This window comes from Psammomys obesus, unplaced genomic scaffold (assembly GCF_907164565.1).
Source record: "Psammomys obesus unplaced genomic scaffold, mPsaObe1.curated_primary_1811, whole genome shotgun sequence".
Lineage (NCBI taxonomy): Eukaryota > Metazoa > Chordata > Mammalia > Rodentia > Muridae > Psammomys > Psammomys obesus.
In genome coordinates this window covers 527,147-586,377 of record NW_026590561.1, presented here as the reverse complement: position 1 = coordinate 586,377, position 59,231 = coordinate 527,147, and the positions used below count along the sequence as shown (strand labels likewise).

The following is a 59,231-nucleotide window of genomic DNA, read 5'->3' as shown; positions in this document are numbered from 1 at the left end:
AAGTCAAAGACTTGTATGAAAAAAATTTCAAGTCTCTGAAGAAAGAATTAGAGGAAGATATGAGAAGATGGAAAGATCTCCCATGCTCATGGCTTGGCAGGATTAACATAGTAAAAATGGCCATCTTACCAAAAGCAATCTACAGATTTAATGCAATTCCCATCAAATTGCCAACACAATTCTTTACAGACCTGGAAAGAAAAATTCTCAACTTCGTATGGAATAACAAGAAACCGAGAATTGCTAAAACAATCCTCTACAATAAAAGACCTTCTGGAGGTATCTCCATCCCTGATCTCAAGCTGTACTATAGAGCAACAGTTATAAAAACTGCATGGTACTGGCATAGAAACAGAATGGTGGATCAATGGAATCGAACAGAAGACCCAGAAATAAACCCACACACTTACGGACACCTGATTTTTGACAAAGATGCCAAAACCATACAATGGAAAAAAGATAGCATCTTTAACAAATGGTGCTGGTCCAACTGGATGTCTACATGTAGAAAAATGCAAATAGATCCATACTTATCACCCTGCACAAAACTGAAGTCCAAGTGGATCAAAGACCTCAACATAAAACCAGACACATTAAATCGGCTAGAAAAAAAAGTGGGGAATACCCTAGAACTCATTGGTACAGGAGAAAACTTCCTGAACAGAACACCAACAGCACAGGCTCTAAGAGCAACAATCAATAAATGGGACCTCATGAAATTGAAAAGCTTCTGTAAAGCAAAGGACACCGTCATCAAAACAAAGCGACTGCCTACAGATTGGGAAAGAATCATCACCAACCCTCTATCTGACAGAGGACTCATATCCAATATATATAAAGAACTAAACAAGCTGAAAAGCAACAAACCAAGTAATCCACTTAAAAAATGGGGAACAGAGCTAAAGAGAGAATTCTCTGCAGAGGAATATCGAATGGCAGAGAAGCACTTAAAGAAATGCTCAACCTCATTAGCCATTAGGGAAATGCAAATCAAAACAACCCTGAGATTTCACCTTACACCCATCAGAATGGCCAAAATGAAAATCTCAAGGGACAACACATGCTGGAGAGGTTGTGGAGAAAGGGGAACGCTTCTCCACTGCTGGTGGGAATGTAAACTGGTACAACCACTCTGGAAATCAATCTGGCGCTTTCTCAGACAACTAGGAATAGCGCTTCCTCAAGATCCAGCCATACCACTCCTAGGCATATACCCAAAAGAGGCGCAAGTACACAACAAGGACATTTGTTCAACCATGTTTGTAGCAGCTTTATTTGTAATAGCCAGAAGCTGGAAACAACCCAGATGCCCCTCAACTGAAGAATGGATGCAGAAACTGTGGTACATCTATACAATGGAGTATTACTCAGCAATGAAAAATAAGGAAATCATGAAATTTGCAGGTAAATGGTGGGACCTGGAAAGGATCATCCTGAGTGAGTTGACCCAGAAGCAAAAAGACACTCACGGTATATACTCACTCATATAAACATACAATATAGAATAAACCCACTAAAAGCTGTACATCTAAACAAACTAAGCAAAAGAGAGGACCCTAACTAAAATGTTCAATCCCCATCCTGAAAGGCAAAGAGGATGTACATCAGAAGAAAACGAAAATAGGAAACAACCTCGGAACCCGCTACAGAGGGCCTCTGAAAGCCAGAAGAAAACAGGAAACCACCTTGAAACCTGCCACAGAGGGCCTCTGAAAGCTTCTGCAGTATAGACTGTCAAAGCAGATGCTGAGCCTGATGGCCAACTGATGGGCAGAGTGAATGGAATTTTATGTAAGAAGTGGGAAATAGTAAGAGCTGGAGGGAACGGGAACTCCACAAGCAGAGCAACAGAACAAGATAATTTGAACACAGGGAACTTCCCAGAGACTCATACTCCAACCAAGGACTATTTGTGGAGATGACCTGGAACCCCTGCACAGGTGTAGCCCATGGCAGTTCAGTGTCCAAGTGGGTTCCATAGTAATGGGAAGAGGGACTGCCTCTGACATAATCTGATTGGCCTGCTCGTTGATCACTTCCCCCTGAGGGGGGAGCAGCCTTACCAGGCCACAGTAGAGGACAATGCAGCCACTTTTGATGAGAACTGATAGACTAAGATCAGAAAGAAGGAGAGGAGGACCTTCCCTATCAGTGGACTTGGGGAGTGGCATGCATGCAGAAAGGGGAGGGAGGGTGGGATCGGCAGGGTAGGAGGGAGGGGCTCATGGAGGGATACAAAATGAATAAAGTGTAATTAATAAAAAAAATAAAAGATTAAAAAAAAAATGTATTATAATAATATATTTTCTGGAAAACTTTTTCTTTCCCATCGGGATATTATTCTTCTTTATTTTGTCTATTTAGGCAATATATTTGAATCAGATCATCTTATTGTTCATTTTCACATGAAATTAATTTTTTCTAAATTTTAAGAAGGCGTTGTATTCCAAATGGCATGTTAATCTTTCAGTTTGACTATTTAGGTGTAGAGTTAAAAAATTATGACTTTACTGGGCTTCCTTTTTTTCTCGTTTGTTTATCTTCTTTCTGTTTTAGTCAATTGGGAATCTTCTTGTTTTATGTGTTTACAATTTATTCACTTTGTATCCCAGCTGTAGCCCCCTCCCTCATTCCCTCCCAATCCTACCCTCCCTCAACTCCTCCCATGCCCCTCCCCAAGTCCACTGATAGGGGAGGTCCTCCTCTCCTACCATCTGATCCTAGCCTATCAGGTCTCATCTCTGTGGACTGGCAAGGCTGCAACCCCCAGAGAGAGGTGAAGAGAGAGCCTGCTGCTGAGTTCATGTCCTTTTTTCTCCTTACTAGGGAACTCTCTTGCACACTGAGCTGTAATGGGCTACATCTGTGCAAGAACTCTAGGTTATCTCCATGAACGGTCCTTGGTTGGTTTATCAGTCTCAGAAAAGACCCCTGTGTTCTAGCCCTTTTCTAACTTGCAGCATATCTTGCCCCTGTAAGTTCTTCATGCTCATGTAACTGAAATTATGCATAACAAAACCCTATATATACTATACTTTATGCATAGATACCTATGTTAAAATTTATAAATTAGTCATAGTAAGAGACTAATAATAAATACTACTAGCAATATAGTGCATTTAAGGTACTATAAAAACAGCTCATCAGGAAAGACCACTTTTTCTTCAAGAATGGGGACCTGAGTTCAGATCTCTAGCACTCATGTAAAAGCTGTGCATAGCTGTAAGCAAATAACCTGAGTGTTGGTTTTGGGGAAATCACCGTTGAAGTAAGGATAGCTGATGATCATTGACCACTGGTCTAATGCTCCTCCAAAAGCCAAGCTCCAAGTTCACTGATGGACTCTTTCTCAAGGTACTAATAAGGTGAAGACACTTGAATTTCCACTTGGCGTGTGTGTGTGTGTGTGTGCTTGTGAACATAAATATGTACAAATATGCATGTATCACAATACTACAGATAAGTGGAATTAGAATTAAAATTTCATATTGCATTGTTCCCCTTTCTCTCCTGTTTCTGTGATGTGAGACTATGTCATGCCTACGTCTCTGACAGACAAAGTGACGGTCATAACTGATTCCTCATGTAGCACCATTACAGTAATTTTTGCAGTGTAAGGTGCAATAGTAAAATGGCATGAGCTTCTCTTTCCTTCACAGTTGAGACCCACAATTCAATTTCAGTGGAAACTTGTGATCTGGAGGTTTATTTGTTTTTGAGTTGGCCAGAGTTCCTGATTACGATGGTAAATCTTGGTTGTTAACTTCTTTGGATCTGGAAACAACTATAAGATATGCTTCTGGTTGGGCAGTGAAGGTATTTACTGGAAGGATTAACTGAGGAAAAAGATCTTCCCTTAGAGTGGGCAAAACTTTTGGTGGTGGTGGTGGTGGTGGTGGTGGTGGTGGTGTGTGTGTGCGCGCGCCGCGCATGCGCGCGGGCGCAGATATAAGGATGTTTAAGAAAAAAGCTATTATTATTTTTTTTAAGATTCATTCATTTTTTATGCATACTAGTGTTTTGCCTGCATATATGTCTGTGTACTATGTGCCTTCTTGAGGCCCTGTTGAGGCCAGAAAAAAATGTCTAATTCCATGGAACTAGAGTTACTAATAGTTATGAGCTGCCATATGGATGTAAGGAACAAATCTGGGTCCTCTGCAAGAGCAGCAAATGTCCTAAGTTGCTGAGCTTTTTGTTTAGCTGCAAAAACTGTTGCTCTCTAAAGCCTACCTTCTCTTTCTTCTGGGAGATGTATATGCTCTATTCTTGCTGCTGATGCTGCTGTTCTTTGCTGTCACAGGACCCCACCTTCTTTGACTTTCCAACATGGATCAAAGACACATGATTCTCCAAGAATCTTTCAATCTTCTAGGGCCATATTGGGACTGCTGTGGCATCCAGACTCATGGACTGAGCAGCTAAGAAGTTTTCAGCACCTACAGCATACTTGAATTTCCCAGCCAAATGGTGTAAGACAGTCTAGTAAGTCTCCTTGTAATATATGTCCAATCTATCAGTTATGTTCCTTAAGAGAACAGAACTGAACAACACACCAATGCTTTCCTCTTCTTCCTCCTACACAGACTCAAATCTGGTAAGCCCTTGTTGTTAGGAGTCTCTACACCTATGATGTTACTTGATTTGGAAGTAAACAGGTTGTGTTGAATTTCAGTTTTACTAAATCATTGTTCTGTTAATTTACATTCAGAGATTTGTGGACTTCAACAATTACACAGTACTATGGCTTTATCCTCCTTGAATTGGACTGGGAGACCACCAGCAATCATAAGAGACAGGACAGGACAAAATCAGTTCAAGCCTTATCATTGCAACCCATTTGTATCACTTGGTGCAATGAAACCCTGATCATTGTTAGTTGTATTACCCAGACAAACACAGCTGAGCTGGGCATTTACAAATGTGTTTGAGAGAAGGATGCACTGTTGAGGAAGGCAGTGCTTCAAGATATCAATACATAGTATAGGTGAAGAAAGCAACAACCCCTGTTTTAGTTACTTTTCTGCTGTGATAAAACACTATGACAAAAACAAATTATTGAATAAAAAATTTATTGGGGGCTTATATTTCAGAGAACTCATTTTATTGGGGGCTACACTTTTAGTGAGTTAGAATTCATTACCATCATTGCAGGAGGTATGGCAGCGGGCCACCAGGCATGGCACTGGAGCAGTAGCTGAGAGCTTATGTCTTGATCCACAAGCACAGGCAGAGAGAGTTAACTGGGTGTCACCAGTGAGACACCTCTTCCAACAAGGCTATACCTTCTAATCATCCCCAGACTGTACTGCCAACTGGGGACCAAGTGTTCACACATATCAGGCTCTGTAGCCATTCTCATTCAAACCATTACAACCAGCTTCTTTTGGTTAATCACAAATACTACTTACCTGATTACCATTTATGCTGAGCAGTGTTCTGGGAGCCTGATATTAGCAGGATAATTAAGTCACAGTACCTATCTTTTTTGTGCTCTATCCGAACAATGAACAGAACCCAGAGAGGGAAGGATTCATCAGTCATAAACAACATAAAGACAAAACTGGAATCTCCTATCCATGAAAAGAGCTACAACCTACGAAGTTAATGGAACCTCAAAGTATGCCCTCATTAATGTACCTCCTCCAACAAGGCCATATGTCTTAATCCTTCCCAAATAGTACCACCTACTGAGGACCAAGTTCTTAAACATATGATCTTATAGAGCCATTCTTATTCAAAACATTATGGCCAGCTTCTGTTGGCTAATCGCAGATACTACTTACTTGAAGTTAATGAAGTTCATGTGAGCACTCTCCTGCATTCTTAAGGTTTCTCTTCCCTTCTCAGTAGAGTGAGGACAAAACAGTTTGTGCCTGAGGATACATCCCTTTTTATTCCTAGTAAATCCATAGTGATGCAGAATATAGGAAACAAATACTACAGTTTATATAGTTGTTGTGACAAATGTTTTCCACTCTAATTATCAGTACAGACCTTGTTGTTATAGAACATTTGATATGTTTTTCTATGTGCCAGCACTCTTGTGAGTCTTTGTAATTTGGTTAGGGGTTGGGTGATCAACATAAGGATTACATCTAACATTGATAGCTTCAGGCAGAGTTTCTGGTGTATTTTTATGTAGAGAGAGGCATGGAACTCAAGATTTGGTTTGATGTCTTGGTGTGATCACTCAGAATTAATCCTATTAGCTATGTGTAACTGTAATAGGCAGAACAAATACATTCTACTTCCCCGAGCCCTGAAAATTTGTTAGTAAAAGCACGTTCATTTGGAAAAGTTTTCAAATTTCCAGGTATTCTTTTATTGATTTAAGAGTTAGTGACTAACTTCTGGCACGTTTCCATCTTTGTTCATGTTTGTCAATGTGCATAAAAACAGGAAGATATAGCCCAGGGGCAGAGGAAAGACAAGGGAAAAAATGAGAACTGAGTTGATTGATGATATCAAGGGGGGATGCCCTGCTTGGCAGACTCATTTTTATGGCTGGTGTACGTGCTATGTAGCATGTCTTATCCAAAGACAGCTTTGTTGAGGGAGTAAGATTTTGTCCTCGTTATTTAATTAGGCACATCATACACCATCTGTTTCTGTTCAGCGGGTTGCATTAAAAATTCAGCCAGTGGATGGGGAGGACCCCGGGGGCCTCTGGCTCTCCCCACTGAAATATTGACTATTGATAGATTCCAGGAGAGGGGGAGTCATTGCTTTAGTTGTCTACCACGCAATGGGCTCCAGTGAATAACTCCATACCCATGGGCACACAGATGGCTCTGCTTAAATTCAGTGTGTCCCAAAACAAAAAGCCATGAATCCAGGAAAGAGATATTTAGGAAAGAGAGAGGGAAGCATTATAGGGGTAAGAGGGATATAAGAAAGGTTAAGGGATAAGAATAATCAGAATGTATTATATAAATGGGTGAAATCGTCACAGAACCAAACAATAGGAATAAAACCAGGGCAAGTGTAGGTTTTCTGAAACAGTAATGCTTTAGGTCTGGTAAACTTGGTGCTTATAATAGACAACTATAATGCTATAAAATGAATCAATAAGGTGAGAAACATTCAGTGGCATACACACAGCTTTCTTTTCTTCCTTGTATGTTTACTTGTCATGCTATTAAATTAGAGAAAAAAGGTAGATTTGGGTACCAGTTATATATAGTCACAGAGGAAGGCTTCATGTGACTTGACAGATGCAAAACATTGTCAGGAAGAACAGATATTTTCCAGCAGCTTTAAATCTTCATATGCACTGTGTATGTGTTTGTGTTTGTGTTTGTGTGTGCAAATTGTATAAGAATCAAATATCAAACACTAGAAACTTCAGTCCACTGAAATAATGTGAAGGTGTTCTTAGGAATCTGAAGGTTGTGGTTCTTTGAGGGAATGAGAAAAATTTAATATAGCAGAAAAATAAAAAAATACCATGAGATTAAAATATGTATGTTTTAACATTACCTCTTCTGAAAGTACAGCATCAAGTTTTTTCTTCCTTCCTTCCTTGAAACCAATTTAAATCAGTTTTTTTTTCAAAGTCTTCTGTTCAGGTACTGTATAGTGTTTAAATTTATTATTATTATTATTACTTTTAGTGTGTGTGTGTGATGTTGATGGGTGTATCCATGTTCAGATGTGTGAGGGCAAATACATGTACACATGGATATATGAGATCACATGGAGATTCAAAATGGGAAGTGAGTATTTTTGTCTATTGCTTTCCACTGTAATTGCTGAGGTAGAGCATCTTGCTGAACGTGGAGTTGTCCAGTTCTGGATAGCCTCTGACTCCTTCTTGGTGCTCAGATTGCAGGCTGCTTTCACACCTACTCTGTTTTTTCGGTGGGTTCTGAAGATCTGAATTTGGAAAGTTATTCTTCTGTTGCAAGTGTTTCATCTCCTGAGCCATTGCCCTAGATCTACTGTGTGCTTGGCTATTTACTGATACATTTTTTTCATAGCCAGCATAAACTATGTAGTTCTAGAAATATTTCAAGAATGACAAGATCAGGAGTCATGTTTTAGAGTAGAGGGTTTATGAGACTTCCAAAGCAAAGAAGATGGACCTGCATAATTCAGATGATGTGTCACCTTGTCGTTGAGAATAACATAACCTCTATTCTTGAAGTTGCTGTTTTGTCAGAGGCCTGATAACTTGGATCCATCACTAAGTACAACTATTCAATTTTCCATGAATGGTGTAGAGTACTGTCACATGTAGAGCTGATGGAATTCTCTCTGTAGTAACACAGTGTGTGTGTGTGTGTGTGTGTGTGTGTGTGTGTCCCAGAAAACAAGAGTGACAGGGAGAAATATTTTATGAGGTAGAGAGCCATCGTTTCACTAGTTTTATATTGAAACCCACTGTTAAATCCTAAATATTTAAAAATAATGTAGGACTAACATTCATTCCTTTCCCACACTTGGGAACATGGCATAAAAGTTATTTTAAGAAAGAAGGGAAGCCAAGGCATATATTAACTTGAGAGCCATTTACTCTGGGACTATCCCCCAAAATTGAGCTTAAGCTACATGACATAGTGGAAGACCATCCTTCTTTGGAGTCAGGGCATGTATCGATCTGGAAGCTTTTTGTAAATGCAGTTTTATTTTCCAATTTCCCCTACCTAGGATGTCTCGTTTTTGTATCTGCTATGGAACTTTCCATAAAGCTCCCTGTACAAATCTCTGAGTTAATTTTCAAAGTAGAAGCTGACTTTCAGGAGATAATGATGGAGTGGGCTTCATCTTGGCTCCTCCTGCTGCTGTTAGTCATGCTGCTTTCTGTCCTCTTTTTATCTTTGCAGAAGCTTTGAAGCAACTGTCTTTGATTTCTACGCACTGTTCTGAGTCACTGTTTGATTCCTTGGAAGAGGCAAAAGGCTCATATGATTGTTACTCTGTGATTGTTTTTCATTTTGCTTGGCAACTATCTGTGCAGTTGTGGTGATACTGGGCTCTCCCCCATGTGGGCCAACCTCACTTTGAAGATACTGGAAACTCCAGGTGTGAGGGGCCTTTTATCTGACTCCTCTCTATCTCCTTCTCCTTGTTTCTCTATCTCAACGTTCCTGTATCTTGTTCTCTGTCTTTCTCTATGTCAGTTTTTTCTTTCTCTTCTCTCCCTTCATTCTTGCTTTTCCCCTACCTCCCTTTCCTCAACCTCCCCTCCAACCCCATGTCTCTGTGTGTATGGCATATATGTCTTTTCATATGAATGTGTACATATGTATACACATGACTGTGTTTGTGTGTGTGTGTGGTGTGGGGTTACAGAGGTTGACATCAGACATTTATTTCAATCACTCTCTATCTTAATTTTGAGATAGGGTCTACCACTGAACCCAGAGTTCATCATTGATATGGCTACATTGGCTGTCCAGTGAACTCTAGGAATCTAGAGCTTGGATTATAGACACACTGCTGTACCCAGCTCTTATGGCTTTTATGTGAGTCTTAAGGAACTGAGCTCATATTCTCCAGCTTGCACAGCAGGCACTTTGCTGACTGACTGCCACATTTCAGCCACTTCTATTTCATTAAAAAATCCAGGCCAAACCTTTGGGCAGAGTGCAGGGAATTTCATGAAAGAAGTAGGAAATAATAAGACCTGGAGAAGAATAGGACCTCCACAAGGAGAGCAACAGAACCAAAAAATCTGGGCACTGGGTCTTTTCTGAGACTGATACTCCAACCAAAGTCCATTGATGGAGATAAACTAGAACCCCTGCACACAAGTAGCTCATGGCAGGTCAGTGTCCAAGTGGATTCCATAGTAATGAGAACAGCGACTGTCTCTGACATGAACTGATTGACCTTCTCTTTGATCACCTCTCCCTGAGGGGAGAGCAGCCTTACCAGGCCGCAGAGGAAGACAATGCAGCCACTCCTGATGAGACCTGATAGACTAGGATCAGAAGGAAGGAGAAGAATACCTTCCGTATCAGTGTACTTGGGGAGGGGCATATGTGGAGAAGGGGAAGGGAGGGTAAGATTGAAAAGGGAGGAGGGAGGGGGGCCATGGGAGGATACAAAGTGAACAAAGTATAATTAATTAAAATTAAAATAAAAAATGGAAAGAAAAAAATCCAGGCCAGGAATATGGCACAGTGGGTAAAGTCACTTGCTTCCAGGCCTAGTGATATGAGCTTGGGTTCCAGAACCCACATAGTAGGAGAGAACTGTCTCCTGTAAGTTATTCTCTGATACCATGTCCTACATGGTTTGGGTCCTGGAACTATGACTAGGAACAATGAGGTAATGGAGAAAAGACAGATACACAGACACATGTGGAGAAAGTTGGGGCCAGATGTGTGAGTAGGGGTATCACTCTCATAGAATAACACTACTACCATTGGCAACCTGGAACCTCAGCGTGTTTGTTAGGTACAACAGAGGGATGGGGTTTGTTGGTTTCAGTAGGAGATCTCCATAGGTCAAAAGTCTCAGGCTGTTAAACATCCAGGAGAAGAAGGAAGCTAAAGTTGCCCATTTTTGTAATACTGGTCACTTGCTTGTAGTTGGAAACCTGAGGAAAAAGATTCAATGCAATTCCTATCAAAATACCAACATAATTGTTTACATATATTGAAAGAACAATTCTCAACTACATGTGGAAAAACAAAAAGCCCAGAATAGCTAAAAACAGTCCAGTACAATAAAAGATCTTCTGGAGACATCTCCATCTCTTATCTCATGTTGTACTATAGAGCAACAGTAATAAAAACAGCGTGGTAATAGCCTAGAAACCGACTGGTGGATCAATAGAAACAAATAGAAGACCCAGAATTAAACCCACACACCAAAGAACACCTGATCTTTGACAACGATGCCAAAACCATTCAATGGAAAAAAGACAGCATCTTCAACAAATGGTGCTGGTCTAACTGGATGTCTACATGTAGAAAAATGCAAATAGATCCATATTTGTCACCCTGCACAAAACTAAAGTCCAAGTGGATCAAATACCTCAATATAAAACCAGACACACTAAACCGCTTAGAAGAAAAAGTAGGGAATACCCTAGAACTCATTGGTACAGGAGAGAACTTCCTGAACGGAACACCAACAGCACAGGCTCTAAATAGCAACAATCAATAAATGGGACCTCATGAAACTGAAAAGCTTCTGTAAAACTTTCCTGATTTTCTATGTTTTCAAGGCCTCGGAATCCTTGACATGGCTGTCTCATGCCAATAGTACATGCTCACTCAGGAATTTCCTCAGGGCTTTCTCTGCTCTTTATACTTTGACTTCAACATGTACAGTGTATGCTTGTGCCCACATGCATCTACACACACATTAACACAAAATGTAATCCATTTGACCCTTAAAAAGGAAGACAAGATCCTAACATTGAGAGGGCGATGTGGACATGGGCTCACACTCCTACCCAAGAACCTATCTGTAATAAGTATCTGCTGGCAAAGAACAAATCAGTTTTCTCCAGTGAAATCTCACTGGGTACATTAGCCGCACCTCAGGTCAGATCTCAAAATAAACTCAATGGTATTTTTGTAGATGTTTTGTGTCATTTTGCTTTATTTGGTGTTGGAGCCAGCCGTAGGTATTTTGGGATACAATGGAGAGAACATTCAGGTTAAAAGAAAGAGACAGAAAACAGGAGAGTCTCGGGAGGGCTCTCAGTCACTATTGAAACCAGCAAGTTTATTAAACAGCTCCTTTTTAAAGACAAAGCACAAGTCACCTCGGTACAAGGACGGGGTTCATGAAATAGTCAAACTTGACCACATCCCTCTATGGCAGACACGGTCCAAGGTCTCACAGACAAGCTAAAGAAACTTGGAAAAAACCTGCTTATTTCTGTTTCAAGGTAAAGGTCAGGGTGAAAACATTCCACTTGCTGAACATTCAAGAACAAAGCAGCTTGCCAAGCATTCAGCTGTCCACTCACACAACTTGAGAATGAACTTTGGCTTTCCACAGTTTGGGCATTTCTTTTTTGGTCTTATTGGTCTTTTGCTTGTTTACTTTGATTTTTGTGGGTGTTTGTGTGTGTGTGTGCGTGTGTGTGTGTGTGTGTGTGTGTGTGTGTGTGTGTGTATGTGTTTTGTTGTTGTTTAGTTTTGCATGTTTTAAAGATAGGAAAAGAAACAAAAAAAACTTAAAAGTTGTGTGGGTGGGGTCTGGGAGAGGAAACACATGATCAAACACATTGAATAAAACTTTGTTTTTTAATAAAAACAGTTAAAAAAACTTTACTGGCTGTAAAACAAACCAACATAAACCCCAGGGGCTAAAGAGATGCTCAGCAGATACAGTGTTTGCTAGAGAGGTGCTCAGCAGATAAAGCGCTTGCCACACAAACATGGGGACTGAAGTCCAGAGCTCTAGAGCTCACACCAAAAAGCTGAGCAGGCATAGTGATCCCAGTGATTCTAGCACTCAGGAGGCAGAGTCAGGGAATACCTGCTTCAAGCTAGCTTCTTAGCTCTCCAGTGAGTTCTGGGTTTCATTAAGAAATAATACATCTACAAGTAAAGTGGAAGTTGATTGAGGAAGACCTCCTACATCAACTTTTGGGCGTTCACATGTATTTGAACACATGTATATGTGTATCTGCACACATATATACATCCACACACAGGTAAATATGTATAGGCATACACCACACATATCATACCAAATGCAATAAAGGCCTCAGGAGAAGACCACAGTTTTTAGTTTACTGTGGAAAAGTACTGTTTGTGTCTGGCACAGCTCTGTAAGGTGACAATAGATTTGGGAAATGTGTTGAAATGACTGAGATGTGTGAGAAAGTCAATCAAACATTTATCTGGAAGTTATTTAATGAAGAAATGAGTCAGACAAAATGACACTTGTAGCTGAGACTTCATTCACACATTTCTTCAGTGTTAAGTCTTTCTTCTAATTTTTCTTTCTTTTCTTTTTCTGTTTTTGAAACTGAATCTTGCTGTGTAGCTGTGGCTGGCTGGGTACTTCCTGTATCCCAGTCTGACCTCAAACTTACAGCTGTTCTTCTGTTTCAGTTTTTTGACTGCTGGGATTACAGGAGTGCATCACCATATTGACTTCAATAATTATTTTTTATTATCATTTATTAAAATTTATTCAATTTGTATCTGTACAGTGTCAATACTAATTCTTAATTAAAAAAACATTTATTTACTGTGTGTGTGTGCGTGTGCCCACATTCCAGTACATTCCAGTGGTGTGTATGTCAGAGGACAACTTGTGAGAGTTGGTGTTTTCCTTCAGTTATAAACTCATATCATGAAACTTGACAGCAATCATCTTTACAAACTGAAACATATTGCCAGCCCTCTATATATTTTTATAACATTATTTTTATGTTTTATTAATTACACTTTATTCATTTATTCATTTTGTATCCCCCCATAAGCCCCTCCCTCCTCCCCTCCCGATCCCACCCTCCCTCCCCTTTCTGCATGCATGCCTCTCCCCAAGTACACTGATAGGGGAGATTCTCCTCTCCTTTCTGATCTTAGTCTATCAGTTCTCATCAAAAGTGGCTGCATTGTCCTCTTCTGTGGCCTGGTAAGGCTGCTCCCCCATCAGGGGGAGGTGATCAAAGAGCAGGCCAATCAGATTATGTCAGAGGCAGTCCCTCTTCCCATTACTAGGTAACCCACTTGGACACTGAACTGCCATGGGCTACATCTGTGAAGGGGTTCTAGGTTCTCTCCATGGATAGTCCTTGGTTGGAGTATGAGTCTCTGGGAAGTTCCTTGTGTTCAAATTTTCTTGTTCTGTTGCTCTCCTTGTGGAGTTCCTGTCCTCTCCAGCTCTTACTATTTCCCACTTCTTACATAAAATTTCATTCACTCTGCCTGACAGTTGGCCATCAGGCTCAGCATCTGCTTTGATAGTCTGCAGGGCAGAGGCTTTCAGAGGCCCTCTGTGGTAGGTTCCTAGTTTGATTCCTGTTTACTTCTTCTGGCTTTCAGAGGCCCTCTGTAGCAGGTTCCTAGATTCTTTGTCATGTTGATTTTTGTTATTGTTTGTTTGTGTGTGTGTGTGTGTGTGTGTGTGTGCTTTGTTTTTTAAGATAGGGTTTCTCTGAGTATTCCTGGCTGTCGAGGAACTTACTCTGTAGACGAGGCCGGCCTCATACTAACAGAGATCTACCTGTCTCTGCCTCCCAAGTGCTGGGATGAAGAGCACCACCACTGCCCGTCTTCAGTATTACCTCTTTTTAAAAATTTATTTGTATTAATTAGTTTATTCACTTTGTATTCCCCCTTTAGCTCCCTCTTCCTCCCCTCCCAACCTTACCCTCCTTCCCTCTTACTCACCAGTGCCCTTCCCCCAATCCACTGATAAGGGAGGTCCCCTTCTCCTTCCTTCTGGTCTTAGTCTATCAGGTGTCCTCAGGAGTGGCTGTATTGTCTTCTTCTGTGGCCTGGTAAGGCTGCTCCCCCATCAAGGGGAGGTGATCAAAGAGCAGGCCAATCAGTTCATGTCAGAGACAGTCCCTCTTCCCATTACTATGGAACCCACTTGGACACTGAACTGCCATGGACTACATCTGTGCAGGGGTTCTAGGTTATCTCCATGAGTGGTCCTTGGTTGGAGTATCAGTTTCAGAAAAGAACCCTGTGCCCAAACTGTTTGGATCTATTTCTCTCCTTGTGGAGCTCCTATCCTTTCCAGGTATTACTATCTCCCACATCTTTCATAAGATTCCCTGCATTCTGCCCAAAGTTTGGCTATGAGTCTAAGCACCTGCTTCAATACCCTGCAAGGTAGAGCCTTTCAGAGGTCCTCTCCTACCTCCAATGTCCATCCTCTTTGCCTTTCTGAATGGGATTGAACATTTTAACCAGAGTCCTCCTTTTTGATTAATTTCCTTAGGTGTACAGATTTTAGTAGGTTTATCCTATATTATATGTCTAATATCCACTTATGTGTGAGTATATACACTGTGTGTCTTTCTGTGTCTGGAATACCTCACTTAGGATAATCTTTTCCAGTTTCCACCACTTACCTGCAAATTTCATGATTTCCTTGTTTTTTTTTTTTTTTTATTGCTGAGTAATATTCCATTGTGTAGATGTACCACAATTTCTGTATCCATTCCTCAAATGAGGGGCATCTGGGTTGCTTCTAGCTTCTGGCTATTACAAATGAAGCTGCTACAAACATGGTTGAGCACATAATTGAGCATTTTTTTGATATATGTCTAGGAGTGGTATAGCTGGATCTTGAGGAAGCGCTCTTCCTAATTGTCTGAGAAAGCGCCAGATTGATTTCCAAAGTGTTTTTACAAGTTTACATTCCCACCAGCAATGGAGGAGGATTCCCCTTTCTCCACAACCTCTCCAGCATGTGTTGTCATTTGAGTTTTTGATCCTAGCCATTCTGATGGGTGTAAGGTGAAATCTCAGGGTCATTTTGATTTGCATTTCCCTGAGGACTAAGGACTTTGAACATTTTTAAGTGTTTCTCTGCCATTCGATACTCCTCTATTGTGATTTCTGTGTTTAACTCTGTACTCATTTTTAATTGGATTACTTGATTTGTTGCTGTTTAACTTCTTGAGTTCTTTATATATTCTGGATATTAACTCTCTGTCAGATATAGGGTTGGTGAAGATCCTTTCCCAATCTATAGGCAGCCATTTTGTTTTGACAAGCAGTGTCCTTTGCTTTATAGAAACTTTTCAGTTTCATGAGGTCCCATTTATTGATTGTTGCTCTTAGAGCCTGTGCTGTTGGTGTTCTGTTCAGGAAGTTGTCACCTGTACCAATGAGTTCAAAACTCTTCTCCACTCTTTCTTCTTAGCAGTTTAGTGTGTCTAGGTTTATATTGAGGTCTTTGATCCACTTGCACTTTAGTTTTGTGCAGGTGATGGATCTATTTGCAATTTTTGATATGTAGACATCCAGTTAGACCAGCACCGTTTGTTGAAGATACTATCTTTTTTCCACTGTATGGTTTTGGCATTTTTGTCAAAAATCAGTCTTCTATTCCATTCCATTGATCCATCGTTCTGTTTATATGCCAGTAACATGCAGTTTTTATTACTGTTGCTCTATAGTACAGCTTGAGATCAGTGAGGAGATAACTTCAGAATCTTTTATTGTAGAGGATTGTTTTTAGCAATTCCGGGTTTCTTGTTATTCCATATGAAGTTGAGAATTTTTCTTTCAAGATCTGTAAAGAATTGTGTTGGTAATTTGATGGGAATTGCATTAAATCTGTAGATTGCTTTTGGTAAGATGGCTATTTTTACTATGTTAATCCTGCCAAGCAATAAGCATGGGAGATTTTTCCATCTTCTGATATCTTCTAATTCTTTGTTCAGAGACTTGAAATTTTTTTTCATACAATTTTTTTTTCTTTGACTTTCTTTTTTAGGGTCACACCAAGGCACTTTATGTCCTTTGTGGCTATTGTGAAGGGTGTTGTTTCCCTAATTTATTTCTCAGTCCTTTTGTCTTTTGTATACAGGAGGGCTACTGATTTTTTTGAGTTAATTTTGTATCCAGCCACTTCGCCGAAGTGTTTATCAGCTGCTGTAGGGTCACTCAGATATACTTTCATATCATCTGCAAATAGTGATCAGTGGCTGGTGAGGACAGCATTTGTGTGTGCAGTAGAATGCCCGAGCTAAGGCCCTGTGGGAACCCAGAGACTTTTCTGGAGTTGGGTGTCCTGAGGGTGTTTTTGTGTCTGCAGGTCCATCTGGGATGGCAAGTAGAGCAAGCATGCAGAGGCGCGTGGCTCTGCCTTGGTGGTGACTGGGCAACTGGGTGCCTGGATTCCTGGGTGCTTGCAGAAATCTGGGGACTTTTCAGGAGAACTTATTTTTTGAGGGGGCGTGTCGGCTGAGTGCTCTGAGGTCAGAACTGCTCTGACCTCACTGTGGACTTCCACCCGACAGAGAAGCTCAGTCTCTGATGTCCTGGGACCCTCAGTTCTGTCTGGGATGGTGAGTAGGGTATGCAGGCAGGACTCTGTGCTCGTTGCTAAGCACCCCACTTTGGACTGGTGCCTGGGCGTCTGCTGGAATGGGGTCGTTTCCCAGGGATTGTCTGGGTGACCTAAGGTCGGTCCTGATCGCTTCCTGCACCGTGGGGTTTTCTTTCAACTGGAAATCTCAGTCTCTGGTGTTGTGGGGCCCACAGTTCAGTCTGGGACAGTGATCAGAACTCACAGGTGACATGTGGCTCTGGGCTGACAACTGAGTGCCTGGCGTGACCCAGGAACTGTTCTGAGGTTTAGCTGGGTGAACTGAAGTTGATTGAATTACACACCTTAGGGTTTCCTCTCACCTGGGAAACATGATGGCTGGTGTTTTAGGGCCCAGAATTCTGTCTGCTGATCACTCTGCAGATCCTGCTGTGTTACTGGTCAGAAAGATTGTCCTGCTGGCATTGCCATCTTAGATCCCACCTCCAGTATTATCTCTTAACTGGTGGTCTTCATGGGCTATTCTGTTCAATATAGTATGTAACCTCAAGCTTTGCCAAAAATTCCATGCCTCTAGAAGCTTTTAGGGATATATTTTTGGGAGCTGATGTCTTTAAAATTTTGTCTTAGTTTACAAAAAAGTAGGTAGAAAAAAATATTAACTTAATTCTCCTGGATTATGAATGCTTGAGAACTCAAAAGGCAATTGACTCTGGTGATCAATTGTTTTAGGAACTGGGCATGTTATAGGAAAGTGCATAGTTCAGACAGTGGATGCTGACTCTAGCTCTGCCTTTATATTTTGCACATATGGCCGCTTAATTCTGTGTCTTTCAGGGGAAACTGGGCTCTTCAGCTTACCTAGAGCTATTGTTGTGAACATAACAATGTTCACTTATCCCATAGTGTTTACAGGGTTTGTTCCCTGGCTGTACAGTGCCAGGGCTCAAGTGTCTTTTAAACAGTAGTGTAATGTGTGTAAAAACCCATGTTCATGCTCTCGTTTGCCATGAGTTGTATCTAGATTACATGTACTACCTAAAGTAGCATGATGTGTATGGTAATAGTTGTACAATACTGCTCAGGGAATTATAATAAGAAAACATCTGTATGTATTCCATAGGATGTGATCAAATGGGCTTAGTTCCTCCCATGCAGAGAGATCCCACAGTGTTTGAGAGCTGACTGCATTTCGAAGTGACTTTGGTAAGCTGTGTCTGTAAGGAGGTGTGCTATGGCATTTGGTTTCATAATAAGAAGAGTTTCTGGAAACTGAAGCCAAGCCACAGGTGCAAGTCAGATGTTCCGTGCTGGAATCGTGTTTAAAGTCCATTCCCCCTGATTTCTTCATTTTCTTTTTTTTTTCTGACTAAGATGTGTGTAGGCCAGCTTTCTAAGACATAATGCAGTATCTGACACAACTACCTTATAAAGGGAAAATGTGTGGTAGGGATTACACAGTCACAAACTATATCCATCATACCCTTGATTTTGGCCTACGGTGAGGAAGGAGTATAGTATTAGAGTGTGGCAAAGCAGAACCACACACCTTATGAGTCAAAAGGGTGAGTCAGAAGAACCAAGGTTCCCACCATAGGCCGGGGCACACATATAATGACCCAAAGACCTTTAGTAAGATTATTGCCTCTCACAAGTTCGACTATCCCTCAACATACTACTATTTAATACATAGGTTTTGGAGGTGGATATGAAACACCTGAATTGAAGCAAGATTTATTCATCCTCCTTAAAACACTCCAGAAGGATGGAAACTAGATGTGAGCTCACAGAAGAGCAGTACTCTGACCATCCTAGTCTTATTACTTCTCCTAGTTCATGGCTCTGGGAATACCCATCCCAACTAGAATGTGTTTCTTGCAACTTCAGAAAAGTCCAGCACATCACATACCAAAGCATGCAGCAGTGTTTTCTTATCCATTTCATTCCCTCGCTTATATTATTGCTTTTTATTGCCCTATAGGCACGTGTGGCTATCAGAGAAGCTGAGAAATATAGCTTATTTATGTTGCAAGATGTAAGCGGGAATGGCAGGCCACAGCAATGGCACTTACCTGATTAAAATGGTTCAGAAGTTAGCAGGCACTTACTGTTGTGTGTGGATATGGTTTAAATATGTCTCACAAAGTTTCTCCTGTCAGTAATCTGATTCTCAGTGTTGCAAGGTTGGGAGGTGGTGGTACTTTTAAGAAATGGAGCACAGTGGGGGAAAGTTATGTCATTGGGAGTGTGCCTTCCAAAGGTATTGTGGAATTCCCAGCTTCTCTGACTTTTTACTTTGACACATGGTGCTTTTATTTTTTTCTGTTAAGTTTCTTTCAAATGCCATGGGGCTTTCTAGAGCCAGTCCTGTTGTTACATGCTCTAAAACTATGGACTAAATAAACCCCTTTTCCTTATAAACTTGCTTTATGTATTTCATTATAATAAGAAACAACAAGTACACAATACACTATGGAGTCAGAGTATCTCAACAGTGTTAGTTTTAACATGAAGGTGAAAAAAATTAGTATGGATGCCCACAGGTATGATTTAGGCTGTCTCAAAGGCAGAATGGAAACTGTTAATGTCATACAGGGAAAAAGAAAGTTGAATGAAAGCTTTCTTCTTTGTACCCAGGAAACTTTCAGTACCTTTGCATGGCACTCATCAGCTTCTCTCTATCAGCCACATACATGCTCCCTCATTAACAAGGCAAGGCAATTGTGCAGATCCTCAAAACAAGGGGTGAGGATTTTAAAGACCTACAGAGTAAACTAACCTGAGCTCACAGGGGCTCACAGAGACTGAACCACCAAGAATGAGGAAGCATGGGCTGCATCTAGACCCCATACACATATGTAGCAGATGTGCAGTTTAGTCAACATATGGATCAACATATGGAGTAGCGGCTATCTCTGATTTTGGATGAATTGATACTCCTTGGAGATCTCCTCTTCTCTGAGAAGGAGAGAGTGGATGAATTGATACTCCTTGGGGATCTCCTCTTCTCTGAGAAGGAGAGTGGAGATTGGGTATGTTTGTATGAGGGTGGGACTGAGAGGAGAGGAGGGTTGGGGCTGGGATCACGCTGTAAAGTGATTAAATTATTTAAAAAAAATCGCCTCAGGCTCAAATGGTTTTGCTCCTGGGGGTGGATGTGATACTGACAGCAGGGAGCACATCCTCTAACAGCCTTCAGATGCTGGTGTGTTTCCCACTAAGACAGAACAGCCTTTAGCTTGTGAAAACTTTTCTTCATTTTGCTTTTAATTGAACAAACTATATTTAATGCATGTTTAATATGAAGCTTTTAATAGGAAGCACAAGCTGTGAATGAATTACCCTTAACCTTTCAAACTCTCTAAAATAGTAACTATTTGCAGAGCCACCCACATGTGGTTCAGCGCACTAAGAATATTCTCCAACAAGCTCTATTCCCAGAGTGATTTCTTCCTGTATGGTTTTGCCATGTCTAGGCCATTTCCAATCTTTCTGTTCTCTGGTCCTTTTGATTTTGGGTCAAAGAATCAACACCCTGAAGCAGCCTTAGGTATAGGACAGAAGTTGCTTACACTGTCAACCAGGCCATAAGGCTCACTGGAACAGATCCATTTTCAAATTTCTCATTTCTCACTTTAACTACAACCATATTTTTAAATGCTCTTTGATCATCTCCCCCTGAGGGGGTGCAGCCTTACCAGGCCACAGAAGAAGATAATGCAGCCAGTCCTGATGAAAACCAATAGACTAGGATCAGAGGGAAGGAGAGGAGGAACTTCCTTATCAGTGGACTTGGGGAGGGGCATGGGAGGAGATGAGGGAGAGAGGGTGGGATTGGGAGGGAATGAGGGAGTGAGCTATAGGTGGGATAAAAAGTGAATAATCTGTCATTAATAAAACAATAAATAAATTAAAAATATGCACAGCTTCTATTTTCTCTCTGCTTCTTATGTTTTCTCAAGGTTGCTTGACACTAGGTGACTTGACTGTTTATCTTTGAGGTGTGTGTGCACGTGTGTGTTCATGTGTATGCATATATGAGCACATGCGTCCTTTGATGATGTTCCTCAGGAGCTGTCTACCTTGTTGTGTTATGTTTTCAAGACATGGCTTCTCAGTGGCCTGGGGTTACCACATGGGATAGAGTAATTGGGCATTGAGCCCCAGAGATCTGCATGTCTGTGCTTCCTCTGTCCTGGAATTAAACACACCTAGCTTTTTATGTGGGCTCTGAGGATTGAATTTAGGTCCTCATGCATTTATCTACAGCATGGATCTACTGATCCATTTACCTAGTTTTGGTTACTTGGCTTTTACACCTGAAAAAAGTCAATACATGTAGGGTGTGTTGGATAGTTGATATCAACTTGACATAAACTAAAGTCATTTGAGAGGAGAGAACCTAAATTGATAAAATGCCTCAATTATATCAGGCTGTAGGCAAGTCTGGGGCATTTTTCTTAATTAGTGATTGATGAGGAAGGTGCCAGCACATTGTAAGTGGTGCCATTCCTGGGCTGGTGTTCCTGAGATCTAAAAACATGCAGGCTGAGCAAGCCAAGGGAAGCAAGCCAGTAAGCAACATTCTTCCATGGTCTCTGCATCAGCTCCTGCCACCAGATCCTAGCCTTGTTTGTGTTCCTGACATGACTTCTTTTGATGATGAAGAGTTATGTGTAAATGTAAGGCAAATAAACCCTTTTCTCCCTAAATTGCTTTTGGTCACGGTGTTGAATCACAGAAATAACAACACTAACTATGACACAGAGCAAGAAGACCTTTAGAGCAATCATTTCTTGGCAAGAAACTTCTGCTTTCCTCTTGTTTCCAGTTTCTCATTAATGGTACCAAAAGTTTCTTTACTGGAAACAGTGCCGCGAAGCAAGCATGAAGACTTGAGTTTGGATACCCAGGATGATTTACATAAAGGCTGGTCATGGCAGCACCTTCTTTCAGCACCAACATTCAGTGGGTGGAAGAGAGGAACACAGGTGGATCTCAAGAGCTTTCTATCTAGCAAGTTGTCTGTCTATCTAGACAGTTTATCCAAAATGGTGAACTCTGGGTTCACTGTGAAACTATGTGTCAAAAATTAAGGTAGAGAAGCATAGAGGAAGATACCCAGTATCAACTTCACACACAGAAACACATGAATACATGAGCACATATATCCTCACATACACATTTGAATACAACAATACTCACACACATGTGCATACATATGATGATTGATAGATGATAGAAATCATCTACTATATGTAGATGATAGATATAGATAGGTAATAGATAGATGAAAGAATAGAAGATAGATATAAAGATAATGGATAGATAATACATGGATATTTAAAAGATAGATCAACATATTAATAGATATGACAAATAACAGATGAGAGAGAAACAGAAAATGAAGTCAAAGAAACAAAGAGAAATTTACAAGCAATATAATTTCCAAGCCATCTTGATCCTGCAGATACTGATGAAACAACCTGTAATACCCTCAGTTTTCCTTCCCACCTGTTTAAAGCCTATCTTTCAGTCAGGCCCTGGATTGATAAACAGAATGGAAGTACACTGTGCTAACTGTGGAATAACATTACGTTTCAGCATTTCTTTTCATTTACATAATATCACAAAATAAATCCCCATAGCTTGCTCCTTTACAACTGTAATTTAAAGATCTTTATAATCTGACTCACCTCAAATACCTTATATCTAGGTGACCTCTTCCCCCTAAGACACTGCTCCTGCCAAAGTTTGAATCTGGAATGTTCTTTGAGATGGTTAGTCTTATTGTCAAGTTCACAGGTTCTAGAATCACTTAGGAGACAAGCCTCTGGTCATGCCTGTGAGGAAGTTTCGAGATTGGGATAGTCAAGCTTAGAAAACCTATCTTCAATGTGAGCAGCACCATCCTATGTGCTGGGGTCCTGAGCTGCATAATGAGGACAGTTAAGACACTGCTCCTTTCAATGAAGATGTTGTGATGCTTGTTTGAAATAATTTCTTTGAGCATGGAGTTTAGATGTGTCAAAGAACTTGCATGGACTAAGGAGGCATAGTAAACGAGTTAATATAGTATGGGTTCAAGCTATCCAGAAGGGGGTTTGTGCCTCAGAAGCAAAGGTGAGAGCCATAGCAGCAGCCACAGTATCATCAACTTAGTACATTCTCCAACTTCTAATTTCCACAAGATGAGGAAGAGCTAGGGGACCCCACATCATGCAGAGAAAGAAGAGCACAGGCAACCTTTATAATAAGACATAAATTTGCAAAGTGTTTGCTTCCAAGGGAGACATTATCTCCATAAAATTGGGTTCTGTGTATATGAATGTTCTTGCATGAGCACGCACACATGATATACATATAAGTGTTGAGATAAGAGGTCAATTTGAGGTGTTGTTCTTCAGAATGACATCCACCTTGTTTGGAAAGGGTGTATTTTTGGCATGTGGTTTACCAATTTTGCTAGTCTGACTGACTAGTGTACCCCAGGAATCCTGCTGTCTCTGCCTCCTCAGAGACAACATTACAACTATGTGCCATCATGCTCTGCTTTCTTTTCTTTTTAAAAATTATTAATTTTATTTTTGATATAATTACAACATTTCACTCTTTCTTTTCCCTCCCTTCAAACACTGTTGTATAATCTTCCTTGCTCTCTTTCAAATTTCTGGCTTCTGTTTTCATTAATTGCTATTACATGTATGTATATGCATATACATATATATTCCTAAATATAAACTGTGCAGGCTTTTTAATGTCACTTGTATGTATGTTTTTCAAGACTGACCATTTGATATTGAATAATCAATTGGTGTGGTTTTCCTTAGAGAAAACTATTTCTACCGTTCTCAGCATTTCTTAGTTGCCTGAAGTTCTTTGTACAGGGTTGAACCTCATTGGCTTTTCCCGGTACTTTAGCATGTCAGTTGGTGTCATTCTTCCTCAGTTCACATTTGGGCAGTCATGTGGGTGAAGTTTTGTGTGTAGCTACTGACATCAGTAGGAGACACAGTCTCATAGAAAACTTTATGATTCTCTGACTCTTAGAATCTTGCTTCCCTTTCTTCCACAATATCCTGTAATCCTTTGGTGCAGGAGAGCTTTGTAGCTGTATATAATGGGACTGGGATCTACAACTCTGTGTTTTGATTGGTTATGGTTTTCTGAAGTGGTCTCTATTTATTCCAAAGAGAAGTGTCCCGGATGAGGGATAAATGAGGGATAAAGAAAGACTACACTTCTCTGTGGGTATAAGTGGTATAAAGAGAAATGTGTGTCCTTAATATGTATGTGTATATATATATATATATATATATATATATATATATATATATATATATATATATATATATATATGTGTGTGTGTGTGTGTGTGTGTGTGTATCAATTAACATGGGGCAGCCCATACTTTTGACTACTGAACGAAAGAAAAAAAAAACAGATCCATGATATACAGTAACATTTGTCAAGTTTGCATTCCACATCATGAGGGAAATGTAACTAGTGCTAGTGAACTCATGGTTATTAGAGGAGAATCTACAACTTCTAACTTACTAAACAGCATAACCCCCCAAAACTATACATGATAAAATTAGCTATATGTAGGCAAAATACTTATACACATTAAAAATAAAAAAATAAATAAATCTTAAAAAACAAATGTATGAAAAACTATGCCTTGTATTTAATTGGCTGTCACAAACTGACATTTACAAGCCTTTTCTTCAGCTTTCTGATGACTAGTACTCATTATATTTAATTCCACCTACTATGTTGTCATTTAAGAATACTTATTCATAGATCCATGAATTGATATCTCAGTGAGTTGGCTGTGAGAGTGTGTCTCCTTGTAGTATCAGAATCTATATTCATAAACTCTTACCAACTGCATGGCTGCCCAAATGTGAACTGGACAAGGCTGACTTCCAGTGATCATGCCAAACTGAATTGGGAAAAGTTCACAAGGCCTCAACCCTACACAATTACAGGTGACGAAGGAATTCTGCAGGCGCCACAATCTTGGGTGAATTATTTTGAAGACTGTCTTTGATCATTACCATAGTTTCTTGTCTCTTTATCTGGCAGCTTCATTTCTGTAAAAATTTTGGATGAGTCACAGTTTGTGCAGCAATATCAAGAAAGGAAAGAAATATCAATTTGGAGCTCTGGGTGGTTTAGACCTTGCCCTTGGTAACATCCATGGGATCTTCCTAATGGAAGTTCAGAATGATAATAGAGTGGAGCAGACAGCAAAGACCATGGGTTTAGGCTTTAATCCAAGGTGAGCAACTCTAGAGTTCTAATCTTCAGGCCATTTACAAAATATGCTGAACCTCAGTTGCCATGGAGACTCATCAGTGCAGTGTGGGCTGCTATATCTTCTTCTGTGAGTAGTAATTGTTGAATGTCATCTAGGCAAAGTACCAATTTCTAGTGGTTGAATGCCATTGGCTCTTAAAATTGGGTTCCATCATTCTAAAAAATTTGGCAAACAGTAGTGGTTAGATGAGTGACAATTTCTCCACCTAAGCCCAAATAGTTACCAACAGCTAAGATTTAAAAGTAGGTTAAGAAGTTTACACATGCACTATTTCTACACATTTTTATGTGTGCATATGTTTATGTAAAATATGTAAATATATATTAGCTATCTTATTATCTAGTTAATTATCTGTCATCTACTATGTAAGTTATGTGTGCATCCTTTTATTCTTCTATCTATCTATCTATCTATCTATCTATCTATCTATCTATCATCTATTTTATCATCTGTCAGCTATGTCTCATCTATCATCTATCTATATATCATCTATCACCTAAGTTATATATTTTATAATTATGATATATTCTATGACTTTATCAATCTATCACTCTAAGTATGTATCATCATATACATATCATATACATGTATGTATATGTACATATGTATGTTTGTAGGTATATATGTATCATCTGTCTTTCCATATATTCATCTAACACATATAATCCATTGTTTTCCATCTATTCATCTACCCATCCATCTGGATAAGGTATTTCCCCTTATCCTCTATTTCTGAGTATGAGACTTTGGTGGCTGTGTCTGAGGCCACAATAACTGATGTTGGATATTTTCTCCTTAACACAATCAGGATCAACCCAGTCTCATTTTTCAGTACTAAGCTTCTAGTCTTGAGACCTCCAGAAGTGGTGAACTCTATCTTTTCTAATTTGACAATGATGATTTTACAAATAAATAAATAAATAACCAGAGAATACTTTGTGTTCAATAAGCTTTTTGGTGTAGCTCTCAGTGAACACAGGTTGAATTGTGATAAGAGGGAAAATTACCTAATTTTTTTTCACTCTCTTTCTCTGAAGCTTTTCATTTTGTTGAATCATCATGCCGAAAGAATCAAATTGGTCTCCTGAAATTATTTCACATAATTGCTTGAAAATAGCTTTCGCAAATGTTGCTGGCTATGAAATGTACGATTTCTCTTTTGAAACCCCCCTTGGTCTGAGTCTTTGCATGATGAGTCAGATAACGCTTTGGCACTGCCAGCTAAGGGCGTGCTCTAAGGATGGCTGTGGCTTAGCATGCCTGTTTAATCAGACAGATAATTTCCTAATGACTCCATGCAAGTATGACTGTGCATTGAAGGATGTGTTGTTCTGCAGACAAATGGCAAGCATATATTTTTACAGCTGGAAAAAAAAGAAGGTAATAACCAGACTGAAAGGAAGAAAATGGCCTATTCAGGGAAGTAATTTTTAAAAGCTTACCATAATATGAATAAATACCCTTCTATTTTTTTGTCCTTGTAGCTTTTGTGTCTTAGCAGTGAAAATGTTTGCTACTTATCTCGGAGTAGCAGATCATAAAATGATCCCATATAAACATATAACAGTCTGAGTTTCCCAGAGTTCAGTGACAGAGAAAAGATGCCTAAAGGTCTAGGGGCCACATGCTACTCCCAGCATGCTTCTTACATGGCCACAACATCAACCTCTAGAGCACTTGCCTTCCTCACTAGTAAGATATGTCTAGGAGCATTTGCTTTTATATTTTCTGGAAGTAATGGGACAACAATGCCTTCCAAGAAGCACAAGGCATCATTGGTGATGATGATGATAATGATGATGATGGTGACAATGGCAATGATGATTTTAGTAAGAAAAAATGGTCAACATAAGCATTCTGATGTGATTCTTACAAGGAATGTGTGGCAGAATTCAGCAAGGTGCAGCTACCATGGCTGTTGTTTGTGTTTATAAAGAAAGTTTTATTGAGACACAGCATGTCAGTGGTTTATATTTTCTCTATATCTATTTTCATGTTATAGTAGTAATATGGAAAGTGGTTTTTAGCAGTACAGAGTGGTACATATGTGTACAGAAGTGGATCCTAATTGTGTGTATGTATGTGCATTCCTGTTCTGCTATGGTGTACTGTCTTAGTTTTTTTTTCATGTCACTGCTTTTTTTTGCTTATATATATATTTTTAATATTAGTTACACTTTATTAATTTATATTCTCAGCCATAACCCCCTCCCTCATTCCCACCCAATCCCACCCTCCCTGTCTCATCTCCTCCCTGCCCCTTTCCAAGTCCACTGATGGGGAGGCCCTCACATATCATCTGACCCTAGCTTATCAGGTTTCTTCAGGACTGGCTGCATTGTCCTCCTCTGTGGCCTAACAGGACTGCTCCTCCCTCAGGGGGTGGGGAAGCCAAAGAGCCAGCCATTGAGTTCATGTCAGAAATAGTCCCTCTTGATTAGTTTCTTTTGGTGTACAGATTGTAATAAGTTGGTTCTATATTATATGTCTATATGAGTGAGTATATACAGTGTTTGTCTTTCTGCTTCTGGGATAGCTCACTCAGGATGATCCTTTCCAGTTCCCACCATTTACCTGAAAATTTCATGATTTTCTTGTTTATTTTTTGTTGCTGAGTAATATTGCATTGTGTATTCCCCTTACTAGGGAACCCACTTGGATACTGAGCTACCGTGGATACTTGGATACTGGGCTACATCTGAGCAGGGGTTCTAGGTTAAATCCATACAGGGTCCTTGGCTGGAGTATCAGTCTCCTAAAAGACCCCTGTACCCAGATATATTTGGTCCTTGTGGAGTTCCTGTCCTCTCCAGATCATTCTAATTCCCTTTTCATTCATATGATTCCCTGCACTCTGCCAAAGGTTTGGTTTTGAGTCTCAGCATCTGTTTTGATACCCTGCTAGGTAGAGGCTTTCAGAGGCCCTCTGTGGTAGGCTCCTGTCCTGTTACTTGTTTTCTCCTCTTCCAATGTCCATCCCATTTGTCTTTCTAAGTGAGGATTGATCATCTTACCTTGGGTCCTCTTTCAAGGAGATGCTCAATGTCCTTAACTATCAGGGAGATGCAAATCAAAAAGACCTTGAGATTTCACCTTTCACCCATCAGAATGGCTAAGATAAAGAACTCAAGTGACAACACATGCTGGAGAGGATGTGGAGAAAGGGGAACCCTCCTCCATTGCTGGTGGGAATGTAAACTTGTACAACCACTTGAGAAGTCAATCTGGTGCTTCCTCAAGATCCAGCCACTCCTAGGCATATAACCAAAAGAAGCTCAAGTACACAACAAGGATATTTGCTCATGTTTGTAGCAGCTTTATTCATAATATCCAGAACCTGGAAACAACCCAGATGTCCATCAACGGAGGAATGGTTATAGAAATTGTGGTACTTTTATACAATTGAATACTATTCAGCAGTTACAAACAAGGAAATCATGAAATTTGCAGGCAAATGGTGGGATCTAGAAAAGATCATCCTGAGTGAGGTATCCCAGAAAGACACACACAGTATATACTCATAAGTGGGTACTAGACCTATTAGATAGAATAACCATACTAAAATCTGTACACCTAAAGAAGCTAAAAAAGAAAGAGGACCTCGGGTAAGATGATCATATTACTATGCTAAAACAACCTGACAAAAAAAAATGTAAAGGAGAATGGGTCTGTTTGGGCTCACAGTTCCAGAGTATATTCAGTCAAGGTGGGGAAGCTTGAGGAGGCAGCTGGTCACATTACATACACAATCAGGAAGCAAAGAGATGAATGACTGTGGCTCAGTTTGTTTTCTCCTATTTATTCTGTCAGTCCTAGATTCCAACCCATGGGATGATACCACCACCTATTATTAAATTTTTTTGTATCATCATGGTGTTTAATCCAGCATGTCACCTAAAAAGGCTTGTAGCAAGAGTACAAACACTTCTCCAGCATGTCTCCTAAAGAACATTTCACTCACTTCTTTGTTTGGCCACCTGCCTCTTGTCTCTCTCTTCAGTAATTGTGAGGTGTTATCCTTTTCTTCAGAGAAGAGAAAGACGTGGTTTGTTGCCCTTGCCAATAACAAAAATGTTAGAAAACAGAGCAGCAAAGCTGTTGCCATTGGCATCTTTCACATGAACCATATCAAAAGAGCCAGGATGGCTTTCTCTGATGGTGACCACACCAATTCTTCCCAAGTTATCATCTCCATTCATCATGCACAGGTTCCCAATGTCAAAACTGATGAACTCAGTTATTTTGACTATATCCAAATTGATCTGAATGGTGTCATTCACATTAATGAGGGGATCAGGGTAGCAAATAGTACAAGCATCATGGGTCACCAGATGTGTGATTACTTTTGTGCCCACAAAGATCTTTCTCACTTTACGTAACTTGTACATAGTGTCCTCAGGTATAATGATGAACAGCATAGTGCTCCTGGGTGTCATAGATCAGACAGAAGTTCTCTCCAGTCTTGTCAGTGCTGATGACATTCATAAACCCAGCAGGGTAGGTTATATCGTTCCTGACTTTGCCATCAATCTTAATGGAGCGCTGCATGCAAATCTTTTTTTACTTTATCTCCAGTCAGAGCATACTTAAGTCTGTTCCTTAGGAAAATGATCAGAGGCGGACATTCTCTCAGCTTGTGAGGGCCAGTGGATGGACAAGGAGCAAACCTGCCAGTGTTTTGGAGCCACTACATGTTCCACATGTTTCTTGGGACCACGAGCTGCACTGGGAACAGAAAGAGACCCAATTTTAGGGTAGTCCTTCCCACTTTATTTAAACCAATCAAGATAATATCTCCCAAGCATGCCCAGATGCTAACCTAATCTAGGTAATCACTCACAGTTGTCCTAAGAGGCTTGTTTGCTTGTTGATTTTAGAGCTTCTCAAGTTTACATCCAATAGTAACCATTCCAGGTCCTGTCAAGATGACATCTAGTATTAACCCTCACATGTAGTAAGTAGAGCTGACTGTATATTCTTTCTGCTATCTCACCTACAAACCTTTGCTTTCTGGTGGTAAGTTAACCAATGGTTCCTCTCCTTGTCTCCAGAAAGTACAAATTGGTTGCTAACAGTGAATTTCCTTGACAAGAATATGTTCAGGAAGAATCATCTATGTCTTCTGGAGCCTCACAGAAACTCTATAATGCTGCCAGGGGTGGATGACAGCACTAGGCAGAGCAGTAAGTAGAATTAGAGTCTTTTGTGAGGCCAAGTGATAATGCATTTAGTTTGGTGACTTTTAACAAGTTGGTCAGCTACCTCTGTAGCCCTAACTTAATGAATTGGAAAGCAGAATGCCTATCACAACATTGGTGTTTCTAAATCTCTCATCTGGAAGAATGTCAGACCTTGAAGGGGCAGACTCTTCTATTAGTGTACCTTCTAAGTGTTCTTTCTGTTTTACCATTGAAAACTTCATGATGAAAAATGCTCATTCCCAGAATCATTCCAGTGCACTATGTTTAAAAGCTCAGCACCCCAAAAGTTGTGTTCCATTCACCCTCTTTATGATACAAGAGGAGCATGCTTGTTTCAGTATGTTCTTGTCCACTGTATTTGAACACATATTTCATGTTTTCAGCTAGATAACTCCAAAAATGTACCTGTCAAGTTTCCTTCTTGAATGAGACCTTAAATTAAAATGAGCATACTCAGAGTTGCACTTCTTTTTAAAAATTGGAGCTATGGGGGGGGGGGATACAAAGTGAATAACGTGTAATTACTAAAAAATTAAAAAGAAAAAAAGAAAAAAAATTATGTGTGTATCTGTTTGTCTACATGTGCATTACATATGTGCAAGTGTCTGAAGAAGCCAGAGGAAGACTTCAGAAACCCTGGAACTGGAGTTAGAGACAGTTGTGAGCCACCTAATGTGGGAAATGGGAACCAAACCCAGTTCCTCTGTAAGAGCAGTCTTACTTAGGTTTTCTATTGCTGTGATGAGACATCATGACCAAAGGCAACTTGTGGAGGAGAAGGTTTATTTAAGCTTACAGTTTGTAGTTTATCATCCAGGGAAGTCAGGGCAGTAACTCAAGTTAGCAACTCTGAGGCAGGAGCTGATGCAGAAGCCCCGAAGGGGTGTTGCTTTACTGGTTTGCTCGGCCTGCTTTCTTAAAGAACCCAGGACAACCAGCCAAGGGATAGCACCACACACATATGGCTGGGCCCTACCTTATCAATAACTAATTTTAAAAAATACCCTATAGTACTGGTTTGTAAAATAATGCTGTGACTCTTTCGTAAAGCTTTTTATGTTTTGGTGATCTCCAACTATAAAATTATTTAATTGCTACTTTATAACTGTAATTCTGCTTCTGTTAGGGATTGTAAAATAAATATAATATATGCAGGATATCTGATAAGTAATCCCTGTGAAAAGGTTCTTCAACTCTACAGGGGCTGTGACCCACAGGTTGAGAACCACTGCTTGCCTACAGCCCAATCTTTTTTTTTCCAAAAATTAAAATATATATATATATATATATATATATATATATACAAAATATTTTTTGGTTTTGTTTCTTTTTTATTACAATTTATTCTCTTTATATCCCCACTGCAGCTCTCTCTCTTGTCTGAGTCCCATCCACCCTCCTTCTTCTCCCACTATGTCCTTTCCCTAGGCCCCTGATAGGGGAGGATCTTCTTCCATTTTATCTGACACTAGCCTATCAAGTCTCATTAAGGCTGGCTGTATCATCTTCCTCTGTGGCCTGGCAAGGCTGCACCCCCCAGGGAGGTGATCAAAGAGTCAGCCACTGAGTTCATATCAGACAGCCTCTGATCCCCTTACTAGGAACCCTACGTAGAAACTGAGCAGCCAATGGGCTTCCTTTGAACAGGGGGTCTAGGTCCTCTCCATACATGGTCCTTAGTTGGAGTATCAGTCTCTGGAGGCCCCACTAGGTTCAGGTATTTTGACTCTGTTTTTTTCCTCGTGGAGTTCCTGTCCCCTCCAGGTCTTTCTATTTATCTCCCTCTTCTTCCATAAGGATTCCGACACTTTGCCCAAAGTTTGGCTATGAGTCTCAGTCTCCTTTGATACTGTGGTGGGTAGAGTCTTTCAGATGTTCTCTTTGGAAGGCTCCTGTCCTGTTCCTTGTCTTCTCCTACTTCTGATGTCCATCCTGTTTGGCCTTCTGAATGGCTACAGCCCAATCTTATAGAGACATTGTTTCAATTGAGGTTCCCTCCTTTCAAATGACTCTAGCTTGTGTCAAGTTGACTTAAGGGTAGCCAGAATAAGCAGCAAGTTCTCTTTAATCACTGAGCAATCTCTTCAGCCCAGAAATGTACTTCTTAAGTGTGTTTAAGGATGCATGTGCTCAGGACACATGCCTTAACTTAGCATGCCTGTCTTTAAAGTGTGTCCCTTTATGAATAAATACCTCTTCCCTGAATAAAATCCCCATAGTTCCTTTGTTCAAGGGGACAGTGCTTTAGGGATAACTCCTATCTTCTCACCTGCTGAAGATAATAATTTTGCAATCTTTTATTGTCTGGTAGTGCTCATTTTGATTTTGTACTCACCAATGTGAGAGTCCATTGATTGAGGTTTCAAGCATTCGATAATATTTCATTTCACTGTTAGGAGTCAATGCTGGTGACCATAGATTCCAAACAGTGTTCCCTCAGAAATCCATGTTGCAACTTAAATATTGCAGGCAATAATATTAAGAGGTGTGAACTTTTTAGTGGCAATTGCATTATGAAGGCATTGATTGCTCTTTGTTCAGTGTGATAGTACTCTAATGAAAGCTCTTACAAAGAGTCTGTGTTGATCTTTTATTTCTTCCATGAAGTTTTCCCTGCAGAGGAGTCTGTAGGAAGCCATCGTAGGGGAAGTGAGAAGCCAGTATCACATACTAAGTTGGATAGTATCTCCACCTTTCAGAACTGTGACAAATATGCTTATTGTTCTGTTATTCCCCCTCGAGGATTTTATTATACCAATTCAAAAGACAAAGATAGACATCTTAGAAATTATGATTTTTTTCTTTTTTTAATATTTTTATTATTATTATTTTTAAATTTTATTTTTTTTATTAATTACACTTTATTCATTTTGTATCCCCCCATAAGCCCCTCTCTCCTCCCCTCCCCTCTCTACATGCATGCCCCTCCCCAAGTCCACTGATAGGGGAGATTCTCCTCTCCTTTCTAATCTTAGTCTATCAGTTCTCATCAAAAGTGGCTGCATTGTCCTCTTTTGTGGCCTGGTAAGGCTGCTCCCACCTCAGGGGGAGGTGATCAAAGAGCAGGCCAATCAGATTATGTCAGAGGCAGTCCCTCTTCCCATTACTATGTAACCCACTTGGACACTGAACTGCCATGGGCTACACCTGTGCAGGGGTTCCAGGTCATCTCCACGAATAGTCCTTGGTTGGAGTATGAGTCTCTGGGAAGTTCCCTGTGTTCAAATTTTCTTGTTCTGTTGCTCTCCTTATGGAGTTCCTGTCCTCTCCAGCTCTTACTATTTCCCACTTCTTACATAAAATTTCATTCACTCTGCCTGACAGTTGGCCATCAGGCTCAGCATCTGCTTTGATAGTCTGCAGGGCAGAGGCTTTCAGAGGCCCTCTGTGATAGGTTCCTAGTTTGATTCCTATTTTATTCTTCTGGCTTTCAGAGGCCCTCTGTAACAAGTTCCTAAGTTGTTTCCTATTTTCTTCTTCTTCTGATGTCCATCCTCTTTGCCTTTCAGGTGAGGATTGAACATTTTAGTTAGGGTCCACTCTCTTGCTTAGTTTCTTTAGATGCACAGATTTTAGTGGGTTTGTCCTATGTTGTATGTCTATATGAGTGAGTATATACCATGCGTGTCTTTTTGCTTCTGGGACAACTCACTCAGGATGATCCTTTCCAGGTCCCACCATTTACTTGCAAATTTCATGATTTCCTTATTTTTCATTGCTGAGTAATATTCCATTGTATAGATGTACCACAATTTCTGCATCCCTTCTTCAGTTGAGGGGCATCTGGGCTATTTCCAGCTTCTGGCTATTACAAATAAAGCTGCTACAAACATGGTTGAGCAAATGTCCTTTTTGTGTACTTGAGCCTCTTTTGGGTATATGCCTAGGAGTGGTATGGCTGGATCTTGAGGAAGCACTATTCCTAGTTGTCTGAGAAAGTGCCAGATTTATTTCCAGAGTGGTTGTACCAGTTTACATTCCCACCAGCAGTGGAGAAGGGTTCCCCTTTCTCCACAACCTCTCCAGCATGTGTTGTCCCTTGAGATTTTCATCTTGGCCATTCTGATGGGTGTAAGGTGAAATCTCAGGGTTGTTTTGATTTGCATTTCCCTAATGGCTAATGAGGTTGAGCGTTTCTTTAAGTGCTTCTCTGCCATTCGATATTCCTCTACAGAGAATTCTCTCTTTAGCTCTGTTCCCCATTTTTTAAGTGGATTACTTGGTTTATTGTTTTCAGCTTGTTTAGTTCTTTATATATATTGGATATGAGTCCTCTGTCAGATAAAGGGTTGGTGATGATTCTTTCCCAATCTGTAGGCAGTCGCTTTGTTTTGATGATGGTGTCCTTTGCCTTACAGAAGCTTTTCAATTTCATCAGGTCCCATTTATTGATTGTTGCTCTTAGAGCCTGTGCTGTTGGTGTTCTGTTCAGGAAGTTTTCTCCTGTACCAATGAGTTCTAGGGTATTCCCCACTTTTTTTTCTAGCCGATTTAATGTGTCTGGTTTTATGTTGAGGTCTTTGATACACTTGGACTTCAGTTTTGTGCAGGGTGATAAGTATGGATCTATTTTTATTTTTCTACATGTAGACATCCAGTTGGACCAGCACCATTTGTTGAAGATGCTATCTTTTTTTCCATTTTATGGTTTTGGCATCTTTGTCAAAAATCAGGTGTCCGTAAGTGTGTGGGTTTATTTCTGGGTCTTCTGTTCGATTCCATTGATCCACCATTCTGTTTCTATGCCAGTACCATGCAGTTTTTATAACTGTTGCTGTATAGTACAGCTTGAGATCAGGGATGGAGATACCTCCAGAAGATCTTTTATTGTAGAGGATTGTTTTAGCAATTCTCGGTTTCTTGTTATTCCATACGAAGTTGAGAATTTTTCTTTCCAGGTCTGTAAAGAATTGTGTTGGCAATTTGATGGGAATTGCATTAAATCTGTAGATTGCTTTTGGTAAGATGGCCATTTTTACTATGTTAATCCTGCCAAGCCATGAGCATGGGAGATCTTTCCATCTTCTCATATCTTCCTCTAATTCTTTCTTCAGAGACTTGAAATTTTTTTCATACAAGTCTTTGACTTCCTTGGTTAGGGTTACACCAAGGTACTTTATGTCATTTGTGGCTTTTGTGAATGGTGTTGTTTCTCTAATTTCATTCTCAGCCCTTTTGTCTTTTGTATACAGGAGTGCTACTGATTTTTTTGAGTTAATTTTGTATCTGGCCACTTTGCTGAAGGTGTTTATCAGCTGTAGGAGTTCCCTGGTATAGTTTTTGGGGTCACTCAGGTATACTATCATATCATCTGCAAATAGTGATAATTTGACTTCTTCCTTTCTCATCTGTATCCCCTTGATCTCCTTCAACTGTCTTATTGCTCTAGCAAGAACTTCCAGCACTATGTTGAAGAGATATGGAGAGAGTGGGCAGCCTTGTCTTGTCCCTGATTTCAGTGGGATTGCTTTAAGTTTCTCTCCATTCAGTTTGATGTTGGCTATAGGCTTGCTGTATATCACCTTTACTATGTTTAGATATGTGCCTTGTATCCCTGATCTCTCCAGTACTTTAAACATGAATGGATGTTGGATTTTGTCAAATGCTTTTTCAGCATCTAGGGAGATTATCATGTGGTTTTTTTCTTTCAGTTTGTTAATATGGTGGATCACATTGATGGATTTCCGTATATTGAACCACCCCTGCATACCTGGGATGAAGCCTACTTGGTCATAGTGGATAATATCTTTGATGTGTTCTTGGATTCGGGTTGCAAGTATTTTGTTAAGTATTTTTGCATCAATGTTCATAAGGGAGATTGGCCTGAAATTCTCTTTTTTGTTGAGTCTTTGTGAGGTTTAGGTACCAAGGTGATTGTGGCTTCATAGAATGAGTTTGGTAATGTTCCTTCTGTTTCTATTTTGTGGAATAGTTTGAAGAGAATTAGAGTTAGCTCTTCTTTGAAGGTCTGTTAGAATTCTGCGCTGAAGCCATCTGGTCCTGGGCTTTTTTTGGATGGGAGTCTTTTGATGACCACTTCTATTTCTTTGGGGGATATAGGACTATTTAATTGATTTACCTGGTCCTGATTCAGCTTTGGCAAGTCAAATCGATCAAGAAAATTGTCCATTTCATTTAGATTTTCAAATTTTGTGGCATATAGACTTTTGAAGTAAGTCCTAATGATTGTTTGGAATTCCTCAGTGTCTGTAGTTATGTCCCCCTTTTCATTTCTGATTTTGTTGATTTGGGTGATGTCTCTCTGCCTTTTAGTTAGCTTGGCTAAGTGTTTGTCGATCTTGTTGATTTTCTCAAAGAACCAGCTCTTGGTTTCATTGATTCTTTGAATTGTTTTATTTGTTTCTAATTGATTGATTTCAGCCCTGAGTTTGATTATTTCCAGCCGTCTACTCCTTTTTGGTGTGTCTGCTTCTTCTTTTTCTAGGGTTTTTAAGTCGGCCATTAAGTTGCTTGAATGAACTGTCTCGAATTTCTTCTTGAAGGCACTTATTTCTATGAACTTTCCTCTTAGCACTGCTTTCATTGTGTCCCACAAGTTTGGGTATGTTGTGTCTTCATTTTCATTGAGTTCTAGAAAGGCTTTAATTTCTTTCTTTATTTCCTCCCTGACCCAGCTGTCATTTAGTAACAAGTTGTTCAGTTTCCATGTGTGTGTAGGCTTTTTGCTATTTCTGTTGTTGTTGAAGTCCAGCTTTATTCCATGGTGATCAGACAGGATACAAGGGATTATTTCACTCTTCTTGTATCTGTTGAGGCTTGCTTTGTGACCAACTATATGGTCTATTTGGAGAAGGTTCCATGAGGTGCTGAGAAGAAGGTAAATTCTTTTGTTTTTGGGTGTAAAGTTCTGTAATGTCTGTTAGGTCCATTTGATTCATGACCTCTGTCAGAGACATTGTTTCTTCGTTTAATTTCTGTTTTGTTGACCTGTCGTTTGTTGAGAGTGGGGTGTTGAAGTCTCCCACTATTAATGTGTGGGGATCTATATGTGGTTTAAATTTTATCAATGTTTCTTTTACAAATGTGGGTGCTCTTGTATTTGGGGCATAGATGTTCAGGATTGTGATGTCTTCCTGGTGGAATTTTCCCTTGATGAGTATGAAGTGTCCTTCCTCATCTCTTTTTATTAATTTTGGTTGAAAGTCTATTTTATCAGATATTAGAATGGCTACTTCTGCTTGCTTCTTGGGTCCATTTGCTTGGAAAGTTGTCTTCCAACCTTTTACCCTCAGGTAATGTCTATCTTTGTGTCTTAGGTGTGTTTCTTGTATGCAACAGATTGCTGGGTTTTGTTTATGTATCCATTCTGTTAATCTGTGTCTTTTTACTGGAGAGTTGAGTCCATTGATGTTAAGAGAGATTAATGACCAGTGGCTGTTAGATCCTTTGATTTTGATGTTGGCTGTGTTCATAAGGTTGTGTGCTTGGTTGCTTTTTGTTTTGCTGTAGTAAGGTTAATTATTTCCTGTGTTTTCCTGACAGAAGCTAATTTTCTTGGGTTGTATTTTCCCTTCCAGTGTCTTCTGTAATGCTGGATTTGTGTGTAGGTATTGTTGAAATTTGTTTTTGTCATTGAATATCTTGTTTTCTCCGTCTATGAGGACTGAGAGCTTTGCAGGGTATAGTAGCCTGGGTTGACATCCGTGTTCTCTTAGGGTCTGCATGATATCTGTCCAGGCCCTTCTGGCTTTCATAGATTCTGTTGAAAAGTCAGGTGTGATTCCAATGGGTTTACCATTGTATGTTACTTGGCCTCTTTCCCTTGCAGCTTTTAGTATTTTTTCTTTGTTCTGTATACTTACTGTTTTGATTATTATGTGGCGGGAGGATTTTCTTTTCTGGTCAAATTTGTTGGGTGTTCTGTAGGCCTCATGTATCCTTATTGGCTTCTCCTTTAACTTGGGGAAATTTTCTTCAATGATTTTGTTGAAAATATTTTCTGGGCCTTGGAGAAGGGAGTCTTCTTTTTCCTCTATTCCTATTATTCTTAGGTTTTGTCTTTTCATATTGTCTTGGATTTCTTGGACGGTCTGTGTCAGGAATTTTTTGGATTTAACATTTTCTTTGACAGATACATCGATTTCTTCCATGGTATCTTCTACACCTGAGATTCTTTCTTCCATTTCTTGTATTTTGTTGGTTATGCTTACCTCTGTAGTTCCTGTTTTCTTCCCTAAATTCTTCCTTTCCATTATTTTCTCCATTTGTGTTTTCTTTAATTTTTCTAGTTCTATCTTCAGGTCTTGAGTTGTTTTGTTTACTTCCTTCACCTGTCTGCTTGTATTTTCCTCTTTTTCTTTTAGTTCCTTCAACTCTGTCTCTTTGATTTCTTTCAGTGATTTAATTATTTCTTCTCTGAAGGCCACAAGCTGTTTGGCTGCATCTTCCCGTATTTCTTCAAGGATGGCCCTAATCTGCTTGTCTTTATCTTCCTCCATTTCTTTACGGATAGCCATGATCTGTTTGGTTTTATCTTCCTCTAATTCTTTATGTATTTTATTTGTTTCCTCTATTATCCTCTTCATCAACATAGATGTAAGGTCATCTTCTTGATTTTCTATTATGCTGCATTGTTCAGGGCTGTTCACCTCTGGATGGCTGGTTTCTGGAGATGCCATATTGCTCTGTCTTTTGTTGGTTGAGCCTTTACGCTGACCTCTACCCATTGGGCTGATTTAGGTGTTGGCTGTTAGTTTCTGTGCTTCCTGGAGTCCTGAGGTAGGGAGTATCCCCTTGCCCGGAAGATGATTTTTCCTGAAGGAGTCCTTCTCTGCTTTTTGGTTATGGTCACTGTATGGTCAGTGTTTCTCCGGAGTTGCCACTGCTCACCTCAGGTTTATAGCCCTGTGTAGTAGCTGTGGTTTATGTTAGGCAGGAGGGGATCTCCTCTTACCCATAGAATTTCTCAAGACAGCTGCCCCACTGCTGGATTACTTGTTATAAATTTAGTGTGCTGCTGCTCACTAAATTTCCATGTACAGTCCTCTGGAAGAAACTGCTAATTCCCTAGCTGTGGGGTTTTCTCACAACAGGGAACCTCAGTCTGTTATCCTGGGGTGCACAGTTCTGTCCGGGAAAGGGGGAGGTGCACTCAACAAGTCTCTGGGCCAGAGGCTGATTGCTCTGCTCTGGACCTGGAGAATGTGCACCTAGGTTGAGTTGGCGCCTGGGGGCACTGTTCTGTTCTGTTGGCTGGGTGCCTCACTCTGGATCAGAAGCTGTGTGTCTCTGTCTGGGATGGCAGCTGCAGGCACTGCTCTGGTCCAGACGCTGTGGGTGCAGCCCTCTTGAAAAACCAGAGATTCCCACAGTTTTGACAGTCTAGCTAGGAATAACTGGTTGATCCTTGGCAGAGTATCTGAGGGCTGCTGTAATGGCTCTCTGGCTTTTGTAGGTCTGAGGATGCAGCTGTGTGTCCCAGTGCCCTAGGGGCACTCAATAATGGCGGCAGAGCACAGTGCTCCTGCTTGTACTAGAGTCTGCGTGAGTCCAGGAAGTGTTTTGGTGCTGGGTGTCCTAAGAGTTAGAGCTGCTGACCCCCTCCGCTGGGGGTTTCCTCCTGCCAGAGACACGCAGTCTTTGCTTTGGGGACCGCTGTTCTGTCTGGGGTGGTGAGTAGAACCCACAGGCACAGATGCCCACTTGTGGCTCCACTTTTCTGGCCGTTCGGAACCTTGGCGGCTCCCTAAACTGGGTAATTTTCCCTAGCCCGTTTCGGGGTGGGGATGTCAGCTGAGTGCTCTGAGATCAGAGCCGTTTCCCTCCCTGTGGGTTTGCACCTGCCAGTGAAATGCAGTCTTGATGCCTGGTGCCCTGGTGCCCTGGTGCTTACAGTTCTATCTGAGGCGGTGAAGCAGGCTCGCAGGCAGGGCTCCGTGCAGGCGCCTGGGTCCCGGCTTTGGGTCCAGGCTGGCTCTTGGGGCACCCGCGGAACCCGAGTCTTTTCCAGGGGATGTCTGGGTAACCTGAGGTCGGTCCCAATTGTTTCCTGCTCTGTGGGGTTATCTCTCGACTGGGAAATCCAGTCTGTGGTGTTGTGGGCCCACAGTTCAGTCTGGGACAGTGAGCAGATCACGCTGGCATGTAGCTCTGGGCTGGCAACCAAGCGCCTGGCAGAACCAGGATCTCTTCCATGGTTTAGCCTGGTGAGTTCAAGCTGATTGAATCCCTCACCGTGGGGTATCCTCTCACCTGTGAAACACACTCACTTGTGTTTTATGGCCGCGAGTTCTGATTGCTGGTCACTGTGACAATCCTGCTGTGCTGCTCCTCAGAATGAGAGTCCTCCTGGTGCCGCCATCTTGCCCCGCCTCTTCGCATATAGACTTTTGAAGTAAGTCCTAATAATTTTTTGGATTTCCGCAGTGTCTGTAGTTATGTCCCCCTTTTCATTTCTGATTTTGTTGATTTGGGTGGTGTCTCTCTGCCTTTTAGTTAACTTGGCTAAGGATTTGTCGATCTTGTTGATTTTCTCAAAGAACCAGCTCTTGGTTTCATTGATTCTTTGAATTGTTTTATTTGTTTCTAATTGATTGATTTCAGCCCTGAGTTTGATTATTTCCAGCCGTCTACTCCTTTTTGGTGTGTCTGCTTCTTCTTTTTCTAGGGTTTATAAGTGAGCCATTAAGTTGCTTGAATGAGCTGTCTTGAATTTTTTTCTTGAAGGCACTTAGTGCTATGAACTTTCCTCTTAGCACTGCTTTCATTGTGTCCCACAAGTTTGGGTATGCTGTGTCTTCATTTTCATTGAGTTCTAGGAAGACTTTAATTTCTTTCTTTATTTCTTCCCTGACCCAGCTGTCATTTAGTAACAAGTTGTTCAGTTTCCATGTGTGTGTAGGCTTTTTGCTATTTCTGTTGTTGTTGAGGTCCAGCTTTATTCCATGATGATCAGACAAGATACAAGGGGTTATTTCAATCTTCTTGTAACTGTTGAGGCTTGCTTTGTGACCAACTATATGGTCTATTTTGGAGAAGGTTCCATGAGGTGCTGAGAAGAAGGTAAATTCTTTTGTTTTTAGGTGTAAAGTTCTGTAATGTCTGTTAGGTCCAATTGATTCATGACCTCTGTTAGAGGCATTGTTTCTTTGTTTAATTTCTGTTTTGTTGACCTGTCCTTTGTTGAGAGTGGGGTGTTGAAGTCTCCTACTATTAATGTGTGGGGATCTATATGTGGTTTAAATTTTATCAATGTTTCTTTAACAAATGTGGGTGCTCTTGTATTTGGGTCATAGATGTTCAGGATTGTAATGTCTTCCTGGTGGAATTTTCCCTTGATGAGTATGAAGTGCCCTTCCCCATCTCTTTTCATTAGTTTTGGTTGAAAGTCTATTTTATCAGATATTAGAATGGCTACTCCTGCTTGCTTCTTCGGTCCATTTGCTTGGAAAGTCGTCTTCCAACCCTTTACCCTCAGGTAATGTTTATCTTTGTGCCTTAGGTGTGTTACTTGTACGCAACAGATTGCTGGGTTTTGTTTACGTATCCATTCTGTTAATCGGTGTCTTTTTATTAGAGAGTTGAGTCCATTGATGTTGAGAGAGATTAATGACCAGTAGCTGTTAGATCCTTTGATTTTGACGTTGGCTGTGTTCATAAGGTTGTGTGCTTGGTTGCTTTTTGTTTTACTGTAGTAAGGTTAATTATTTCCTGTGTTTTCTTGAATGTAGCTAGTTTTCTTGGGTTGTATTTTCCCTTCTAGTGTCTTCTGTAATGCTGGATTTGTGGGTAGGTATTGTTGAATTTTGTTTTTGTCATTGAATAGCATGATTCCTCTGTCTATGAGGACTGAGAGCTTTGCAGGGTATAGTAGCCTGGGCTGACATCTGTGTTCTCTTAGGGTCTGCATGATATCTGTCCAGGCCCTTCTGGCTTTCATAGTCTCTGTTGAAAAATCAGGTGTGATTCTAATGGGTTTGCCATTGTATGTTACTTGGCCTTTTTCCCTTGCAGCTTTTAGTATTTTTTCTTTGTTCTGTATACTTACTGTTTTGATTATTATGTGGTGAGAGGATTTTCTTTTCTGGTCAAATTTGTTGGGTGTTCTGTAGGTCTCATGCATTCTTATTGGCCTCTCCTTTAACTTGGGGAAATTTTCTTCAATGATTTTGTTGAAAGTATTTTCTTGGCCTTGGAGAAGGGAGTCTTCTTTTTCCTCTATACCTATTATTCTTAGGTTTTGTCCTTTCATATTGTCTTGGATTTCTTGGACGGTCTGTGTCAGCAGTTTTCTGGATTTAACATTTTCTTTGACAGATACATCGATTTCTTCCATTGTATCTTCTACACCTGAGATTCCTTCTTCCATTTCTTGTATTCTGTTGGTTATGCTTACCTCTGTAGTTCCTGTTTTCTTCCCTAAATTCTCCCTCTCCATTATTTCCTCCATTTGTGTTTTCTTTAATTTTTCCAGTTCTATCTTCAGGTCTTGAGTTGTTTTGTTTACTTCTTTCACCTGTCTGATTGTACTTTCCTTTTTTTCTTTTAGTTCCTTCAACTCTGTTTCTTTTATTTCATTCAGTGCTTTAAGCATTTCCTTTGTAAACACCATAAACTGTTTGGCTGCAACTTCCTCTATTTCTCTATGGATGACAATATTATGTTTGAGTTTATCTTCCTCTATGTCTTTATGTATCTTATTTTTTTCTCTGTTATCATCTTCATGAGCATAGTTGTTATGTCATCTTCTTGTATTTCAGTTATGCTGGGGTGTCTAGGGCTACTTGCCCTTGGGTAACTGGGTTCTGGAGATGCCATATTGCTCTGTCTTTTGTTGCTTGAGCTTTACACTGGCCGCTACCCATTGTGCTATCTTAGGTGTTTGGGGTTATTTTCTTGTGGTTCCTGGGGATCCTGTGGTGGAGAGAATCCCCTTGGCAGAAAGCTGGTTTTTCCTGAAGGAAGTCTTCTCAGCTTTTTGGGTATAGTCCCTGGATGGCTGGTGTTTTTTCAGGAGTTGCTGCTGCTCACCTCAGGGATAGAAACCTGAGTGGTAACTGTGGTATTTGTTAGTTGAGAGGGTTCTCCTCTCACCCAGGGAAGTCCTGAAGACAGCTACCCTGTTTCTGGGTTTCTTTCTCTAAATTTAATGATCAGCTGCTGTGACCCAGTTCTACATCTGGACGCGCAGCAACTGTTTGTGCCTGTGTGTAGAGCACAGCTGAGTGATGGCGGCTCGACCCCCCCCCCCCCCCCCAGTCTGCGAGACTTTTTCCAGGGAACGCTTGGGTGATTTAAGTCAGTACAGTTTCCTTCCTTCCTTGTGGATTCTCTGGAGACAGAGACTCCCAGTCTCTTTTTTGCCCTGGGGCGCACCACTCAGTCTCCACCAGCTAGCTAGCTGGTGCGCAGAAACTGCCTGTGTCTGCCTTTCCAGCATTTGGGAGCCTGGGCGTGTGCCTAAACTGGGTAATTTTCCCGAGACCTTTTCGGGGTGGGGGTGTCAGCTGAGTGCTCTGAGATCAGACCAGCCGTTTCCCTCCCTGTATGTTTGCACCGGACAGTGAAACGCAGTCTCTGGTGCCCTGGTGCCCACAGTTCTATCTGAGGCAGTGAATCAGGTGCGCAGGCAGGGCTCTGTGCAGGTGCCTGGGTCCCTGGCTCTGGCTCTGGGCTGGCTCCTGGGGTCCCCGCGGAACCCGAGTCTTTTCCAGGGGATGTCTGGGTGACCTAAGGTCGGTTCCAATCATTTCCTGCACCGTGGGGTTATCTCTCGACTGAAAATCCCAGTCTCTGATAGTGCGGTGCGCACGGTTCAGTCTGGGACCGTGACCAGAGACACTGGCGTGTGGCTCTGGGCTGGAGGCCAAGTGTCTGGTGGAACCAGGATCTCTTCTGCAGTTTAGCCGGGTGAGTTAAAGCTGATTGAATCGCCCACCATGGGGTATCCTCTCACCTGGGAAACACAATCGCCTATGTTTTATGTGTGCGAGTTCTGATTGCTGGTCACTGTGCCGATCCTGCTGTGCTGCTGGTCAGAATGAGAGTCCTCCTGGAACCGCCATCTTGCCCCCAAAATTATGAATTTTAAAATTCTTGCAATAGGATCCTAACTTGCATTAGGTTCTTACCTTAAAATTAAATTGCACACATGTATGTGTGTGTGTGTGTGTGTGTGTGTGTGTGTGTGTGTGTGCGTACAACTTGTGGAAGTCAGATCTCTACTTTACCTTGTGGATTCCAGGGATCAAACTCAGATTATCATTGCTTGGTGACAAGTTCTTTTATTTACTGAGCTATGTCTCTGATCCCTACAAATGAACAGTTTTTCTGAAAAAGAGATATTAGTTAGCTACAGCTGCCAACTTGACACAGCACAGAATCATTTGAGGAATTCTCAACTGGGGACCACCCAGAATAGAGTGGTCTGTGGTTAATGTCCTGGAAGAATTGTCTTGATTAATATTGATAATTGGTCTCTGTCCGCTGTGGGCAGAGACATCCCTAGGCTGGTGATCCTAGGTGGTATAAAAAAGATCACTGGGCAGAAAGCCAGAGAACAAGCCAGTAAGCAACGATATAACATGGTTCCAGCCTCTGTTCCTGCTCCAACTTGCCTCAATGATGGACTGTCACCTGGATGAATAAATCAAATGGCTCCTTCTTTTGTCACCAAGTTGCTTTTGTTCACAGTATCTATCACAACAAGAGAGAGCAAACAAAAACACCACACAAGGGCTATTTTGCTTAATGTCTATGGAACAAGAGAGATTAAAATGAAAAACAGGCTCCTTTGAAGGATGAGGTTTTTCTAGAGAGTGCAAGCATATCACTCATACACAAGGGAAAGAAAGAGATCCAAAAGAGTCTGGCTGTATTTTCTGTTTGGTTCATACCTCTAAATCAGAGAAAATTAGCTTACCTGGAGGGCTCAATCATATCAAGAAGACTCAGGAAATTCCCAGTTATATCATCAAACCTTTTCAGACCTTCTTGCCTCCCCATACTGCAAGTAACATATGGACTTCCTAGTTATTTGGGTTTATATTTTCTTTTTCAAAAGTTTATTAATTTATTCACTTTACATTCTGATCACAGCCCCCTCCCTCCCCCTTCTTCCTTTCATCTCTGTCTCATCCTCCTACTTTCTTCCCCCTTTCCCCCTCTCCATCTCAGAAAAGAGGAGCCCACACCCACCAACTCACCCCTACAATCAAGTTGTATCAGGGTTAAGTGCATCATCTTCCCTTGAAGCCAAACAAGGCAGCCCAGCTAGGGGAAAATGATCAAATAGCAGGCAACAGAGTCCATGTCAGATACAACCTCTGCTCCAATTGCTAGGGGATCCACATGAAGACCAAGTTGCCCATCAGTTACAGATGTGTTGCGGGCCTAGGTTCAGTCCATGCATGCTTTTTTGTTGGTGGTTCAAGCTCTGTAAGCCTACTTGGGGCTAGGTTAGTTTACTGTGTTGGTCTTCTTGGGGTGTCCTTGACCCCTCCAAGAACTTCTGTCCTTTCCCCCACTCTTCCACAAGACTCCTGAAGCTCCGCCTAATGTTTGGCTGTCTCAGCATCTGATTTGAACTGCTGCTGGGTTGAACCTCTCAGAGGACAGTTATGCTAGGCTCCTGTCTGCAAGCATAGCAGAGTATCATTAATAGTGTCAGGGGTTAGCTCTCTTCTATAGTGTGGGTCTCAGGTTGGAGTTGGGCCAGTTAATGTTTGGCCATTCCCTCAATCCTTGCTCCATCTTTATCCCTGCATATCTTGTAGGCAGGCTAAATTTTGAGTGGAAAGTTTTGTGGGTGGGTTGGTGTCCCTCTCCCTACACTGGAAGCTCTGCCAAGCAGAAGTTGGCCACTTCAGTCTCAATATTTCCTGCTACTGGGAGTCCCAGCTAGAGTCACCCACATATCTTCCCATGAGCCTACCCTGCTTGCTGGGGGTCTCCAGCTTGTTCCAGAGATGCCCCTCATCCCCAATCAGTTTCCCTTCTCTCTACAAGCCTTCTCACTTCTTACTCCACCTCTCCTCCCACCTGATCCCCACCTTTGTTCCTTTTCCCACCCCCTCTCCCAACCAGTCTTCTCTCTTCATCCACATTCGATGTCTAATTTATTTCCCCTTCTGAGGGAGACTCAAGTATCCTCCCTTTGGCTCTCTTTGTTACTTTGCTTCTCTGGGTCTGTGGACTGTAGAATGATACTGTACTATATGGCTAATATTCACTTATAAGTGAGTATATACCATATTAATCGTTCTGGGTCTGGGTTATCTTATTTTAGTTCTATCCATTTGCTGAAAATTACATGATTTCCTTGTTTGTAATATCTTAGTAGTATTCCATTTTGTAAATGTGCCACAATTTCTGTATTCATTCCTCAGTTGAGGGACACCTAGGTTGTTTCCAGAGTCTGGCTATTATGAACAAAGGTGCTATGAACATGGTTGAGCAGGTATCATTGTGGTATGGTGGAACATATTTTGGGTATATGCCTAGGAGTGGCATAAATAGATCATGAGGTAACACTATTTCAAATTTTCTGAGAAAGCACCAGGTTGATTTCCAAAGTGGTTGTGCAAGTTTACATTCCCACCAGCAATGGAGGAGGGTTCTTCTTTCTCCATATCCTCTCCAGCATGTGTCATCCCTTGAGTTTTGATCTTAGCCATTCAGGTGGGTGTAAGGTGAAATCTTAAGGTTGTTTTGATTTGCATTTCCCTGATGGCTAAGGATATTGAGCATTTCTTTTTTAATTTTTTATTAATTACACTTTATTCACTTTGTATCCCCCCTGTGGTTCCCTCCCTCCTCCAGTCCCAATCCCTCCCCTCCTCCACCCTCTGCATGCATGCCCCTCCCCAAGTCCACTGATAGGGGAGGTCTTCTTTTCCTTCCTCTGATCCTAGTCAATTAGGTCTCATCATGAGTGGCTGGAGTGTCTTCTTCTGTGGCCTGGTAATGCTGCTTCCCCCTTAGGGGAAGGTAATTAAAGAGCATTTCTTTAAGTGTTTCTTGGTCATTAGACAGTCTTCTGTTGAGAATTCTCATTTTAGCTCTGTACCCCATTTTTAAATTGGGTTATTTGGTTTGTTGGTGTTTAATTTCTTGAGTTCTTTATATATATTAGATAATAGCTCTCTCTCAGATGTAAGTTTGGTGAAGACTTTTTCCCAATGTGTAGCTTTTCAGTTTCATGAGGTCCCATTTATTGATTGTTGATCTTATTGCCTAAGTTGTTGGTGTTCTTTTCTGAAAGCTGTCTTTTAAAGCAATCAGTTCAAGGCTATCCCACACTTATTTCTTCTAATAGATTTAGTGTATCCAGTTTTATGTTGAGGCCTTTTATCCACTTGGACTTTAGTTTTGTGCAGGGTGATAAGTATGGATCTATTTTTGTTTTTCTACATGTAGACATGCAGTTAGACCAGCACCATTTGATGAAGATGCTTTTGTTTCCATTGTATGGTTTTGGCTCTTTTGTCAGAAATCAAGTGTCTGTAGGTGTGTGGGGTTATTTTTAAGTTTTTGGTTTAATTCCATTGATTAACCTGCTTGTTTTTATTGTAATACCAGGTGTTTTTATTATTACTATTGCTTTGTATTACAACATCTAATCAAGGATGGTGATACCTACAGAAGTTCTTTTATTCTACAGAATTGTTTTAGCTATCCTGGAGTTTTCATTTTTCCAAATGAAGCTGAAGCTTGCTTTTTCTAGAGCTGTAAAGAATTGTGTTGGAGCTTGGCATGGGTAATCTGTAATCTCAGCACTTCAGGAGGAGAGGCAGGTGAATCTCTGTGAATTTAAGCCTAGCATGGTCTACAAAGCAAGTTCAGGACAACCAAGACTACACAGTGGTACCTTGTCTTAAAAAATAAAAAGGAAAAGAAAGAAAAATAAGAAAAAATCACTGTGTTGGAATTTTGATGGGAGTTGCATTGAATATGGAGATTGCTTTTGGTAAAATGGCCATTTTTACTGTTATTTATTTTAATCCATGAGCATGAGAGATCTTTTCATCCTCTGATATCTTCTTCAGTTTCTTTCTTTAGAGACTTGAAGTTTTTGTCATACAGGTCTTTCACTTGCTTGGTTAGAGTTACACCAAGATATTTTATAATGCTTTTGGCTATTATGAAAGGTGTTGTTTACTTAATTTCTTTCTCAGCCTGTTTATCATTTGTATAAAAGAGGGCTACCGATTTTTTAGAGTTAATTTTGTATCCTGTCACTCTGCTGAATGTGTTTATCACCAGTAGGAATTCTCTAGTAGAGTTTTGGGGCCATTTACCTATACAGTCATATCACCTGTGAATAGAGACACTGTGACCTTTTCCTTTCTAACTTGTATTTTCTTGATCTCCTTTAATTGTCTTTTTGAAATAGCTAGAACTTCAAGTACTATGTTGAATAGATATGGAGAGAGTGGACAGCCTTGTCTTTTCTCAGATTTTAGTGGAATTGCTTTAAGTTTCTCTCCATTTAATTTGATGTTGTCTATCAGCTTGCTCTATACTGACTTTATTATGGTTAGGTATGGGCCTTGTATCCATGGTCTCTCCAAGACTTTTAACATGAGGTATGTTGGGTTTTAGCAAAGACTTTTTCAGCATATGATGAGATGATCATGTGGGTTTTTTTCCTTCAGTTCTCTCTCTCTCTCTCTCTCTATATATATATATATATATATATATATATATATATATGATTACATCAATGGATTTCTTTTTGTTCCTTTTCTATTATTATCATTTATAATAATTTATTCAATTTGTATCTTGGCCATGTCCCCCTCCTTTGTCTCATCCCAATTCCACCCTTCCTCCTTTTCCTCCTTCTATGCCTCCTCCTAGTCCACTGATATGGGAGGTTCTCCTCCCCTTTTAATTGATCCTTGTCTATCAGGTCTCATCAGGACTGGTGGCATTGTCTTCCTTTTCGGACTGGCAAGGCCGCTCACCTCAGAGGGAGGTGATAAGAGAGCCTGCCACTGAGTTCATGCCAGAAAGAGTCCCTGCTCCCTTTACTAGGGAACCCACTTGCAGACTGAGTCTATGGGCTACATCTGAGCTAGGGTTTTAGGTCCTCTCCATACATTGTCCTTGGTTGGGGTATCATTGTCTTCAGGGCCCCCAGGGCTCAGTTTTTATGGCTCTATTGGTCTCCTTTTGGAGCTCCTGTACCCTCCAGGTCTTTCTATCTCCCCCTTATTCCATAAGATTCCCTGCACTCTGCCCAAAGTTTGGTTATGAGTCTCAGCTTATTGGGTCCATTTGTTTGGAAAACCTTTTTCTGGCCTTTTACTCTGATGTAATCTCTATCTATTTTTTTTCCTGAGTTGTGTTTTTTTTTTTTTTTTTTTTGTATGCAATAGAATGATGTATCCTGTCTTTCCATCCATTCTGTTATCCTGTCCCCAGTTTTATTGGGGAATTGATGCTGACAGATAGTAATGACCAATGATTTTTGATTACTGTAATTTTGATGTTGCCATTGGTAGTGTGTGTGTGTGTGTGTGTGTGTGTGTGTGTGTGATTCCCTTCTTTAGGTTTTGCTTATGTGAAATTACTTATTTCCTTTGTTTTCTTGGGTGTAGTTACCCACCTTATTTAGGAGTTTTCCATTTAGTATCCTCTGTAGAGCTGGGTTAGTGAAAAAATGTAAAACTGATTTTACCATGGAATACCTTGTTTTCTCCATCTATCATGATTGAAAGTTTTGTTGGATATAATGGTCTTGTCAGAGATCCGTGGTCTCTTAGGGTTTGCATGTTATGTGGCCAGTCCCTTTTAGCTTTTAAAGTCTCTGTTGAGAATTCTGGTGTAATTCTTCTAGGTCTTCTTTTATATGTTACCTGACCTTTATCTCTTATGGCTTTTAATATTATTTTTTTGTTTGTTTTTCACATTTAGTATTTTGATTATTATGTGGTAGGAGGATTTTCTTTTTTGGTCCAATCTATTTGGTGTTCTGTAAGGTTCTTGTACGTTTATAGGAATCTCTTTCTTTAGTTTAGGAAAATTTCCTTCTATGATTTTGTTAAAGATATTTCCTGGGCCTTTGAGCAGGGAATCGCCTCCTTTTTACATTCCTATTATTTTTTATTTTTTCATTGTCTCCCAACTTTCTTGGATATTTTGTGTTAGAAACTTTTTAGATTAAGCATTTTATTTGACTAATATATCAATATCTTCTTTTGTATCTTTGATGCCTGAGAGTCTCTGGAAATGCTTGGGTCTGTAGTTCCTTTTCTCCTTTCTAGGTTTTTCCATCTCCAGGACTGCCTGAGTTTGTGCTTTCCTTATTGCTTCTATTTCCATTTTACCAAATTAAACAGTTTTATTGATTTTCTTTGCTTGTTTGTTTGCATTTTCCTGTATTTCTGTAAGGGATTTAATAATTCCCTTCATCCGTTTGATTATATATATATATATATATATATATATATATATATATATATATATATTTATTTATTTATTTCTGTAAGGGAGTTATTAATTTCCTCTTTAAATGCTTCTATCATCTTCATAAGAATAAATTTAAGGGTCGGGATAATATGGCAGTGCCAGGAGAATACTATGTCTGAGGAGCAGGGCAACATTTTCCATACAGTGACCAAGAGCCTGAACTCTGAGCCCTAAAATAACAGCGATCCTGTTTCCCAGGTGAGAGGAAACACCCACAGCAGGGGAATCAGTCAGGTCCATGCTCAGGCCACCCAGCCAGAACCAGGAAGAGATCCCGGGTCACTCAGGCACTCGGTCGCCGGACCAGAGCCACAAGCTTACCTGTCCTGATCACCTTCCCAGGCTGAACAGTGAGCACAAAAACCACAAATCCCACAGGGAAGGAAGGAACTGGTACTGACTTTGGTCACCCAGTCTTTCCCTGGAAAAAGTCTCGCAGAATGGAGGGTACAAGCCACCATCACTGAACGGGGCTCCAGCTGTAAGCACAGATAGCCACTGTGCGCCAGCTCTCTGGCACAGACAGAGCTGTGTGCTCCAGGGCAACAGAGACTAATAGTCCCAGTCGGAAGAAAACCTCACAGGGAACGAAGCAAAGGGGACAGACTTAGGCCACCCAGTATATCCCTGGAATAAGTACCGCAGACCAGCCCAACCCAGGGACCTGCTGTGCACCAGATAGCTTGCTGTTACCAGGAGAGTGGTACCCACCCGCCACAGATTACTGCTTGGATACTAAGGCACAGAGCCCCAACTTCAGACCTACTAAAGCCCGGAATCCCCGAGATCAATCCCCAGATACTGCTCCAAGGGGCAACCAGTTATCCCTAACAAAACTGACCAAACCATGGGACACACAGGTTACAGCAGCAGCTCACTAAATTTACAGCAAGAAACCCAGAAGCAGGGAAGCTGTCTCCAGGACTTCTCTGGGTGGGAGGAGAGCCCTCTTGACTAACGAGGACCACAGTTACCACTCAGGTCTCTATGCCTGAGGTGAGCAGCAGCAACTCCTGAAAAAACACCAGCCATCCAGAGACTATACCCAAAATGCTGAGAAGACTTCCTTCAGGAAAAACCATCTTTCTGCAAAGGGGATAATCTCCACCACAGAATTCCAGGAACCACCAGAAACTAACCCCGAAGACCTACGATAGCCCAATGGGTAGAGGCCGGCGTAAAAGCTCAACCAACAAAAGACAGAGCAATATGGCATCTCCAGAACCCAGTTATCTAGGGGCAAGTAGCCCTGGACACCCCAGCATAATTGAAATCCAAGAAGATTACCTAACATCTATGATCATGAAGAGGATAACAGAGGAAACAAATAAAGTACGTAAAGACCTAGAGGAAGATAAACTCAAACAGATTATGGCCATCCATAAAGAATTAGAGGAAGAGAAAAACAAACAGATTATGGCCATCCATAAAGAAATACAAGAAGTTGCTGCCAAACAGTTTGTGGCCTTTAGAGAGGAAATGCTTACATCACTGAATGAAATAAAAGAAACAGAGGATTATTCAAACAAACAGCTGAAGGAATTGATGGAAAAACAGGAAAATACAGTCAGATAGGTGAAGGAAATCAACAAAACGGTTCAAGATCTGAAGAAAGAATTGGAAAAAAATAAAGAAAAAATGGAGGAAATTGTGGAGAGAAAGAACTTAGGGAATAAAACATGAACTACCGAGGCTAGCATACCCAATAGACTACAAGAGATGGAAGAAAGAATCTCAGGTGTGGAAGATACAATGGAAGAAATCGATGTATCTGTCAAAGAAAATGTTAAATCTAAAAAATTCCTGACACAAACCGTCCAAAAAATTCAAGACAACATAAAAAGACAAACCTAAGAATAATAGGAATAGAGGAAAAAGAAGATTCCCTGCTCCAAGGCCCAGAAAATATTTTCAAAAATATCATTGAAGAAAATTTCCCCAACTTAAAGGAGAGGCTAATAAGAATACAAGAGGCCTACAGAACACCCAATAAATTAGACTAGAAAAGAAAATCCTCTCACCACATAATAATCAAAACAGTAAGTATACAGCACAAAGAAAAAATACTAAAAGCTGCAAGGGAAAAAAGGCCAAGTAACATATAATGGTAAACCCATTAGAATCACACCTGACTTTTCAACAGAGACTATGAAAGCCTGAAGGGCCTGAAGAGATATCATACAGACCCTAAGAGAACACAGATGTCAGCCCAGGCTACTATAGCCCACAAAACTCTCAGTCCTCATAGACAGAGAAAACAAGATATTCAATGAAAAAAAAAATCAACAATACCTACCCACAAATCCAGCATTACAGAAGAAACTAGAAGGGAAAATACAACCCAAGAAAACTAACTACGTTCAAGAAAACACAGGAAATAATTAACCTCACTATAGTAAAACAAAAAGCAACGAAACACACAACCTTATGACCAAAGCCAACATCCATATCAAAGGATCTAATAGCCACTGGTCATTAATCTCTCTCAACATCAATGGAATCAATTCTCCAATAAAAAGACACAGACTAACAGAATGGATACATAAACAAAACCCAGCAATCTGTTGCATACAAGAAACACACCTAAGGCACAAAGATAGACATTACCTGAGGGTAAAGGGTTGGACGACGACTTTCCAAGCAAATGGATCCAAGAAGCAAGCAGGAGTAGTCATTCTAATATCTGATAAAATATTGTTTCAACCAAAATTAATAAAAAGAGATGGGGAAGGACATACTCATCAAGGGAAAATTCCACCAGGAAGACATCACAATCCTGAACATCTATGCCCCAAATACAAGGGCATCCACATTTGTAAAAGAAACATTGGTAAAATTTAAACTACATATAGATCCAAACATATTAATAGTGGGAGACTTTAACACCCCACTCTCAACAAAGGACAGGTCAACAAAACAGAAATAAAACAAAGAAACAATATCTCTAACAGAGGTCATGAATCAAATGGACCTAACAGACATTACAGAACTTTACACCCAAAAACAAAAGAATTTACCTTCTTCTCAGCACCTCATGGGACCTTCTCCAAAATCTACCATATAGTTGGTCACAAAGTGAGCCTCAACAGATACAAGAAGATTGAAATAATCCCTTGTATCCTGTCTGATCACCATGGAATAAAGCTGGACCTCAACAACAACAGAAATAGCAAAAAGCCTACACACACGCGGAAACTGAACAACTTGCTACTAAATGACAGCAGGGTCAGGGAAGAAAGTAAAGTCTTCCTAGAACTCAATGAAAATGAAAACACAACATACCAAAACTTGTGGGACACAATGAAAGCAGTGGTAAGAGGAAAGTTCATAGCACTAAGTGCCTTCAAGAAGAAATTCGAGACAGCTCATTCAAGCAACTTAATGGCTCACTTAAAAACCCTAGTAAAAGAAGAAGCAGACACACCAAAAAGGAGTAGACGGCTGGAAATAATCAAACTCAGGGCTGAAATCAATCAATTAGAAACAAGTAAAACAATTCAAAGAATCAATGAAACCAAGAGCTGGTTCTTTGAGAAAATCAATAAGATAGACAAATTCATAGCCAAGCTAACTAAAAGGCAGAGAGACACCACCCAAATCAACAAAATCAGAAATGAAAAGGGGGACATAACTACAGACACTGAGGAAATCCAAACAATCATTAGGACTTACTTCAAAAGTCTATATGCCACAAAATTTGAAAATCTAAATGAAATGGACAATTTTCTTGATTGATTCAACTTACCAAAGCTGAATCAGGACCAAGGAAGTCAATTAAATAGTCCTATATCTCCCAAGGAAATAGAAGCAGTCATCGAAAGTCTCCCATCCAAAAAAATCCCAGGACCAGATGGTTTCAGTGCAGAATTCTACCAGACCTTCAAAGAAGATCTAACTCCAGTTCTCTTCAAACTGTTCCACAAAATAAAAACAGAAGGAACATTAGCAAACTTATTCTATGAAGCCACAGTCACCTTCGTACATAAATCTCACAAAGACCCAACAAAGAAAGAGAATTTCAGGCCAATTTCCCTTATGAACATTGATGCAAAAATACTAAACAAAATACTTACAAACCGAATCCAAGAACACATCAAAGATATCATCCACTATGACCAAGTAGGCTTCATCCCAAGTATGTAGGGGTGGTTCAATATACAGAAATCCATCAATATTAACAAACTGAAACAAAAAAACCCACATGATAATCTCCCTAGATGCTGAAAAAGAATTTGACAAAATCCAACATCCATTCAGGTTTAAAATATTGGAGAGATCAGGGTTACAAGGCACATATCTAAAAGTAGTAAAAACGATATACAGCAAGCCTATAGCCAACATCAAACTGAATGGAGAGAAACTTAAAGCAATTCCACTGAAATCAGGGACAAGACAAGGCTGCCTACTCTCTCCATATCTCTTCAACATAGTGCTGGAAGTCCTTGCTAGAGCAATAAGACAGTTGAAGGAGATCAAGGGGATACATATCGGAAATGAAGAAGTCAAATTATCAATATTTGCAGATGATATGATAGTATACCTGAGTGACCCCAAAAACTCTACCAGGGAACTCCTACAGCTGATAAATACGTTCAGCAAAGTGCCCGGATACAAAATTAACTCAAAAAAATCAGTAGCCCTCCTGTATACAAAAGACAAAAGGGCTGAGAAAGAAATTAGGAAAACAATACCCTTCACAATAGCCAGAAATGATAAAAAGTACCTTGGTGAAAAAAAAAATACCTTGGTGTAACCCTAACCAAGCAAGTCAAAGACTTGTATGAAAAAAAATTCAAGAATCTGAAGAAAGAATTAGAAGAATATATCAGAAGATGGAAAGAACTCCCATGCTAATGGCTTGGCAGGATTAACATAGAAAAAATGGCCATTTTACCAAAAGCAACCTACAGATTCAATGCAATTTCCATTAAATTACCAACACAATTCTTTATAGACCTGGAAAGAAAAATTCTCAAGTTCATATGGAATAACAAGAAACCCAGAATTGTTAAAACAATCCTCTACAAAGATCTCATGGAGGTATCTCCATCCCTGATCTTAAGCTGTACTATAGAGCAACAGTTATAAAAACTGCATGTTACTGGCTTAGAAACAGAATGGTGGATCAATGGACCCAAACAGAAGACACAGAAATAAACCCACACACTTACGGACACCTGATCTTTGACAAAGATGCCAAAACCATACAATGGAAAAAAGAGCATCTTCAAAAATGGTGCTGGTCTAACTGGATGTCTACATGTAGAAAAATGCAAATAGATCCATATTTATCACCCTGCACAAAACTGAAGTCCAAGTGGATCAAAGACCTCAACATAAAACCGGACACATTAAATCAGTTAGAAGAAAAATTGCGGAATACCCTTGAAATCATTGGCACAGGAGACAACTTCCTGAACAGAACACCAACAGCACAGGCTCTAAGAGCAACAATCAATAAATGGGACCTCATGAAACTGAAAAGCTTCTGTAAAGCAAAGGACACCGTCATCAAAACAAAACTACTGCCTACAGATTGGGAAAGAATCTTCACCAACCCTTTATCTGACAGAGGGCTAATATCCAGTATATATAAAGAACTAAAGTAGCTGAAAAGCAACAAACCAAGTAATCCAATTAAAAAATTGGAACAAAACACACACACACACACACACACACACACACACACACACACACACAAATTGGGAACAGAGCTAAACAGAGAATTCTCTGTAGAGGAATATCGAATGGCAGAGAAACACTTAAAGAAAAGCTCAATGTCATTAGTCATTAAGGAAATGCAAATCAAAACGACCCTGAGCTTTTACCTTACACCCATCAGAATGGCTGAGATCAAAAAGTCAAGTGACAACACATGCTCGAGAGGTTTTGGAGAAAGGGGAACCCTCCTCCACTGCTGGTGGGAATGTAAACTTGTACAACCACTCTGGAAAGCAATCTAGTGCTTTCTCAGACAACTAGAAATAGCGCTTCCTGAAGATCCAGCCATACCACTCCTAGGCGTATACCCAAAAGAGGCTCAAGTACACAAAAAAGACATTTGCTCAACCATGTTTTAGCAGCTTTATTTGTAATAGCCAGAAGCTGGAAACAACCCAGATGCTCCTCAACTGAAGAATGGATGCAGAAATTGTGGTACATCTACACAATGGGGTATTACTCTGCAATGAAAAATATGGAAATCATTAAATTTGCAAGTATATGGTGGGAATTGAAAAGATCATCTTGAGTGAGCTGTCCCAGAAACAGAAAGACACACACGGTATATACTCACTCATATAGACATATAATATAGGATAAACCTACTAAAATCTGTACATCTAAAGAAACTAATCAAGAGAGAGGACCTTGACTAAAACGCTCAATCCTTATCCCGAAAGGCAAAGAGGATGGACATCAGAAGAAGAAAACAGGAAACATCCCAGGAACCTGCCACAGAGGGCCTCTGAAAGGTTCTGCCCTGCAGACTATCAAAGCAGATGCTGAGACTTATGGTCAAGTGTTGGGCAGAGTGCATGGAATCTTATGTAAGTAGTGGGAAATAGTAAGATCTGGAGAGGACAGGAGCTCCACAAGGAGAGCAACAGAACCAAAAAATTTGAACACAGGGGTCTTCTCAGAGACTCATACTCTAACCAAGTACCAGGCATGGAGATAATCTAGAACCCATGCACAGATGTAGCCCATGGCAGTTCAGTGTCCAAGTTGGTTCCACAGTAAGAGGAAGAGGGACTGTCTCTGACAGGAACTGATTGGCCTCCTATTTGATCACCTTCCCCTGAGGGGAGAGCAGCCTTACCAGGCCACAGAAGATGACAATGCAGCCACTCCTGATGTGATCTGCTAGACTAAGATCAGAAGAAAGAAGAGGAGGACCTCCCCTATCAGTGGACTTGCGGAGGGGCATGTGTGAAGAAGGGGGAGGGAGGGTGGGATTGGGCAAGGAGGAGGGAGGGGCTTATGGGGGGATACAAAGTGAATAAAGTGTAATCAATAAAATAAAAAAAGAAAAGAAAAAAAGAATAAATTTATGTTAGTTTTCTTGTGCTTCAGGTGTGTTAAGATATATGGGCTTGCTGTAGTTGTATAGCTGGGTTCTGGTGGTGCCTTATTGCCCTGGGTTTTGTTGAGCATATTTTCAAGATGGCCTTTAATCAACTGGTTTTCCCTCGAGTTGGCGTCCTGGTAGTCCCTGATAGCAGTAGGCCTCTGGTATTGCAGGTAGAGGTGACACTCCCTCTGGCTTCTGGCCTCTAGTAGTTTCTGCTAGCTTTCGGCCTCTGGCCTTGCAGGTAGAGCTTGGGTCAGGATAATGGTATATGGAAGGCATGGAGCTGGGAGAGATCTCACTACAGCTGGATTTGCCCGGAGGAACTGGAATGGCAAGGAATTGGGGAGGAGTCTCACCTGGTAGTCCCTGATGGCTGCTGGTTTCTGGGATTTCAGGTGTAGCTGGGGCCTGTGTAATGGTGGGTGGAAGGCCCTGGGAAGACTTTTAGGCTTATTTTTTAATGAAAATAAAACTGAGAGAATTTTTTCTTTCTTTACACATACTACAAATTTTTACTAGTCCTTAAAAATTAGTTATTGTGTTTGTGTGTGTGTGTGTGTGTGTGTGTGTGTGTGTGTGCATATTGCTACTCTTGTAGGTGTGTGCTTGAGTGTGGAGGACAGAGGTAGACATTGAGTGTCTTTCTCAATTGCTCTTCATCTTATTTTTTGAGGCAATGTATCTGCTTTCATTAATTATTTTATTTAATCACTTTACAGCCTGATTGCAGCCCCATCCCTTCTTTCCTCCCACCTTCACCCTTGCTCCTCCCCCATCTTCTCCATGGGTATCAACCTACGTGAGCCAAGGTGTCTTATTGAACCCAGAGCTCATCAATTTTGATACATTTACTGGCCAATATGCTCAAGGCATTCATCTATCTCCATTCCGGCAACATTTGGGTGTTCAGATCTCTATTACAGCACCTAACTTTATCTGTGCGTGCTGTGGATTCAAACTCAGGTCCTCAAGCTCACACTGTGAGCACCTTTACCCACTGTGCCATATTTCCGGCACTGAGTTACCTTTTTAAAAAGCGAAGGCCTCTTTATGATTTTAGGGATGGAATACTGGACCAATGAAATAATTTTAATTTTCACCTCCATTTTCTTTCTTTCTTTCTTTCTTTCTTTCTTTCTTTCTTTCTTTCTTTCTTTCTTCCTTCCTTCCTTCCTTCCTTCCTTCCTTCCTTCCTTCCTTCCTTCCTTCCTTCCTTCCTTCCTTTCTTTCTTTCTTTCTTTCTTTCTTTCTTTCTTTCTTTCTT

General features: G+C 40.5%; 1 pseudogene; it reads right to left on the bottom strand.

Annotated features, from left to right (window-relative positions):
* Nucleotides 1–29,214: 29,214 nt before the first annotated feature.
* Nucleotides 29,215–45,426, bottom strand: LOC129677270 (40S ribosomal protein S4-like; annotated as a pseudogene).
* Nucleotides 45,427–59,231: the final 13,805 nt, after the last annotated feature.